The sequence below is a fragment of the Hydra vulgaris genome, chromosome 03 (genome assembly GCF_038396675.1).
Source record: "Hydra vulgaris chromosome 03, alternate assembly HydraT2T_AEP".
Taxonomy (NCBI): domain Eukaryota; kingdom Metazoa; phylum Cnidaria; class Hydrozoa; order Anthoathecata; family Hydridae; genus Hydra; species Hydra vulgaris.
Genome location: NC_088922.1, coordinates 32585467 through 32657555, shown reverse-complemented (window position 1 = coordinate 32657555; position 72089 = coordinate 32585467). Strand labels below are relative to the sequence as shown.

The window sequence follows — 72089 nt, the reverse complement described above, 5'->3', positions numbered from 1 at the left end:
TATATATATATATATATATATATATATATATATATATATATATATATATATATATATATATATGTATATATATATATATATAATATATATATATATATATATATATATATATATATATTTATATATATATATATATATATATATATATATATATATATATATATATATATATATATATATATATATATATATATATATATATATATATATATATTAGGGTGGCTCTTAAAACAACATTTTTGAAAAAAACCTGTTCCTACCCCTTTACTTTGTTCTATATAATACTAAACACTAGGTTTAAAATTTTTTTGAACAAAAAATTATTTTAGGGGTAGCTCAAGACCCTAAAAAATTTGACTGGTCCCTAAAATTTTGAAAATAAAAGTTCTTCTAAAGTATGTCAACCTGGTACTCAAAAAAAGCGAAATTATATAAAAACTTCAAAAACAGTAATCACTTTACAAAAAAAGTATGTTTAAAATATCTATTTTTCTAAAACTTGAAAATAATGACTTTTTTTATTTTCAGCTTAAAAACAATAGTTTTTATGCATTTATTTAAGAATTAAGTTATTTTTTTGTAAATTGATTATTATTTTTAAAGTTTTTATATAATTTCGCTTCTTTTGAGTACCAGGTTGACATACTTTAGAAGAACTTTTATTTTCAAAATTTTAGGGACCAGTCAAATTTTTAAGGGTCTTGAGCTACCCCTAAAATAATTTTTTGTTCAAAAAAATTTTAAACCTAGTGTTTTAGTATTATATAGAACAAAGTAAAGGGGTAGGAACAGGTTTTTTCAAAAATGTTATTTTAAGAGCCACCCTAATATATATATATATATATATATATATATATATATATATATATATATATATATATATATATATATATATATATATATATATATATATATTAGGGTGGCTAATATTGCTCTTTTTAAATGTTTCTGACTAAACCAAAATTTTGATTAAACTCAAAGCAGTTATTACCATCACTTGCAGAAACAAAACTTAATGTTTTAATCATTTTAAAAATGCAAACAGTGTCTCAATGGAATAGTTACTTCATGTTTAATAGTTACTGGAACATATGTTAAACATATATGTTAAACTTTGTAAATTTATTTTACAAAATGTATAAGAAAATTCTTTTATAATGGTAATAAATGAAATTTTAAAACACCGTCTTTTTAATTTACAGTGAAAAAAGACATCGAAAAAAAAATTTCTCTTTAATTACAATGTCAGTATAATGTATACAAAAAATATAAGGCATAACAGTTAAATTTTTAAATTTATTTCACGCACAATAAGAATTATAAATGGCAACCATCGAGTAAGTTTTGTTATGACTTTTTTGATTATCAGTTTAAACCTCTTGGGAACCTAATGGAAAACCCGTCAAATCCCCAGATCCTTCGTCCCTGACAAAAACCAGATAAAATCACGTCAAGCAAATTTGCCTAATTTTTTTACCATATAGGACCTGTCCGGAAACCAAAACACGTTCCCATAAGCCCAGACAAAAACTATACGGTACCCGTCTGTCAATGTTGGCTGGGATTTTAGTATTTCTACAAATACTATAATAGGCATTGCTCTAAATTTTTCTCCTCGAATATCAGTTCTTCAGAATTCACTCCCTACATCTTGCTTTCCTGATTCATATAGTTTGCAAACTTTTAAGTCGTTGGTCAATCGTTATCTCGCTCTACAAACTACATCTTTTCTCCTCCAGTATCTTCCAACTCTAATTAGTGGTTGTTCGCAGCCTTGTTGGAAGCGAAGATGTAATATATATATATATATATATATATATATATATATATATATATATATACTATTGAAATAATTAATAAAACAAATAAAAATACATTTTTTAAAGCATTATATAGACCGCCAAATGGTAATTACAATCAATTTGAAAATCACTTAAACTACTTGTTACCAAAACTCGTAAAAAAACACCTTTATTTATTGGGTGATTTTAATTTGAATTTTTTGAATATTAAAACAGATAAACACGTTGCGCGTTTTATAAATATACTTTTGCAATAAAGCATTTTTCCCATGATTTACAAGCCAATACGTGTGACAAAAAAAAACTGGATTCATTATTGATAACATTATTACTAATAATTGAATCGTCAAATGTTTAAAGGGCGGAAGACCTAAAATGTAAACTTTCGGAAAACTAAAAAAAACTGCATTTCCCCCGGTAGTAAATTTTTGATAAGGGTGTTATAATTTTTTGAAGGTAAAAAACATTCTTCAAAAAAAATTATTAAACCATTAACAAAAATTTACTACGGGGGAAAATGCAGTTTTTTTTCTAGTTTTCCGAAAGTTTACATTTTTGGACTTACGTCCTTTTAACATTTAACGATTCAATTATACAAGGACTAAAATGCAAAGTTGTATTATTAAAACAGATATCACTGACCATTTTCCAGTTTTTCTGATTACAAGTTCTGCAACCCCTGAGAAAAAATTAAAAAAAAACTGCCTATGTAAGAAATATAAATAATGAATCACTCGCCAAGATTCGCGAGTTCTTACAAGAAGTAAACTGGTAACTATTGACTGATTGCAATGACGTAAATAATGGCTACGATTTTTTTATTTGCATGTTCTCTAAGCAATACAAAAAGACCTTTCCAAAATTAAAAAGCTTTCCAAAATTAAAAAGCGAGCAGCCGTGGCGCAGTGGTTAGAGTTCTGGCTCAGAACCCAGAGGTCCTAGGTTCGACGCCAACTCTAGCTTAACAAGCGACATTGGTACGGAAGGAGGCGTAAACTTCCTGTTAAATGCTCTCCCGCGGTGCTCTGTGATAAGACCGTAAAGACTTCTGGGAACACCTAAAATAACTACAAAAAAAAAAAAAAAAAAAAAAAAAAAAAGAATTATTAGTTATAAAAATTTGCTAAATCCGTGGATAACGAAAGGACTCATTAAGCTGTCAAAAAGAAAAAAAAACTGTACCAAAGTTTTTTTTTAAAAAAAGAGCTACAAAAATGAAATAAAATTATTTCTTTTTTCCACTCTTTCTAGACTTATTTCTTTAATTACATGGAATGTAATTAAAGAAATAACAGGAGTGGGGTGTGTGAAAATTGGTAATTTGCCAAATAGATTGCAAAGAGAAAATGGATGATATTATTATCATATAATTTTTTTATTATTCTTATAATTTATCATCATTATTATTATCATTATTATTTGTATTATTAATGCTATTTCATGGTATTTACTTAAGATTAGTTTTTAGCTATTTGTAAATGACCTCGATTATAAGATCTTTTATCGAAAATACATTGATATTGATATTGGTATTGATAGAGGAGATGCTTTTGAAAATAATGATATTGCAGAAACATTTAACGACTTTTTCATAAATATAGGTAAAAAAACCAGTCGGTAAAGTTAACCATGAGCGAGATCTCGTCTCGTTCTCGTTTCTCGTGAGAAATGGGACTTCTCGTGAGAAGCGAGAAATAGAAAATTCTCGCGAGAAGTAGAACGAGACTTAAATATTATACTATTTTCCAAATTAAAAATTATTATAATTTACAAAACGCTTAATAATTTGTTTTTTCAATTAATTAATATTTTGACTGATTTTAATAAATCTAATTAAAAATTTAATTTGTTTTTTACAAAAACAAATTAAATTTTTAATTAGATTTTTAATTAGATTTTTTAATTAGATTTTTTTTAAAAATTTAATTGAAAAATTTTAATTAGATTTTAAATATTTTTAATTAGATTTTAAATACAAAAACTTTTTGTATAAAATGGTGCACTTTCGACTTAATTTCATTAGTTTACCAGTGGAATTCAACTTGACACATATTGTTCATATTGAAAAGAAATACTCTTGCCTCATTTCAACGATCAAAAATGACACCAAGAAAAAACAAAATCTGGAGATATTTTCAAAAAACAAGTGACGGTGCTGAATGCAAAGCGTGCAAAAAGACTTTGAAAACAAAAGATGGAAACACAAGCGGACTTCATCGTCACCTCGAAAAAAAAAACAGCCAAGATAACATTGAGTATTCTGAAAAAACTGACGACTCTCTTCTTCCTCCTCCTAAGAAGAAACAACGAACCATGGTCGAAATGCTTGAAACAAAATCCAAATATGACAAAGACAATTCCATTCAAAAACAGTTTGACTCTGCAATGCTGGATTACTTTTGCACTGAAATGGCATCTTTTTTAGCAGTCGAAGGAAGAGGTTTCAAGAAATTGTTTGACATTGCAAACCCTAAACTGAGCCTTCATTACAGAACAACATATTCAAGAGAGCTTTCAATTCGGTCAAGAGAAGTTCAAGCTGGAATGAAGAGCATAATAACGGAGATTACGCCAAATCTAAAAAGTGCTGCATTTACTTCTGACCTTTGGACTTCTAGAGCTCAGGATAGCTACATCTCTTGGACTTTTCATGCTATTGACAAAAGTTGACTACTCAAGATAGCTACATCTCTTGGACTTTTCATGCTATTGACAAAAGACTACATCACTGGACACCCCATGTCCAATAGTTCAATACTTGTGCAACAATCATATTTTGCAATGTGCAGTTCGAGACTCATTTGGAATGACTTCTGGAATGGATGATGCGTTGCAAACATGCAAAGATTTGGCTTCTTTAACTCACCAGTTAACAGTTGCAGCTGAGTTGCTTGAATTAGAATCAGACGCTCAAGGAATCGATTTGAGACAGTTACGCCAATCTGTTGACACAAGATGGAATAGTGAACGGGATTGCATGGCTTCTGTCCTACATCTAAAGAGTGAAATTATCAGGTTATGTGCAAATGAAGATGTTTTTTCTTCAAAGACCATCAGTGCATCACAATGGAAATCAATGGAGGGAGCAGTAGAAATTTTGGCACCACTTAAAGAAGCTACAGAAACGTGGTTGGCTGAGTCTATTCCAACAATTAACACTGTCGCCGATTCTTTTTATTTAATCCATGACAAAATTGATCAATTTATTGAGACGGATGGAAAAAACGGCTACGGTGTCTTGTATGCAAAAAACTTGAAAAGTTGAATTGAGAAAAGATTTCCTCTTTGTCACACTGGAAACTTATTGAGTGCTGCAGCAAACTAATTAAATCATACTTTAAAGGGACTTCACTTGAAGCTCTTCAAAAAATTTCAAACAGTAAAAGAATGGTTAGCCTCACAGGTTAAGGATAATGTTGAGTGCCAACCTGTTGCCAGAGTCCTTTCAGCAGATTTGTCCCCTAATTCAAAACTGAAGCGCAAGTTAAACGTCAGACTTGAAACACAAGAGCTAACATCTGAACTGAATCCTATTTTGAGCGAAATGTGCCAGTATGAATATCTCCCTGATGCCAAAAAAGACTTTTCGGTTCTTGATTGGTTGAAATTGCATTCAAATACATTGCCAGAACTCTCTTCATTAGCTAGACAAACTTTAGCTATTCCAGCAAGTTCAACTAAATCAGAGAGAGTTTTTAGCTCAGGTAGAAAATATTTATAATTTTTATAATTTTTATTCTTCCTCTTTTTATAATTTTTATTCTTTCTCTATTGGTATTTTTCATTACCAATTAAAATTACCAAAAAGAATTCCAATATCCAAAGGCGGCGATGGCTCGATAAAATCTACCTATTGACCAATTTCAATACTTTCCTGTTTTTATAAAATACTAGAGTGTATTTTGCATAACCAACTGTATAATTATCTTGAAATTACACTCTTTATCATAAGCAGTTGTATTTTCGCAAAAACCATTCCACGGAACATGCAAATTTGATCTTGCGGTTCAAACTTTAAATGGTTTTGAAAACATTAGTACGTTATTTAGAGATCATAAATAATAATAGTTGTAATAGCAAAAACATAACGCTATTACAACGTTATTTCAACGTTGCGAAATAGTTGATACTTCTTTTTTCTTTTTTTTTTTAAACATCTTCGCTTCCAATAAGGCTGCAAGTAACCGCTAATTAGAGTTGAAAGTTACTGGAGGAGAAAAGATGAAGTTTGTAGAGCAAGATAATGATTGACAGATGACTTAAAGGATTGCAAATTATATGAATCAGGTTTGCAAGATGAAAGAAGTAAATTCCAAAGAACTGATGTTCGGGGAAAAAACTGGACGAATAAGCGTTTTTGGAGCACTTAGGAGCTTTGGAGATGAGTAACACGAGAATGAATTTTAGTAGATGGCACAAAGGACGCTGGCTCTTTAGAGCAGTGCCCATTATAGTATTTGTAGAAAAGAAAAAGAGAAGCAACATTACGACGATGTGATAATAGTTGGAGGTTGACTGCAAGAGCAGGTCCAATTATGTTTACAATGCATTTTTGCACCTTGTCTAAAAGAAAAAGGGCACCATTAGAAGACTCGCGCCAGATATGGCAACAGTATTCCATACAAAACCGGATTTGAGATTTAGAATCCGGAGTAAGAAAATAGAATCCGGAGTAAGAAAATGTCTAGCTCGATAAAGAGATGCAACCTTAGCAGATGCTAATTTTGCAATGGATTTGATATATGGTTTCCAAGAAAGATTGGAAGTAAGAGTTAATCCTAGAAGATGAAGGGTAGATGACTCATCAGGTACATTATGAGCCCCATGCTGTAGCAGAAGTGAGATCCTTTTCAAACTCAAATACCCCTTAAGATTAAATGGTAGTATCATCAGCGAACAATGACACTTTAGATGTGAGAATTTCTGAATGATCGTTAATATAAATTAAACAGCAGTATACGGCCAAGGAAAGAACTTTAAGGAACCCCTGAAGTTACAGAATTAGAAAAAAATTGCTGCCGTGGAATTAAAAAAAATAGCGGCCGTGGCGCAGTGGTTAGAACACTTGCTGTATAAGCAGGAGATCCAGGTTCGAAACGAGCTCAGGACGAATTTTCGCGTCACGGTAAGGAAGGAGGCGTCAACTTCCTGGTTAAATGCACTTCCGCGGTGTTCTGTGACAAGACCGTAAGGACTTCTTGGGGCACCTAAAAACACACATAAAAAAAAAAAAAGAAAAAAAAAAAAGAAAAAAATTGCTGTCCATTAAGGACAGCTTTTAACTACGATTGAAAAGAAAGGATTCAATAATCTTGAAGATGTTTCCAGATACACTGTAATAAGAAAGCTTATGGAGAAACCTAATAAGAAAGCTTATGCCAAACCTTATCAAAAGCTTTAGAAATGTCAAGAGCGATGGCCTTAACCTCTCCACCTTTATCTAATGCACGATAAAACCTATCGATTACACTGATAAACAAATAAAATTTTATTGTGCAAATCTTGTTAACTAGGTGGTTTTTTAAAACATATTAAATATGCTGATTTCAAATATGTAAACCGTTTTTCACCATCACGTCAAGTTGTAAAGGGTTCAAATCTTTAGTATTTAAGGTAAAGTCCCTAATATTGTCGAAAAAAAAAGTTATTCAAAAGTATGTCAACCTGGGTCTCAAAAAAAGCGTATTTTCATAGAGATTTTAGAAAAGATAAATATTTTTACTTAAAATTTATTGACAAAAAAAATTATGTGAAAAAATGCTAAAGACTTTTAAAAAAATTTTAACAAAATGTTTCTCAGCAATAATACAAAAAATACTTATTTTTATTACAAACAAATACCATTTTTAAAATCTCTTTTATAATAATTGTTACGAAATTAAATGCCAAGACCAAGCATGTGGCTATTGGATAAGATAACCATCAACACTAAGACAACCATCAACACTAAGATCACAAGATGAAACAGCTGAACTCAAATTAGTCTCACAAAGAGTAAGTAGGTCTAATGTACTTTGCAAGAGATAAGACTCAACAGAAGAAAAGTTACTTGGAAGACCACGAACATTAGTGAATGATAGGTTTAGAGATCTTGGTGATGACGTTGGTTTTTTTGTGTTTTATAGTTTTTGGTATTTTATTCATTGTTAAATGTGTAAAAGAACTTGACTTAAAACATAGATAGTACTCAGTACACTGTTTAATAGCCTAAGAAATTGCCTCATTACTATTAATAAACCCTAAGCTGTAACAAAGGGCTTCAAATGTGGCCTTGGCAATGCACACCAAAAGTACAAACAGAGACACCATCCATGGGCAACATGGCACTGTCAATACTTTTTTTTTCAGTTGTTGATGGAATCAGTCTCTCTGAGAGCTACCACAGAGTTCGGGAAACTTGACTGCCAGCCAGTCTCAGATCCATAAAACTGAGTTTTGGATCTGTACCCTCATTAGGAGATAATAGAATGAGTTGCCTAGTCATAAAAGCAGAGACACCCAGCAAAACCCATGCATTGAGTCAAGAAGATCCAACATTCAACATCCTAAACTGAAAACAATGTATTAAAAATACATCTGCGCTAGCCTAATAGATGAAGAAGGGGTGCGAGGCTTGTCAACAAATAGAATAAGTTTACCCTCTTGGTTCCAACCTTTTATGGTTGAAAAATAGCGATCTAAATTTCAACGTTATTCCAACGATAAAAAAAAGTTGAAAATTTCAACGTTAATTCAACGTTTATTTTTAACTAAAATAAACGTTGAATTAACGTTGAAATGACAGTTAAATGACGTTGAAATTTATATATTAAAATTTGCCGACGCAAATGTAATAATAATTGGGTATTAAAATAAAATTTATTTCACATAGATTTATGGGTGGGAAAGATCTTTAAAGAAATTTGAATAAAAGTGTTCATGAAATAAAAGTGAAAATATTAAAAGATTTTATGCTTTAAAAATATGTATAATTTTACAAAAATTTATAAGAATTTGCATTATACACCAGTTTTTTAAGTCTTTTTACATTGTGTACAATACTTTACAGTGTACATTTTATATAAAAATGGTGGATTAGAGATGTATTTTTAAATCATTTAAAGATTATTTTTATATATATGTAAAATTTACAATCAAAATCTTATTATAATTATGAAACTATAGTGTAGACAGTATGTTTTGGTTTGTATAGTCAAAAGACAATGTTGCTTGTGTGAATGAAAATAACAAAAAATTAATATTATTATTATTATTTTTTTGTAGAAGTTTTTGTGTTAGCATTTTCGTTTTGTAGTTTTTGCTTACATTTTGAAGTTTTTGTGTTTTGCTTTTTTGTTTGCGTAAAGTTTGTAATTATTTGTGCTGTTGTTGCTAAATATTTTTATTGTTGTTCGCTGTTTTTCTATTTTACTAATTTTTCTACACCTTTTTTTTCGCCTAAATAATTAAAGATTGTTTTTTTTTTTGCATTTTCATTTTGAAGTTTTTGTGTTTTGCCTTTTTGTAAGCGTAGAGTTTGTTTTTATTTGTGCTGTTGTTATTAATTGTTTTTATTTTTGTTTGCTGTTGTTATCAATTGAGTGTATTCATATTTTTTGTTTTCTTATTTAATTTATTATAGCTTTATTGTTATTATTATTATTTTTAAAATAGTTTAATTTACACATGCTTTTATTAATTATTATTTTATTTGTTTATTTATTTTATTTAGATGACACTCCATTGACTAGTTTTCAATTATATAAGTGACACCTTACTTAATTTTGTAAAATTATAAAAAACTTGTAATTTTTCAATTTTTGGTTGAATAAATGGACTTAATGAAAATCCATCAAGTTGAATAAAGAATGGTTTTGTCCATTGTCCAAATCGAAAAAAAATCATTTCTGCCAAATACATAGTTTAAAAAATAAATGAAAAATATTACAAAAAAAGCAAATATAGCATATTTCGCTTATCATAGTATTCAAAATAAATAAAATTACTCAAACACCAAAATCCAATCCGCCCTTGCAATTATATATACATTTTTAGTACAAAAATAAAATATTTACAAAACTATGTATTTGGCAAAATGGCTTTTTCACACAATGTTCTTCAAACATACAATGATCTAATTTGAAATTTTAAGCTTAAAAAATTTACCGCACACCTAAAATTTTTACTGGGGCAGGTGTCCATTACTTTAACATTTGTAATTGATATTTTGGTACTTTTTTATTATAAAATGAGTTGTTTATTTATATATTCAAATTCCTCACCTAGAGATAACTTATTATATCACTTATTTTTTGAATTCACATGTTTAAAGACTTGGTTTTATAAGGAGAAATGTAAATTTAAAAATGGTGGAAAATGACCAAAATATTATTAGCCAAAATTAAAACAACCATTACTCACGAACCGTAGGGAGTTAGACCTTGAAATTTTGGAATTTTTCTTATTTTATATATTATAATATATATAAGAATGTTTATATATTATATATATTTATATTTATACATATATATATTTATATATATATAAATATATATATATATATGTAATATATATATATATATGTATATATACATATATGTATATAATTATATACACATATGTGTATATAAATACAGTTAATTACAGATAACTTGACCCTCCAGGGGACCAAGGATAATGGTTCGACTAAGCAAATGTTTGACTTAAGCAATGTATGCAAATGCAAGGCAGTTGCCTTTGAAGTTTATGTTATGTGTGTATATTTACGTTGATGTATGATGTTGATGTATAATGCATCTTTATTTAAAAAGATGCATTATACATCAACATCAACATTTTTTTGCGGCGCAAAAAGCTTTTTAAGGTTTATAAACTCGTATAGAAGTTGGTTGAATCAACGCCAAATCAACGTTAATCTAATGTTGATTTTCGGTTTCTTTTCGACGTTGATTTAACGTTTTGTTTCAACGTTGCTTTGCGTTTCCATTGTAACCAAAAATCAACCATTTTTCAATCATAAATTTCCACGGTTTTTCAACGTTGGTTGTACTTGCTGGAAAGGAGTGCCATATGATTTAACATGCACAAGATTTGAATCAATAAGTTGCGGTGTTCCACAAGGATCAGTACTTGAACCTCTGTTGTATTTAATTTATATAAATGATATTTGTTTGTCCTCAAAAGTACTTAATTATATTATTTTTGCTGATGACACTAATGATTTTTTTTAGATTCAAATTTAAAAAATATTTTTCATTTTGTAAATACATAACTAATATATCTTTATGAGTGGTTTATAGCAATTATTAACCATAAAATACCTTTTAAGGGTTGTCCATTCCACGTGGTACATAAAAAAAAAAAAAAAAAATTAGAAGTGTGCTATATAGTAGGGTAATATGAGATACCTAAATGGGGATAATATGGGATACTAATGGAAATAACGTGGGTAATAACCCACGCTATTTCCATTGTTTTCTTTTCATCTTATTATATTTTCAATGCTAATTCTGGTTTTACTGTATTGTCAGTATTGAGCTAACCAGGAGTTTCATTGACATTAATTATTAGTCTTTATGCATTGACAGCGATTAAAAATTGAAGTTCTTTTTTATTAATCTTTTCTTTTTTTGTAATATTAAAGCTGTTTTAATTTTTTTTTATAAACTTTTGTTTCGTTTCATTGATTTATAAGATCTTGCATAACTTATTATCATCCTTTGCTGACATTGATCAGGTGTCCCATATTACCCCACCCTTGGGGGTAATATGGGATACCCAAACATTTTCTGTTTATTAAATTTTCTCAAAGTGTATTGAAGCTTTTATACTCATCTTTTACAAAAATGATATTTGATAGCTATTGAAAATAACTGACTATTAGCAACAACATTAAATTTTAAAATTTCATTTTTATAGGTCGTTAAAATTAAGTATTCCATATTACCCCACTTTCCCCTATATATTACGTATTGTGTTGAATATGTATATGTATATATACCGATTTGTAACTTTCTATATTTACGTTATACAATACGTTATTTTTATATTTAAGTTATATTACAATACGTATAAATGCCGATTTGTAAATTTTTTTTTAAATTTAAAAATTTTTACTTTTTTGCAAACTTGATAACTTTTTCTCAATTTTTTTAATTTTTAAGTTTTTTTATTTCTTTTTAAACTTTTTAGATTCACTCTTTTGTATAATATTAGAACTTGTAAAATTATATTTTTCTCTATTTCACGAAGTGGCTTGATGATAAGACATTTTGTCTTCTACTTGCCCCAGTCAGATTGTATTTATATATATTTATTAGATCTTAAGGATAACATTGTAAAATGTGTGCATATTGATGAAAATAAAACTAAAAAAACAAAAACAACAACATCAGGAGTTTAAATACAAATATCGATAAGTTTATAACATTTTTCTTATCGAAGACAAATAATCCTTTGTCTTACACTAAATTATTAAATTAACATGCAATGTCCCCCAAGGTAGGGGTAAGGGCGCAATCATCAATTTCTAAAAAAAGTCCTCCATATCTAGAACTTTCTTAAATAAAATTTAAAAAAATTAACGAGGGGACACGTGCCCCCCGGTGTCGTTGGCCCTGATAATGTAAACATAGAGCTCCAAAAAATAAATATATGGTTTAATATGTTTAATTTTAAAATATTCTACCCTCTCTAAAAATAGAAAATATAATCATTTAGAGAACTCATGAAACTAAATTTTTAGGAATTATAATTAATGAAAATTTATCTTGGAAAGCTCACATAAAAACTTTTAACACGAAAATATCAAACAAACATAGGTCTACTTTATAAGACAATACTTATGTTGTCGCAAAGTAATTTATATTTAACATATTTCTCATTTTATTCACAGCTACCTCAAATACGCGAATATAGCTTGGACGAGTACGCATATAACCAAATTGAAAGTTTTCTATCGACATCAGAAATAAGCTATAAGACTATAAAAAACATTTCAAAAACGTCCAGATGAGTAGGGTTTATAAGTTTATGAGTATGTTTATAAGTTGTTTTTCTTTATCTTGCCAACCCTTATTAATGGCTTTTAAATCCATTCTTCTACTTTAGTTTTCTAAAGTGTCTTTTTTATTCATACTGGTAATGTGTTTTCGATCCATATAAAATAAGGTCATTGCAGATATTCCACCATACTCAAGGTTGAGGTAACTCATTACTCTCTGAACACCTACAGTTCCCTCATTAAAATACAACTCAACTGAGTTCACTCCAAACTCAAACGAAGCTTTGTGAATATAAATGTTTTTTGGGCATCTGGACCATATAATACTGTTGAGTCCCTCATTAGAATTCTGTGTTTGATCATGAATGCTTGAAGTCTTGAAGTTCTGCCCTTACTATTCTAATTATAAGTTTGATTTGCAAAACTTGTAAATATTACACCTTTAGTTTACGAAACTTGAAAACGTTATATGTTATATGTGCGAAATATGAGGACAAAAAAAAGATTGTTTGAAACTTTAAATACCTGACGGTTTTTAGTGTTAAATGGAAAAAAAAGTACATTGAATAAACTACTTGTTCGAAAAACTAAAATAACCGTGGCGTAGTGGTTAGAGTTCTGCGTAAAGTGTGTCTAGAGCTTGCATTTGAACGCTTGAGTAAAAGCAGTAAATATATTTAAAAACTCCGCCAATTCGGCGATTCGTCAATTCGGAGATTAATAACGCACAAAATTGCGAAAGAAGCGAAGTTATATAATAACTTCAAAAATAATAATCAATTTACATAAAAAACATGTTTAAAAAAATTATTTTAAAAAAACTTAAAAATATTGACTTTTTTTATTTTCATCTTAAAAACAATAGTCTTTAGGCGATTATATCTAAAAAAAATATTTTTATGTAAATTGGTTTTTATTTTTGAAGTTTTTATAATTTCAATTCTTTTAAGTACCAGATTGACATACTTTAGAAAAACTTTTTTTTTCAAAATATTAGGGACCAGTCAAATTTTTAAGGGACTTGAGGGATTCCTAAAAATATTTTTTATTCAAAAAAATTTTAAACCTAGTGTTTTTGTATTATATAAACCACTCTAATATATATATATATATATATATATATATATATATATATATATATATATATATATATATATATATATATATATATATATATATATATATATATATATATATATATATATATATATATATATATATATATATATATATATATATATATATATCGTCTAATAACAATTAAATACTTAAATTTTTAAATTACTACATTCGAATTGACTTTTTGTTTAGCGACGGCAAGATATCTTAACAGCACTTTTTCAGAAAGTAGAAATCATCGCGTCGCTTTTTAGCATTTCTTACAATATGACAAGAGACGATTTTTTGATATTTCTTAAAACCAACCGCTTGATATTAATACGGTAAAAAAAATTTGTTTACGTGTTGCATTTAATTGACTAACATTAAAAACTTTTTGCGGTCATCAAAAATTTTGCTGAATATTTAAATAGCTAACTACAAATGAAGTATAGTTAACAAATTTAAACAACTTCTATGGTGGTTCAAAACTTTTTGCATTTTTTTTTTAACTAAAACCTATGCAGCAGAATGAGTGAACACTTTTTTTAAGCTTCTCAATACTTTAGTTATTTGAGCTATGATGATGCTTACAGATGAAAGTTTCTTTAAAAATATTGTAGTCAATATAAAAAAAAAAACTTGAGTAACAAAAAATCAGGTAGTTACAAAAAAGCAGGTAATTACTGATTAAACAATATGCAGCAAACATTGCATTTTAAACGTGAGAAAATTATTTAAAAAAAGATTTAACTAACGTAAATATATGCATATGCGTCCAGGGGAAAAAACGGCATAGTCACATTTAAAAAGTTTTGAGAAAGTATATATTAATCATTTATAAAAGTTTTCAATTAGAAAATATAAAGAAGCTGTAAATTAGAAAAAATTATTTTTAACTTTTATATTCAAAAATTTTTTTCCTAACTTTATACAAAAACTTTTAAAAATGATTCATAAATACTTTCTCAAAACTTTTTAAATGACTATGCCGTTTTTCCCCCTGGACTCTTCATATGTAAACAGTATATATATATATATATATATATATATATATATATATATATATATATATATATATATATATATATATATATATATATATATATATATATATATATATACATACATATATATATATATATGTATATATATATATACATATATACATATATATATATATATATATATATATATATATATATATATATATATATATATATATATATATATATATATATATATATATATATATATATATATATATATATATATATATATATATATAGGGGAAAGGCGCCTATGATGGCATAGCGCCTATGATGACATACCGGTCATATTTCCATTAAAATTGGTTTTGGTAAAAAAATGATTAGACCTACATGACTATACTGGCTTTACATTAGTTTTAGTGAAAAAACGTCCCTTGTGCACAAATATTGTTTTTATAATCAACAAAAATCGATTTTGGGATGTGCTGTTGTAGTTTTATTTCCTTCATATATTTAAGATTGCGATTTTACTATTAACTGTGAAGAAACGAAATTTTCATGCATTTTATATTCAAGTTTTGTGCATTTAGTGGAATAGTTACTTTAATTTTATCTTTTTAACAAAGCAGACACAGCTTGTTTTAATGAAAATGATGACTTTTACCTATGATGGCATACTGACGAGTTGGGGGTGTTGAAATATTGACGAGTTGGGAAAACCTTTTTTTTTTATAAGAAAAACTTATTTTTAAGTAAAGTTAAAAGAAAGCGATGGTCCAAAATTTTTTTTTGGTCCAAATAATACGTAAAACGCTATATATCCTATGCGCATGCGCAAAATTTTACAATGCTGGTATGTAGCATGAAATGGTAAATTAAGATGGTTTCGAGTAGTTTCTGGCTTTTCTGAGGGCAGACACTAAGGTTAAACGAAATCATGAAGTTATCCTCGATCCTAACTAGCCCCATCCTCCCCATCATAGGAGCAGTGGTTGCCTATGTTGGAATACTTGTGCTTTTTTTTACAATAAGAATAACTTATAAAAGAAATAAAACTGATGAAAACTCCCAGGGTAATTATTGTTCTAGATGTAACAAGGAATGTTTCCATATCAAAACTTTTATTATTGGTCTTCAGGATACTGAATAATGAAGCTTCAAAGTTAAGTATGCCATCATAGGCGCCTTTCCCCTATATATATATATATATATATATATATATATATATATATATATATATATATATATATATATATATATATATATATAAATATATATATATATATAGATATATTTATATATATATATATATAATAAAAATAACAAAGTTAAAAAAAATTTAATAAAATATTTGAATTTTGTTAGAGCTTTTTTTTTACCCATCAAACCCTAACCTTATAAACCCTGCCTTCAGTACACAGTGAAGTATATTGTATTATTTTATATTTTTCATTTATAAAGTATGAACAATACAGCTAATTATATTTTTTTTACTATAGCAGGTCTATTTTGTCGAAAAATTTTAATATTACTTTATTTCTGAATTTAGTAGTCGGGTCAAATATCGTTTAAATCTAACAGCGACCACCTAGAACCAGAGGCGATTCTACGAATAAAATGAAGGGGAGTGAATCCTCAAAAAGTACCGACTGGCTTCTAATAGAAAAAAAAAAAAGGTCCTCAAAACGAAAATTTAACCGACTAAATTGTGTCAAATACCCGACTAAGTTCGTGAAAAACCGACTATAACTTGAAAATCACCTTTTTCGGAAGGTGGGGAAAGGGGTGCATCACCCCACACCCGCCCCACACACCCGTAAAATCGCCTCTGCCAAGAACTAAATTAAATATTTTACTTTTAATGAAAAAAAATTAAACTCTATTAAATTACTATTTTAAAAATTCTTTTCTTTTTTCAACAAGTATAAAAAATCCGTATGTTTCATAAAAAATAGGCTGTTTCTAGCGGCTACAATATTTCAAAAACACTTGAAAGGCCAAACTAAAGGCCACAATCAAACATCGCAAAGTTCTAATAATATAGATAGTTAACAAATAATCGTAATTTAATTGAAGTACATATTAGTTGTAATTAGCATCCACAAATGCTACCAGCATCATTCATAATGAATTCTTGAGCAAAATTTATTACTTATTTATAAATAAGTATAAAACTCATAAAACTATATAACCAGTAATAAATAGTTAAAAAAACATTGATTTTCAGCCCGATTTAACTACAGACGGTAAATAAACCCTTTCTTCTTGACCAAGAGGTGTAGGGACACCCAGGTTTTCAGGTACCATTTGATTATCTTCATTACAATGATGAGTTCTGATATGAGTACGTAAGTTTGAACTACTTATAAACTTCCACTTGCAAGTTGAACAACTGTATGGTTTAACCCCTGTATGAGTAAGAACGTGGCTTTGAAGATTACCAGAAGTGGTAAACGCTTTTGAACAGGCTTGGCATTGGTATGGTTTTTCTCCTGTGTGAATTCGTATGTGCCTTCTTAAATCACTTGATGATACAAATCCTAATGAACAATAATAAATAAAACAATATAAAAAAAAGTTTGTTTTAGAAAACATTAACTGATATTGTGATTTATCCTTCTCCGGCTAGAGAGAAGGATAAATCACAATATCAGAGGCTACATTATCAAGGCCTGTAAAGACGAGTTCAGCTCATTAAAGACCATTACAAGCCACTTCGTAGACCAAGAGTAAGTGATTTTGAGAAAAACGAATGAATCAGAGTGAAAGCCAGAAGAAGTCGAGTTAAGAAGATAGCATATAGAAAGCGGACAAATATTGCACTAGATGTTAGAATGTGCAATTCATATTACTAATTAGGCAACCCAATTAATGTATTAGTATAAACGTGGTCAACATTGCTGATGGCGTTTGCTTAAACTTATAATAACTAATGTTTATACTATAATAATGTTTATATTATAGAAGACAACTAATATATATGTATGTATGTATGTATGTATGTATATATATATATATATATATATATATATATATATATATATATATATATATATATATATATATATATATTTATGTATGTATATATGTATGTATGTATGTATGTATGTATATATATATATATATATATATATATATATATATATATATATATATATATATTTATGTATGTATATATGTATGTATGTATGTATGTATGTATGTATATATATATATATATATATATATATATATATATTTATGTATGTATATATGTATGTATGTATGTATGTATGTATATATATATATATATATATATATATATATATATATATATATATTTATGTATGTATATATGTATGTATGTATGTATGTATGTATGTATATATATATATATATATATATATATATATATATATATATATATATATATATATATATATATATATATGTATGTATATAAACTTATTAAAAAATAATTGGTTCAATTAAAGTTAAGTTTTTTTTACCTTTATTACAATGCTGACACCTGTGTGGTTTTTGTCCGGTGTGGGTTAACACGTGCCGCTGAAGATTAGTCAGTTGCGCGAAACCGCGACCACAAACTGTGCACTTGTATGGTTTTTCTCCTAAAATAAATTTAAAAAGACTATAATTAAAAACCATTACTTTGCAATAAAAATACCGCATTACCTAATGAAAAAATTTCTTTATAATAAATATGTATATTTGTAAAGTAAAATCATTATTTTGCGATAAAAATACGGCGTCATCTAATGTAGTTTATAATAAATAGTAAACATTTGGAAATACTTATATACATGCATTTTAAAAATCGTATAATATAAAGGACTGGGATAAGAAGAACCTGTATGTATACGCATATGGATTTTTAAATGAGCTGCTAATACAAAAGCTTTTGGACAAATTTCGCATTTGTGTGGTTTTCTTCCTGAATGTATTAAAACGTGACGCTGGTAGTTCCATGACCTAGTAAAGTTTTTATTGCAGAACTCGCATTGATATATTTTATCTCCCCCATCTTCATTTTTAGGAGATAAATCGTTAAGATTTTTAGGAGGGAAGTTTTTCATTTGTTCATTTTTAACCATTGTTGGAGAGATTGCACTATTAATAATATTGTCAACAACTGCATTTGAGCTACTTTCGCTGCAAGCATTTGAAGAGTCTGTAGATAACACGTCATCATTATCCATCATTTCTTGTTTAATATTTCCTAAATTTGCTATAGTATTGGGTAATAACAAGTGATGAGACTTTTTACTTGCATTACTGTCAAGATCAAATATTTCGTTATATAAATCGCGTTTTCCTTTTTCTTGTTCGTTAACATACTGGTCTTGCTGTTGTACAAAATTTTGATGTTGTTGCTGATGTATAAACTGCGAAATTTGAAAGTTTTGATCTGATTGTACGTGATGGTTTTGAAATAAATTAGCAACATTTGCTTGCTGTTGGTTGATTGGTTGGTTGTTAAGACTAAAGGGATTGTGTGAAAAAGGAGCCGCAATTTGTGGTCCAAGATTTAAGGGTTGCGGAAGATTTAATCCAGGAATGGCAGAGCTATTAGCAAAGTTATTAGGTTTTTCATGGTAATTGTTCCACGAGTTTATATCCGGGTAATGTCTTGGCCATATCGAAGGAATGTATGTATTACAGTAATCGGTCGGTGGATAATAAAGAGGATGGTAAAAGTATGGAACTTGCTGATCGAGGACCGGTTCTAAAAAAAAATTGAAACATGGCATTAGTGCAATATTGCGTTTTTATTTTTTAAAGATAATTATCAAACTATAGAAAAATAAAAGCAAAATATATATATATATATATATATATATATATATATATATATATATATATATATATATATATATATATATATATATATATATATATATATATATATATATATATTAGTTTCATGTCATTTTTTTTTGCTACAACAAAACAAGTTGCATGTTTAAAGTTTTAAGTTTTAAAGTTTAAATTCTATTAATACTATTTTACATATATATTGCAGATAGATAAAGCTACCTTCGACTTCAGATTTTGTTGGAACTCCGCCTTTTCTGTTGTTTTTTACTAGAAATGCTTTGGGCATTGTAATATCTCGCTCTGACATTGGTTAACTTTCGGTATACTCCTTCAAGTGAGCAGTATTTCAAATGATATATGGGTTGAAAACTCTGAATATGACGACTTTTTCCAACAAAAGAAATACCAGTATTTCTATTGTTCAGAAAATAAACTGGTTTTATAAAGATCACAACGTGGTTTAAAGCCTTCTATAATCTTTATGTGCATTTTCTTTTCTAAGTGTAGTGGTTGAACGAAAGAAAAGACTATTGAAAAGACTATCGTTATTGTTATTTATAATAAGTTATCAATGCAACTATTAACACCTGATTTATTACGTAAATATTAAATATCGAAATTTTTAATTGGCAAATAAAAGTTTTAAAAACCCAAATAATTTGACATTTACATACATATATTTTGTTTATATATATATATATATATATATATATATATATATATATATATATATATATATATATATATATATATAAATGTTTGCAATATGATTATATATAATTGAGTATTTTAGTTAAAAAAAATACTTTGGCATTTAATTTAACATGCTGATATAATCACTGGAATAAAAGTTCTATCATAAATATTGAAAATTTAACTTTGGATGGAAAATATTTGACATAGGATTGTATGGATAAGATGTTTTTATTTATTTTTTAAAATCTCGAGACTTTTTTGTTCTTGAAGTTTTTACCGCGTTCCGCCGCGATAAACCTTTACGCGCCAATGCACAAAGGTCAAATCTTTTTGTTAGGTTTTGTAGGTAACTTGCTGATTGTTTTCTCGTTACGAAATGCTTGGTTAGAGTAAAGTTAAAATATTTCTGAACTTAAACGTCGCATTTATAAAAAAATTTTTTCAAGTATTTAAAAAAAAGTAAAAAAATGTGTCAGTTTTGCACTTTTTTATTCTGAATGATTTATTTCGTTTAGAAGGAAGGGAGGAGGGGTTTGAAATAGTAAAACTAAACCAGCAGGTCATTTTCAAAATCTGTCACAAATAATAACCGTTATGATAACACGGTTGATTTTAAAGAAACCGTGTTATCATAACGGTTCATAATTAACCTATTTCATGAAGATTTTAATGAAATAGGTTAATTACGAAAAGAATCGTCGAAGAAATTTAAAAGCTGCTTGAAAAAATAATATATTTACGGATTTTTTTGTAACTTGGATCAAAGTACTATTATATAACTTATGTAATCAAAAAACAAAAAATATTGCAATGATAGGAAAGTAGAAGATAAAAGTGGTTTCTATATTTCTTGTGAATGAAGGAGATATGAAAAGTTTTTTTTTTTCATTTGTTCACTCGGTACCAGCGACTATGCAAAAGTTTCGACAAGTTGTTTGTAAAAAAGCATGCAACCCGTTCTAAAGTTTTATCGACTTTTGGTGGCTATTTTCTCGCAAGAGTGATTTCATCTAATTTTTGCTGCATTATTTATGATATAATTTTTGTGAGAAATTAAAAAATATCGTTTTATGATAATTGAAAAAAAAAATTCTTTACAGAAAAAAGCAGATAAAAAAAACTTCTTATGCGCAACGTATGAACCTTCAGTATAAATCTTAATATTAGTAAATAAAAATTGTAATTAAAACATCAACTCATTTAGGTTCTTTTAACAGTTTCAATGTTTTATATTACCAAGTTAGATACTAAATTTTCTCAACATTATCAAATTTTCTCAACATCATCAATTTTTCGCAATATCATCAAATTTTCTCAACATCATCAAATTTTCTCAACATCATCAACATCATAAACGTTGATTAAAAAATTTAGAACTTATATTAATAAGAAATCACAGTTATGATTTCTTCGTTTTAAAGAAATGTCTTAAAGAATATTTCTTAAAAAAGAAACAGAGAAAGTGCAAACAATACTGAATGAAGTCCAAATTTTATAATTTTTAACCGAAGTTTAAACATAATAATTTTTTTTTTATCAAAACATATATTTATCAAGCAATTTCATTTGTGTTTTTTTTTGTTTAACCTAATAAAGTATTGATCGCCGTAGCAGTATTTTGTAAATTGCAAGCAAATCGATATAGGTCGGCGTAGCAGTGTTTTGTAAAATGCAACCGATATAGAAGTAAAAAATTCATTACAAATAAAAGTAGAATAATCTTTATGTTTCTTTTAATTAAAAAAAGTGATGAACACAATATATTTCAATTTTAGAACAACCTTTGCAAAAGATAATCTGACTATTATATCGAAGGTCTCCTATACGGCGCTTCGACCTTATATGAGACCTTCGATATAAGTAATTTTATCTAAATGCTATAAATGACTTAATTAAAACGTAATAGTGTATACTGTGAAAGTAAAAAAAAAATCTTAAAAATATAGCAATAAAACTTAATACAATCGTATAAAATTTATTCAAAAGAATGCTTGTGCATTCTTTACAAGAAATGCCTATAAAAACAGTAAAAGAATTCTTAAGTTTATAAAGGTTTATACAAGATTTTATTAAAACTATAAAGTTTACAAGACTCTTTTAAATTATCATCATTTGTCAAGTCGGTGGTGGTGGTGGTGGTACTTGAATAGATTCTGGTGGTTTAGAAGACTAAGATTTAGGTTGAGATGGTTGTTATTTTGATATATTTATATTATTGATGTCGAATAGAAACAAACCGGCATTTTGAAATCCAGTGACTGTTTGGGTGCGTGTAAAAACTTTACCAGAGCTGATTTTGTTTGCAGTTGACTAAAGCAATTTTTTAAAAATTGCTGAACTTTGTTTCTGCATGAAACTGTTAAAGTAACTTGCGCCAAACTCTTTTGACAACAATGAAAACATCTGGTATTGTGGTTTATCCTCCTCGGCTAATTGTTATATAGAGGACACATTACCAAGGCCCACGAAGACGAGTTCAGCTTCTAAGCGTCATAACCCGCTCTACGGACCAAGAGTAAGGTGAGTTTGGGAAGAACGAAGATATATTAGAGTGAAAGACAGAAGCAGTCAAGTTATAAAGATAGAATAGAGAAGGCGGACAGGAATTGCACACGATGTTAGAAGGTGAAATAAGTACTGCTAATTAGGTCACCTAATTAATGTACGGCGACAAAGACTTGATGAGTTCACTTGATATGAATTCTTCATTAAGTAACTTTGTCGTCCAATGAAAACATCTAGTGGCTGCAGAATAAGTGACAAATGAGCTAAACAGCAAATGAATAAAATTTGACGCAAATAAGAACAATGCAATAAGTAACATGTGTCAAATCTTCGACTAAAATATAAGCACCAATCGAATTCGACAACTATTAATTATAGATATATTTAAAAAAAGATTTATTTAAATAACTAAATAACGGTGGTTTAAACCACAAGCTTGCAAACCATGCCATTTTTGCCTTAATTACCAGAGAAGACAATTTCATCAAAATTCCACAAATGGCGTAGCGTTTTTGTTAATATCAGCTTTGTTTAGGAACGAATCCATAGAAGGAGGGATGGGGGGTGATAAAGCGATTGCCTCCCTTACATGATTTGTAAAGATTTTTTTGTGATTGATACTTACCTTTTATATAAAAAGCATACAATGCAAAAATATTAAAATTTTAATGTAGAATTTTGTTGTACAGCAATTCCATGACACGCGTTAATGCGTTTTTAATCGAGAAAACAAAAGTTTGCGATATTTAGATTTTTAAAATAAAAAATAAACTTTATTATAATATTAAAATAGTCTTACTGTATTATTAAAACTAAACTTTTCATAATTCTTTTTTATATTTTTACAGATACAACTAAAAATACGCGCGTCACAACGTGACATCGATTAGTCACGACGCTCTTTATTTTGCAATAACTTGTAAATATAGAAAGTAAAAAATAAATGAAAATTATCCTAAAGAATATACATTTTTTTCCAAAATAATATAAACTTAAAATACTTTTTATACACATAGATATTATAAGATCGATATAAGCAAAACATCGATATAAGCAAAACATCGAGGCATGTTGAGTTGCTGCGTATTATTGTAATTGATGTTGCGTTGTTGTAAATTATATTTTGAAGGATTTTAAAATTATTGAAATACAATTATTTGACGAAGACTGGAGTTGAATTGTTTGAACAAAAACGTATTCAGTTGATGTTTCTACATTTCATATGTCGGTTTATGTAAGTAGATATGAATATATTTGAAGCAAACTTTAACAAAAACAAAACAAAGCAAAAGAAATATTGATATTATTAATGAAAAATGAAAAATAAAATGTTAAAAAAGTTATAAAAAGAAATTTTATTGTAATGTTTTAACAGCAAAGATAAAAACATGGTATGTAGTTAAAATAAAGAATTTAGAAAAAATATGCTTCAACATTTTTTCTCTTTTAAACTTTCACCATACTTCAAAATTTTGTGGTGCAAATTTTGAATTTTCGGGATCCTATATATGACGCCATTTTATAGTTAAACTGGTTAAGACTAGTATTCATACTATTTAGACTAATATTCATACTATTTAGACTAATATTCATACAAGAATTACTTTAAAATGTTTTATGATTTTTAAGGTTGTCAGTCTTGTATGTTAATATCGTCCTCTGTTCCCCTCCCCCTCTCCACTTACTAGGTTGTCTGGATCCGCCCCTGGCTATGTTAAACTCTTTTTGTAGAGCGTTAAAAAAAATAAAAAAAACTTTGGTTTTGCAAGCAACTAGTGTGATTACTTCAGTATAAGCTCTACCAAATAACAATCATCAAATTATCCTCCGGATAATTTGATGATTGTTACCGGAGTTGATTCAAGCTGTTGCGGCAATCTTAAACTTGAACCGCTCAATTTTTTCACTTATGCCGCTGTCACCCCTGTAAAGATTTGCTACTGATGTGCTGAATGATTGAGCAGTTTTGTTGAATGAAATTTGCCGCTTTGTACTTTGGCCACTGCAAACGCAACTTGCTCTTTGGTGTATGGTTTTTCTTTTGCAAGTTTTTAATCAGGCAGACTATATATCAGTATAGATTTAGAAATGTTTAATTTAAAATTTACATGAAGAATTTATAAAATTCTTTGGTCAGTTTAGCAATAACTCATTTATAAAACTCCCATTTAAAAAGTTGAAAATTAGCTCATATCATTCCAGTGTCGTCAATAGGGGGTGCGGTTTGCACCGGGTGACACCACCACGATCCGACTCCGAGAGGTTACACAAAAATGAAAAAAAATTCAGTATTACAGAACTGCTCATGCTCCTTTTTTTTCTATTTTATTTTTTTATTTTGTAGATATAGAAATAAAATTTCTAGATATATAGAACTAGATATAGAACTTCTAGATATAGAGAACTAGATATAGAACTTCTAGATATAGAGGACTTTTTAAAAAAAAAGACGATTGTGCCCCTCCATATCCACAAACCGGTGTTGTCGGCCCTGTTAGTGAAAGTCTAAAGGAGTAACGCCAAAAATTTATCACACTGGATGACACCAACCCCAGCGACGCCACTGTATCAATCAACTTCATAGTTCACAGTTTTTGTTTTTAACATCATTTCGTTTTTACTGGATAAAAATTAAAAAACGTCTTTAATTTTGACACGATTACAGATCAAAAGAGCTAAAACTTTCACAAAGTGTTTAAATCCATAAATTTCCTAGAAAACTTGTTTTTTTACTCAAAGTTTTAATGCTGTTCACTTAATAAGTAAAAGTAAACAAAAAATAAAATGCTAGAAAAAGTAGCTCTTTTTCTTTTAGTACCTTGAGGAATATTCTATTGTTTAAATGTCTTTACCAAATTACCATGTATTCAGCGCCGTCTTTACCCATGTCTAGTCTAGGCAGCCGCAATGGGTCCAGGGCGTTTGGGGATGCCAGCCAGCAAGATATAAGTTTTTTTAAATTAATTTAAAAATTTTTTTTCTTAAATGAATTACAATGATTAAAAAAAAATTATTGTTTACCTTTTTTATTCCATTTTTAAATTTTAAATCTATTTAAAAGAATAAATAAATAAAACAAGTAAATTTCTTGCATACATATTGGAGAAAGAAAATTTGTCTGCTGCATTCTTTACACAAGGAATGGCAAAACGAATTTAAACAAGAACTCTTTTTTTTAAATTTCTTTTTAAAAGTAAAGTAATTCAAATAATTTTTTAAGTGAAATCATGGCCCTTCTGTTATTATACGGCCTGATTTGTTGCATTTTCCGTAAAAAATTAAGAGGCCAGTTTTTTTACGGCTTATTTCTAAATTTTAAATTATGTATGGGTAATTCCGCATCAAATCACCCAAAATTTAGAAAATTTTGAACCATGGGTCTTCAAATTTTTAAAAACCTCTTTGGCTGTTGCATCTTAAAAAGAAAAGTTAACATATAAAACTTTAGCTAAAAATGTTGAGAGGTTGACAAGATACTGCAATTTTAATACTGACCTGGTTTCCTAAAATGACCCGGTTTTCATAACACTCTGAAAAACATTTTTCTTAAAATAATAAGAAATAAAAATGGCAAAAACATGAAAATAAACATATATAATGTTTTTTTGATGCTGAATTCAATAAATCTACTTAAAATGCTAAAATATAAAAGGAACATGCTTAAAAATTAATAAAACAACTAGTTTCTATAAACCAACTTTGGGGCCCAATATCTCAAAACACCCCCATCAAAAAAAAATTTTTTTTGTTGTTAATATTTTCAGCTGTTTATAATCTTACTAGGCACAAAAAATCTAACTGGAAAAACGACTGAAACATACGGAACTTTAATTTCAAAGATGTATCAAATTTTCAATAAGCTATTTTTAAAAACTTTCAAATAGAATTCTGTAAAATATTATATTTAGTTAAAAGACTCCTTAAAAAAAACAGAACAATTTTGTTATATTTAAGGAAGTATTAATTATATGATAACTTAGTTATTTGAACTTAACAACTGAAAAAAACATCCTGTTTTGTTTTATATAAAAACTGAATTAGTGTGATATGGATGTGCATTTGTTTTTAAAATTTTGACAACTTTTGACAACTTTTGACAAATTTTGACATTTTTAAAATTTTGTGAAAGTTTATAAACATTTATAAAAAGTTTATACACTTATACATTTATACATTTATAAAAAGTTTATACATTTATAAAAAGTTCAGTTAAAAAACAGCATTCGTAAATTTTATTTAAATTTTAACAAATTAAAAATTTGATATATATATAAATTGTATATATATATAAATATATCTATAAAGAAAATTAACAATATCTATCAGTGTAAAAAATTATACAACAGTGGGATTCTGAAAAGGTTTGAATTATTTCTATATTAAATTTTTTTTTTTACTAAAAATTAAGTAGGAAAATTCTTTTATTTAAGTAGGAGAATTCTTTTAATTACGTAGGAGAATTCTCTTTTTCTTAGGAAATACATTTATACAAAGTAGTTTATTATAAGATGTGTTCTATTGGGTTAATGACATCAGATGCATGCAAAGGCCATCAAGATGTTATTGGAACTTTAAGCAACGAAAAAAAAATAGCTATATCATTACGCTGTAACATTGAACTATCAAACTTAACAACATTATGTGAAAAATATGCTACAAATTATTTGAAAATGTATCCTATATGGCAGAAAGCATGCTGTGATCCATTCAAAAAACATACAAAGAAAATTACAAGTAAGTAAAAGTGGAATTTAAGTATTTTAATATATATTTTTTTAATTTGTGTTTTCCAAAACATAAACAATGTTTTAAACAATTGTGCAGATAAGCTATATACAACTATACATACAACTATACTATATACAAAATACATAAAGCTGTATGCATTTATATATACAATTCAATTACTTTTAGAAAATCTTAGAGTAGTTACGATAAATGAGTCACAAGACATGATGAGAAGTAGCTTAAATATTGCTCCTGGGAAGAAACTTTGCAAACCCTGTAAGCAAAAGATTGCCAAAAAAGCAGATCTTAAAGAAGAGAATCAAAGTCAGGGTGAACAAGATGAAGATTTTCTAATATCATCATTCAAATCAAAAAGACGGGAGATCAATGAAGAACTTGAAAATTTTAATATATCTCCTCTAAATACTCATTCAAAGTCATCAAAATATATACTCTCAGAAGGAAAGCGAAAAGTTGCGCGCATCAACGAAATGGTAAGTAACCTTACTAGAAAAACTGAAAGTCAATTCAATGTTCCCTCAAAACTGTGTTATGAACCAAATGACATTAAAAAGAAGGCTGAAAACTTTGATGAAATTATGAGCTTGATAGCAAAAAGAAAGGTACACTGGTGTAACAATTGAAATTATGAGCTTGAGCAAAAAGAAAGGTACACTGGTGTAACAACTCTACCTGGTACTCGTAGCTTTCATCAATTTATACATCTTGGAGATAACAAGGTTGGGGCAAAGAGGTGTAGTACAGACACTAATTATACAATAATCCACAATCTTAAAAAGAAACAAGACATATCTCAATTTGATACTGTCACTTTAGGTTGTTATGTCGCTGTAGTCTGTGATGATAAGTGGTGGATCGGCATTGTAACTAAAACCAACTTAGAAGAAGTTGATGCTAAAGTTAAGTTTCTTCGTCCAAATGGTCCATCAATCTGTTTGAACTGGCCTGAAAAAGACGACTACTGTTTTATTCCAAACACCAACATATTGAAAAAACTATCTGTTCCACAAGCTTGCTCTAGTTCTGGTAGAAACTATGTGTTTGAAAATGCTGAAATAGAGGAAGTACAAGTAAAATGGGAGCAATATTGTAAACTATTACAAACACAGTCAAAATAACTTTCATCTTTGATACCTTTACAAATCTTGTATATTTAAGTAACTTTTTAAATTATGATTAACTTTATTTTATTTACAAATATTTTTTGGGAATTTCTTGAAAAAGTAATACATCTTTGAAATTAAAGTTCCGTATGTTTTAGTTGTTTTTCCAGTTAGATTTTTTGTGCCTAGTAAGATTATAAACAGCTGAAAATATTAACAGCAAAAAAAAAATTTTTTTGATGGGGGTGTTTTGAGATATTGGGCCCCAAAGTTGGTTTATAGAAACTAGTTTTATTAATTTTTATGCATGTTCTTTTTATATTTAAGCATTTTATATTTGAGTCGGGTTCCAAAGTTGCCCCGAAAAGAACCAACTTTGAGATATTTAGAAAAAGATGAGTTTGAAGATTTCCAAAGTGTTGATAAAATAATTAATTTTGATTCTTCGACAGAACAACATTCTCCGCCAGGCTTTACATTTAAAAAAATTCATGATAGTGTTGTTTATTATAAACTATGTTTTGATGAAAAATCAGGCATACCAACTGTTTTTGAGTCAATAACTGTAAATAAAGATCTTTATGTTTCATTGTCATATTTCTTTACCTGAATGGTTTCGTAGTGGTCATAATTGCAAATTAACAAACTGTAGTATGTTAGAAAATTTTCCTGTCTATATTAGAAATAAAGCCAATGATATGAATGAATTTTGACAGAGTTAAATGAAATTAGATACTATTCTCCTCAAAGCAGACCTCCATATTCTGCAACACACTTCAACACAGTCTTATAAGTTATTGTTAGAACAACTACCTTTACCATCTTTTAGTTTACTTAGAAAAATCCAAAGTGGTGATATAAATGCGTATAAAGCTATAACAGTTTTGTTACAAAAACATTGTGTATCAAGTGATTGTGTGCTTCTTGTGGATGAAATGTATCTGCAGAAATCAGCACAAAATCAAAGTGGGAAATATATTGGCGAAGATTCAGAATGTAATCTTTATAAAGGTGTTGTTATTTTTATGATTGTAGGGCTTCAAAAATCTATTCCTTATGTTGTGAGATCATCACCTGAAGTTTGCACTACAAGATCATGGTTGAAAAAAGAAATTGATGAGTGCATTACCTCATTGCACCAATCAGGTTTTAAAGTAAGAGCTATTATTACAGATAATCATTCTACCAATGTTAATGCATTTTCAGAGTTACATAAATCATATACTAGAGATGGAAAACTATTTATTTATCATCCAGCTTATAATGGAGTCTTATAATCTATTATATGATATAATCCATTTAATAAAAAATGTTAGGAATAACTTGTTGAATAGAAAAAAAATTGTTTTTCCTTCTTTTTTATTTGATTTCTTCAGAGACAAAGTTAAAGTTCCAGCTGGTTTTTACTTTACTTTACATTTTACATTTTACATTACTTGGGATTTATTTTATAAAGTTTATGAAAAAGACCAATTATTAAATGGAAACTTGAAAAAAGCGAGGAAAATTAATTATCAGGTCACTCATCCAGGAAACAATAAACAAGATGTTAACCTTGCATTAGCAATTTTTGATGAAACAACTACAGCTGCGATAATAAATTATTTTCCTGAAAGAAATGATGCAGCACAATTTTTATCATTGCTTCATAAGTTATTTATCACACTTAATTCAAATCAGATGTTTAATACATCCAATCAGCTTGGCGGAGATAATAGGAAATAAAAAACCCACATTTTATAGAGAAATAGCAAATTGGAATGAAATTCGGTCAACATTTGAATATTTTACTTTACTCAAACAAACTTCTCATGCTCTTATCACAGCATTACGTGGAACTCTCTTATTGATGATTGGCTTGAAGAAAGCTATGCATTTGTTCTTACTTCCAGGTTACAAAGTGATCCTTTGGAGTTACGCTTTAGTAAGTATACCCAAATGAGCGTTGGTCGATTTCTTGTAAGTCTTTTAGAATTTTGCAACAGTGAAAAGATTTTAGCAGTAAGAAGTCTTCTCAAGGAAGATATTAATTTCTGGGATAAAAATATTTATCAAACATTTGAATACTCTACATTAGAAAACATTATGCAAGATATTGCATTGTTGTCTTCAGAGATATTAGAGTGTCAGCTTTCTGAAGATAGCATGGAAGATGCTGTTACTATAGCAGGCTACATTGCTAAAAAATTGAAAAAAAGATTTAAATGTCTATTTTGTGGTCAAAAAATGGTTTCTACAGACCAAGATGTTTTTAATAACGAATATCTGAAAATATTATTCAGAGGTGGACATATATGTCCAAGTCAATCCTTGCCTGATTTTATTTGTCATCTTTTTAGTATTCTAGATATTATTTCTCCTATTCTAATCAAACATTTCAGTTATTCTTTATCAATTAAAAGTTTTGCAGAACAAATTTTTAAGATTTATTATAGCAGTGTTGATTTTACATGCGAGAATTACCAAGAAAGGGGAATTAAATATAGATATCGAATTGTTATTAATATTTTTTATAATAATTTACAAAAAGAAACTACAGATCCTGCAAGAAAAGATCAGGTAAAAGAGTTTAAAAAAAGTCAAAGAACTGATAGCTAATGCTAATAAAAGATTTTTTCTCAAATCCTTAATACATATAAAATTACAAACCTTTGTTTTTATTTCCTCATAAGAGTTGTAAGTAGTCTTTGCAATATGTAAGTTTGTTTTAGTAACATTTTGATACATAGCTATTTGAAAGCCTATTTCAGTATTTCATATGTTATTGGAATATACTGAAACAGGGAATCAGTTAGCAAAAATATTGTATAGCATAATGTAATTACATGATGATAATCTCAAGTATTCCTCGACCATCTTGATAAAATAAACATTAGCCGTAAAAACTGGCCTCTTAATTTTTTACGGAAAATGCAACAAATCAGGCCGTATAATAACAGTAGGCCATGGTGAAATAAAGTCTTTATTAACTATAAATATTTTAAGTTATAAATTAAGTCAGAAGTGATTATTAATAATGCCAAGCTGGAAAGCCTCCAAAGTTATCATTATAACATAATGACTATTAAATAACATTATAACAATGAATAACATTAACATGGGTGAGCCTAACAAAAGAAAGAGCAGAAACAAAAGAAAGAAAGAGACGAATTTAAAACATATTGCAAACCTTGCCAAAGGTTAAGGTTTGTTTTAAAAAAAAATTAAATAACCTAATGCACTATTACAAAAAGCGGCAGATGCAACCTTGAAGTGTACGTAGCGAAAAGTTTACTTAGAACGTCGAAGTATTTATTACCGATCCTGCCGACTATATACTTCAAAATAATTGTCAAAAAAGTATATATATCTATCACAACAAATCACCAAATAGAGACGTCAACGTCTCTGAATTTTCAAAGTGTGAAACTGGTGACAATGCTCGAAAAGAAATTCAGTTAAACATTTTTTATCATTCATTCTAATGGGAGGTCACCGGGCAGCTGGTATGCTTAATCTTGTCAAAAAGGCATAGAGATGCACGGCATCAACATTAGTGGTTGCCGTGGGTATAAAAGTTCCTCCATTATGTGTGGGGTCTACATTGGGTTGCAAGCCTCTTTTAAGAAGTTAAATACACTAACTGAAAATGTTCCATGCGCCGGCCATTTTTTGAATCAGGTTAGTGCGGCAGCAGCTGAGTCTTGTGTGGTAGCTGTTTCTTACTTTGGCTATCTTTAACAGCTAGATAACTATTTTTTAGTTTCAACGCATTGCTCGGAAGCCTTGATATCAAGATTGGAAAAAGGTGGAGAGGTTTCAAAAAGTTTCTCACAAACTAAATGGTCTGCATGTACATATGCTCTTCAACGGTTTTTTATAAGTTACAAGGTATAGTTACAGAATCAGTTTTATTAAGTTTTTAGTTGTCAATAGTACTTATATATTTAATAGTACTATTATATTTAAAATATGCGTATAAACTTCAAAGTAGTAACTAAACAATGACAAAGCGCAACAGTCGAACACAATAGTAAAAACTAGTGGACTTCTCAGTAAAATTGATCAGCAAAAGACAGCTTTCATGAAAGGCTTAACAAAGTGAACAAAATGTTTCGAGTCGTTGAAATAAACTTAATAGTGGCAAATGACTTGTATAACTCTTTTTTTATTTTTGTTCAAGAGGTCTGATTAAGTTTTGACAAATTTGAAAAAGAAGCTATAACATTGGTGGACACCGGTAAGTACTCTGCTGACCAGAAACAAAAAAGAGCGCACAAACGTCAACATGGCAGATTGACGTTTATTGAGGCATAAGACTTTACTGGATAAGGAAAAATGATTACAGAGGTTAATATCATCATGGATCAACTTTTAGCAGAGCTTCAAAGGCGAAAGAAAGCTTACGTTTTGTTTATCTTTCGTTTTGGATTTCGTGTCTATCTTTCAGATACGGATTATGTTGCAATTACATCAGACGCCCTAGAGCTTTTAAAAACCTACACAAACTATCAGAAATTTAGATTTTAGTGTTCGAGTGCGAGAGGCGGGAAGGAGAAGCTGAAAGATGAAAAACATACTAAAAACTTCAAAAATTCAAAATTTTTTATAAGAAATAATTTAAATACAGTTAAATATTGTCAGAGTTTCATCTGATGCTACAGATTTTTTTTTTTTATTAAAATACAAAAGTCATTTCTATATTTATTTATTAGCATGTTTACGTAATTTTTAAGTTTTTTTAGGTAACAACTTTTTGAAAATGCTAATAAGCGGAGTTGTTTTCCGAAATTCTTAATAGCAGCTTCAATAATTTACAATGTAAAGAGTTTCATTTTTTATGATGCGTGTATGAAAAAGTTTTTCACGTTTATATTACATTTAATTTTTTAATATTCTTATGTCGGTTGTTTATATTGTTGTTTTTGCTAATTATTTATTACTATTAATATTATCTATCAGTTTCAATCGTTATTTGGGTATCCATTTTCAATCATTATTGAACATATTTTTTAATATTTACTTTGTAATTGTTATGTAAACAGGTTATTCAACAGAAGTTGTTGCTGAACCCGCTCAATATCATCTCTAATATTTCTTAACCATTGGTTTGGGCCTGTAAAAAAGAAAAGAAGTTTTTTTAAAATTTTAAAATATGTATACTCAAAAAAAAGAGTTTATAAACAGAAAAAGTCACTTAACGCATAGGTTTGCTAACTTTAACGTTTAAAGCTTCTCTTCAATAATCTGAAAAGAAATTTTTAAACAATTTTATTTTTTTCAAATATCTAAAAACCCATGCAAAAATTATCATTCCATGGAAATCATTAAAGTTATTTAAGAAACAATCCAATTTTCTTAGTTAAATCTCTAAAAATCTAATTATTATTTCAAATAATATTGTGCTTTTTAAGCATATTCATATTCCCTTCACTCAATAACTTATATTCCTAACTACTACTAGTATATATAGATAGAGCTCAGTTCACAGCTGAGTTCTATCTATATATGAAAAGCTCCCACGCAAAACCAGACTTGTTCATATTTCAAAATTTTAACATATATTGATATTTTTAATTCTTTGATTTATGTTGACAACCAAGGGCAGATGCAGCATTCTTCGGTTTTTGAGATTTCGGATGCAGCATTTTTCGGTTTTTGAGTTTGCTCCATGTCTAGAAGCTAACTTCTAGACATGGAGCAAACTCTAAAGGAAAATCAAAAGGCACTGTTTTCCGTGTGTTGTAGGTGTACTCGGTGATCAATTAAAAGCATAATTTAACTCATTTACACAATTTTTAGACCCTGCTCAATAGACTCAAAGGTCAAAATTTCACCTCGAAAAATCATATTATAACCGGTTAAATAACTTTAAAAATGGATATCTTCGATGCACTGTTTTTATCCGAATTTTTAGGTCTATATAATCATTTTAAGCCTAACTTTATAGTAATTGAATAAACTTTAGACTGTGCTCAAGCGTTCTGGACCCTGAGTTTTGACCCGGTTTCTTAAAAATTTGACCGGTTTTTACTATACCTTCAACTTGCCGGTTTATTTATTTTATTGAGATCGCTAACATTTATGACGCTTTTAAGCTTTATTTAAGTAGTAAAATTGATTTTTTCGCATAGAGAAAAATCAAAAATAATTTTTTACAAAAATAAATTTTAAAGGAAAAATTAATATATCTACATTAACAGTGGAAACAAATATAATTTAATATTTAATATAAAATGGGAAAAGATACAAGATCGAAACATTAAGTTTTTTTGATCAATGATACCATTGAGATACTACCATCATCTCAATTGCCTACTGGAGAGCAAGTTCTGCAATATTTACATGGCAAACTAATTAAAGTAAGAAAAGAAAAATTACAATGTAAACTCAGTGATATAGTTTCTTGCAAATTTCCCCATGGGAGTTTTGAAATTGGTTGCAATAACCCTGGAGGATGTAATTTTCTTAAAAGCACTTGTGTTGTTTCGTCACTGAAGAAAATCTGGAACAGAAGTTCATTTCCAATAGTAGCTGACCAATATATTAGGTACATTTACCTAATATATTGGTCAGAAATTAAATTCAAAAATAAATATATACTGCATCATTATGCAGTATATATTTATTTTTGAATTTAATTTCTTAAAACAAATATATACATACACACACACACAGATATATAGACACATATATATATATATATAGATATATATATATATATATGCAGATCTATATATATGGATATATATATATATATATATATATATATATATATATATATATATATATATATATATATATATATATATATATATATATATATATAGGTAAGAATCTTACCATAACACTACAACATTGTTTTCTTTATATAGAAGTAAGATCTTGTGCTTGGAAAATCGTAGAAAGAAGCTATCAAAAAACAGATCACGTAAATCACCACAAAATTTAAGTACTATAGATAACTACAAACGTGAAATAAAGTGCTTATTTGATATAAGTGTGAAAGATGTGCGAAAAATTTTATCAAACAAATCACTAAAGTGGAAAGAAATGTCGATATAAATTTTTTTAATGATCAACAAGGAGAATGTAAAGCTGTGATGGGTGGAATAGACAAAAAGTACTTATTTACTGCTTGTAGAAAGCAAAGGGAGGTTAAATCTACCAAAAAGAGGGTGACTCCTTCAAATAGTAAAATATTAGCTTCTGAATATATAAGCAATTTAGCTGTAAATCAGGTTAGCAGTGAAGAATCACAATGCGAAGAGGATAACCAAAGTTTTGAATATCAAAAGAAAAGGAAACCAAGATCTCATAAAGAAAACCAAATTTTGTTGAATTTATGCTACCTAGGAAAATCTTAAAGGCTACTGCTGTTACAGCAAAGAGATATGGTATTCAGAGTTCAGCACATACAGCTACTTTGGCTAATGTCATTAACTCAGCTGGTGGAAACCTAAAGGACTTTGATATTTCTTTTAAGTCAGCAAAGGTCCATTCAAATGATGGAATTAATGATAATGGTTTAAAAATAAAGGAAAATTTCATTAAAATAGCCCAGGGAAAACTACTTTGTGTTCATTTTGATACAAAATTAGTAAAAGAGTATTTTTATGGTGAAAATAGAAACGTTGAGCGCTTAGCACTAGTGATTTCAAGTCCTAGTATTGATAAAGAACAACTTATTGGGGTTCTTTCTATAACAGATAGTCGTGGAATAACACAAGCCAAAGCTATTAAGGAAATATTGGTGCCAAAGCTATTAAGGAAATAGTGTATGTTTTGACACTACATCTTCAAATACAGGTGAGAATAATTTGTGCACCTAATAGTATAATATATGATATTTTTGTAATTTGTTGTTTTTATAATTTTCATTATACTTTTTAATTTTTTTCTCTTCAAATAAATGAATCAAATCAAGGCTGGATGCAGGGTGCATGTGTATTGCTGGAAAAATGGATGTGCAGACCAATAATATGGTTTGCTTGCAGACATCACATATATGAGCTCCGTATTAAGGTTAGAACCATACTATTTATTGTTTATTTATAAAATACTTTTAATCTAGTTCTGTTCAAAGGGTTTTTTTTATTTTCTTATTTGTCATTATCTAGCATGCAGCACTTGCAGTTTCTGGGATAGTTTCAAATGGACCAGTTGATAATTTTTTCAAAAAAATTCAAAATTTCTGGGAAACTATAAAGCTGCACATAAATTTCAACAACCTTAACAGGTTTGAATGGAGCAAGCGAAAAGGAACATTTTTAGAAGAAAAGGTAGAGATTTGTATATTTCTTTTTTCTAAATTAAAAAAAAATCATATTAACAAGTTTGAATTACATTTTTTCGAAGGCTTTTAAACCAAAATTTATCTTGAATGTTCCTTGTTCACAGACAATTTTCCACGTGGTGGCTACAAGCATTTGGCAGAACTTGCTCTGGTTTGGCTAGGCAGTGATAAACTAGCAAATTTTAAATTTCGTAAACCTATAGCTTTTCATCATGCAAGATTTTTATCAAAAGCTATCTACTACATGACAATAGAACTGCTTACATTTAATTTGCAGCAATTTGATATAATTAGTGCAGAAGAAATAGCAACAGTTGATCAAGTTGCTGAGTTTACTGGGCTATTTCATGCAAGATGGTTTTTAAAAGCACCATTGGCAGCCTCTTCTCCTTGCTTAGATTTATGTGCAATCAGGAACATGATCAAGTATGGATCATTTAATAAAACTATTTCAACTGCAGCAATTAAAAGTTTAAAAAATCATTTATGGTTTCTTGTTGGTTTAAAAAATCATTTATGGTCTTGTTGGTGTTGGTTTAAATGTTGTACTTACTATATGCGATGAAACGCTAGACAATAACACAAGAGAAAAAATTGCCAAAAAATTATTTTTATACCCTAAACCTTCAAGATTAATATTGGGAAAACCACCTTTTCCAAACATTAACATAACGAAAATTCCCGAGTTATGGGAACTGGTTGGACCTCAAAGCTGGATTCTAATTCAACAGCTAAATCTATCTGCAATAGAAACAGAATGGATGCAAGTTAGCTCAAAGTAAGTTTTTTTCTTAATTGATTTAATTTTATTAAATTTTTTACCATTTAAATATTTAAAAATGCCTGTATATATTTTATTTTAGAGATTAGAATAATTTTTTAGGATATCGAGTCCTAAAAAAATTCATAGAAAAGTTAACAGTAGTAAATGATTGTGCTGAGAGAGGAGTAAAGCTTATCCAAGACTTTACACACATGTGCCAGGATGAGAGAGGAGTAAAACTTATCCAAAACTCTACACACATGTGCCAGGATGAGAGAGGAGTAAAACTTATCCAAGACTCTACACACATGTGCCAGGATGAGCGAGGAGTAAAGCTTATCCAAGACTTTACACACATGTGCCAGGATGAGAGAGGAGTAAAGCTTATCCAAGACTTTACACACATGTGCCAGGATGAGAGAGGAGTAAAACTTATCCAAGACTTTACTCACATGTGCCAGGATGAGGAATTAAAGCAATGTTTGATGCTTTCAATTTCAAGTCACAGACAAAAATTTTCAGTCAGTACTAAAGACAAAATGTCAAAAATTATTTAACATGTGTTATGTAATTATTACATTGTTATGATTATATATTATGATTATATATATATATATATATATATATATATATATATATATATATATATATATATATATATATATATATATATATATTATGATTATTGTATATATTATGATTATATATATATATTATGGTTATTATGGTTATAATTTCATAAATTTATGTCAAGTCATAAATTTATGTCAAGTTAATTGATAAAAAAAATTATTTTTAAAACATGATTTTAAAACAAAAATTTTTAAAAATTGTAATTTTTATTTATAAATATGGTTAAAAAAAGCTTTCTAAACCCACATATGGGCATAACTATGCATAACACAATATGAAAACTATCCCTAGTTGTATATTTCTTCTGCTGTCGATAGCTAGCTATTAAATCTAATATTACGTAGAAACCGGGTTCTTTTGAGAAACCAGGTCAAAGTTTTGACATAAAAAACTTACAAAACAACATCTAAAGCTGTCCTAATAGTCTCTATTTTGCTGAATTATTGTTTTAATTGATCACACAAATGTCCCTATTCACTTAAACAAAAAACAAACAAAAAATTAATTAATTAAGGAGGTTTAGCTACTCATAATATGACTTTTTGGGGCAAAAATTTAGCTTTCGAGCCCGTTGAGCGGGGTCTAAAATTTGAGCAAATAAGTTATATTTTGTTTTTTATTGATCCTAGAGTACGCCCACAGCACATGAAAAACAGTGCCTTTTGATTTTCAAAAATAAGGGGCGTTTGACCCACCCTAATGTTTATACTTATGTCAAATAAGGGTGCTTTGCAAAAAATTGCTATGATTGAAGCCTGGGAATAAAAAAGCCCCAAAGTTTTCGTCCCCTGCCCCAAACATGAAAGCAATAAGTTGGCAAAATATTTTTTGTATTATTCGGTTTATATTCAGCGATAAATTTTAAATATCATAGTAAAATACTTTAGCGTTCAAAAATTATAAACCCCCTTCGATTTAAAGGGGTTACAAATTTTATATGGTCTAATTTTTGAATTTTGAGAGATTATACTATGAAACTTAAAATTTTTTGATAAATGTAAGTCTAGTTAAGAATAGTAAAAGAGTATTTTATCAACTTGTTGCCCTCACGTTTGGGGCTTTCGGATCCAGGTTTTTTTGGCAAAGACCAAAAAAAGCTGGATCCGAAAGAAAAATATTCAAAAAAAATGTTTTGCCATATTTTCTTTTGATTCATTTTTGACACTCTGTGTCGGGTCGTGATGGTGTCACCCAGTGCATATTTTCTTTTCATTTATTTTTGTGTCAACCCTCTGCGTCAGGTCGTAATGGTGTCACCACGCCTCTGCAAGTGGAATTTTTTTTGCTGTTTAAGTTCAGCTACAACCTGGACTTTTGACTCGTGCACAGTTAAATTTTTCAATTTTTGCAAGTGGACTTTGCACACATTGCAGCACTTAAACTGCGGACCACTAAAATCAAAGTTAAACTCAGAAACCAAAATTTTTTAAAACATCTGACACGAGACTTTGTATTCTTCAGTACAGTTCTTACACATCTTACGCAAGTTTTTAAAACTTTTTAATTCAGGCAGCAGATATATGCCTACTCTTTTACCTTTACCGTTATGACTTTCTTTTTCCTTCAAACAACTAATAAGTTTTTCTATACTGTCCTTTTTTGCAAAGACTTGTGAGATATCCTGATCCACGTTGACCCTCCTTTTGGCAGGCCACTAGTAACATGTGAACGTTTAAGTACTCGGTTCTTTTTGATAGGTTGAACCGCATGCAAGAAAGTTGCACGACATACTTTTCTCTTTTTGCCAGTTGACTTTTTTTTTAATTTAATAAACGCAAGCAATTAGACGGTTGAATTTCTTGTAGATGCATTACTTAATCAACTTGCATTTGTAATGTGTGCATGCTTAATTAGTATAGTGTCTTGATGAGTCTTGACAGCTGTCTTAAACAGGCAACTTCAACACTGCTGCACATCTTTTCATGTAAGTTCATTACATTAGTATGCTGAACCTTGTTTTTGTTTGCAGGTAGCCTTCTAGTCTACGTTTTCACACAAATCCACTGTGTATCTGAAACAAAAGAGATAACACTGTTGAGAGATGTTTTTGGAGGGAGAACAGAAGGCAAGAGAGTAGAGGTAAAGAGAGAAAAGGTATTTTGGAAAACTTAATGAAGTAATGAGAAAGAAAATATGAAAAGAGGCGCTAAGAACAGATAAGTGTGGAGGGAGAGGGTGCCGTGGACCTACTGACACGTAGAGTCCATTTTTTGCATCATAATCAAGGTTCACGTTAAAATTAGAACTAAAATAAACATAACAACGGTAAAATTCTTTTTTTTAATAATATTTTTTAAATATTATTAAGAAAGGTAATATTTTCCTAAATAAAAAATCTAGATTTCCACAAACGTGCCTCACTTATTTTTTAAGAATGACGCAAAAGTGGGTATAGTTTAAAACAAGATATCTCCATTTCTATAAATCATTTATTTCTGAAATTTTTACATTATACTCCCAAAAGCATGCATTAATGATAGCATGCATTAATGATGCATTTTAAAAGTAATTTTTTATAGATTTATGAACTTTTTTAACAAAAAAGGCAACAAAAAAAAATTAAACATATTTTGACACCATATTTATTTATAATTCTGGTTCATTACCTAAGTTAAACAATAACAAAAGCACCCTGAAAATATCATGTTAGTATTTGGTGCCAATCTGAAAATATCATGTTTTAAAATTAACACATTTGCTAAAAACGACGTTTTGAGAACTAAAGTACAAATAACAAACTAAAAGTTCGGTATATTACAAAAAGAAACCTGAACCAATTAAAAACCTTCACAAAACCAATCAAAAGCCTTCACAAAACCAATCAAAACCAACCAAAAACCTTAACCAACAAAAAGGACTTAACAAACTAAAAGTTGTACTATAAATAAGATATTGTTGTGTAGAGCTTAAATAAGTTCCCGTTCCAGGTATAACAGTTAAAACTCGGACTTCGAGTGAGTTGTTTTTACGCTTCCAGTCAAACACATCTTTTAAAAGTATTACTCGAGTTTTTATGCAGTAAAATCTTTAATAATTCGCGATGAACGTTGAAGAAGAAGGTATATACATCTAAAAAAGATGTATAGTTACATCATTTTATTTGAAAAAGTAACACTTTTAGTCATATATTCGAGAATAATAATGTAAGATTTTTCTCTTGAAAATTGTTTTCGTATATGAGTTAAGTCGAATTTAGCTTAGATTTTGATTGTAACTTAAACATTATTCTAGTAAATATTTTTGAAAAAAAAAGTCATACATAAATCTTCTATTTTTTTAAATTTAATTTGGATTAAATAATACGACAAAAACCATTTTTTGAATAAAAATTTATTTTCTTTTTCTTCTTCTCAGAATCCCAACCAATGATAAAAGAGATGACTAAAAAAGGACTCTACGATGTTATCATTTTAAGGCTGTAATAAATGAATAATAGAATTGGCATAACATAAAAGTTTTATTTCATTATTTAAATGTGCCAAATTTAAAGTATTGTAGCTGAAATTTTAAAGCTGGATGTACAACTGCTGAAAAAGTTGCATGTCATCTTGGTCACATTGTCATCATTTAATTGCTCTGCCAATTCGTTTCAAAAATACTGCCATGAAATTAGTTTATTTATTAATATTATTTCTATACTGAGCTGTGGCTAATTTAGCTTTTGCAATCACATGATTGATTGCCTCTTTTAGGTGGCTCATTTGTTTGTACAAAGTAATACCCCACTTTGTGGCATGTAACACCCACGGTATTACGGTTTTAAGTTTGCTCAAGATATTATTACACGGACATGAGGAGAATGGTCTTGTTGTGAGGAGAATGGTCTTGTCTAATGGCATGCTCTCTGACGAGGCACAGGAAGCACAAAACAAGAATTTCAAATATTTACGTGAAAACTAAACACGCAAATGCAGTCGTTTGGAAACTAACTGATGTATTTTGCCAACTTTTGTGCTCATCAGACCTAATAATCAGCAGAATGAGAAGGCTAAACTCTCAAAATTAAAAATCTCAACTCCCAGAGTAAGTTAGTGATTTGCTTCAGGCTCCGACTGTTGCACTATGCGTCGCGCTGATAGAAAAAACGGAAATAGCCTTATAACTAGCGAACTGTTTAACATTTTGAAGTAATTTTTTTAACAAAGCATCAATTATGAGATATTGTTTGTTTATATATATATATTTATAAAAAAAGTCCGGTTTTTTTTAAAACAGGTTTTTTTGGCGGTTCATTTTCATTCCGGTTTTTTGGCGGTTTATCCGTACTTATTCGATTTTTGATTAAAAAGACATAAAACTGATAGTTTTTGATATTTAAAACTCTAAGTCTGATATATCAGTTTATCTTTTTTAGGGGTTACAGGCATTTTTTGTCTCCTACTTATATTTTCATGTTAAATAAAAAAGGAAATAACATGCACCAGCACCTTGTCTAAAATGTATATTTTCATGTTAAATAAAAAAAGAAATAACATAAATATTTTATTATAAATAAAAGTGAAACAAATAAAAAAGTTCCATTCCCTTCAATTGAAGAATAAAGGTTCTGATGCTAAAAAAGGTTTTTAACAACATGTGGCTATGAAAATAACCGTTTTTTAAAACTTGCTTATCAATTACAGCTGCATGGTTTAATGATACTTCCTTGATTTATTTTCCTAATACGAGCCATTACTCTTTGACTTCCTAAAATTATTTAACAACAAACATTAAAATTTAAAAAAGTTTCATTATTGTAATAAATAGTATCGTTTAAGATGTAAACATTTATTATTGAAAATTATCAATTATCAAATTCTAATTCTAATAATTATACATTCAAGAAAAAAACTGTATTCAGTGTAATAAATAGATAATTTTTTTTTTTTTGCAAGCATAAAAAAACATACTGTGTTGATTATGTGACAAGGCCTCAGAAATATCAGATTGGCTACCACCAGCACCTAAAATGTATCATTAATAGAATTAAACGATAACATTAAATATCTAAATTTAAAGATACACATAGCTTTCTCCAATATTTACCTTAAGAACAGTTATCAGCTGAATCTTCTTGCAGTATAGCTTTTATACCACTTGCATTTTGCTCTTCTTGCAGTATAGATACATGTCAGATGTCATAAATAAATAATTAGCTGTATCCCTAGTATTTTCGGCAAAAAAAGTTAAACGTGCATGACCTACTCATGCAGTTTTGTTGGCTTTGTTCCTGGCTTCAATGGCACTCTCAGACAAAGAACCTATTGGATATTTTTTAAATATTAATTAATTTTTAAAATATTAAAGTATAAAAAATAAAGATTAAAATATTTAATAAAAGAAACACCATGAACTATCCTTCTATGCACAGACTGTGACATTGGAATGGCTTTTAAAAACTGATCGTTAGAAATGAGATCAAACAGACGTTCAGATTTCTGCTTAAAAATTTTTACATCTGGTCTTGTGGTTGTACTGTTCATATCAATGAGCAGGTACCTAAATAGCTTGATCATATTGGTATTCAAATTTAAAGTTCTTCCAGTCACAGATGGATTATTAAAGAATTATCGTGCAACATTGCCAGTGTTGGATGTACCACTTCCCTTCCTGACAAAAAATACCCTTACTTTTAATTGTGTTTTGAATAAGTGCTGGAATTTTTTTTTGTTTTCAATAAATTCTTGGCTGTTTTTTACTAGAATTTTTCTTCCTTGTTTCACTGCAGGAAGTTTGCAAACAGTATTGAAGACCAACTCTATGCTGCATATCCACAAATGAAGACTGCAAACTCCAAGTTTAATATATTCTTGTCTACAAGTTTTAATATATTCTTGTCTACAAGTTTATCTTTATTCCAAATAGTTTCCAAAATAAACTCCTTAGGACTTGCTTGACATACATGACAGCACTGAGATGCTAAATTTTTTTTAAGCATTTTTGATACCATAGCATTAAGTATTTTACCATCATTCATTGTGGTATAAATAGTTGACAAACTTGAATTTATAACAAAAGTATTTTCATGAAGTGTAAACTTAATACTCTCTAAAGATAAAATTTCATTTTGTAAATGTTCACACTTCTCTTGAATAAAACTAGCAGTCTCTTTCGCAAAACAAAACATAAGATGACGGGTTGCATCTGGACTATTTGGATTACAATTTTTCCATATTACCTTTTTTCCACTTCGTACCTCCAACAGTACAAACACTATGCTATATAAAGTGGAATCATCCTTACCTCTCTTCATAGGTGCTGCATTTTGAAACTCAGATTGGTCACTCTGACCATCACCTCCCACTTTGCAAATAACGTATATGTTATCACGTTCCTCCTGTGCTAAAACTTTAATAGGATTATCTTCATCCTCCAAAAGATACTCAAACACTCTAGAACTGAATGTTTGATCATATTGAAGAGACTAGATTTTACTTCAGTTTCTGAATATTCCACATGCTCTGGATATGTCAATTTTTTGTTTTTTTTTAACTTTGTTAAACCTGGAGGAACAAGATGATGATTTTGTGTAACAATTTTCTTAAATTCAGCCCATGTTTTGTCTGTTAGTCTCAAATTGCAAAAAGTATGCAATTATAAATTTGGACCATATAAAGTAGATCTGGGTGCAGTAAAGGGATTAGAGGAAAATCTTTTTACAGTATGTTAAAGTTCTTCCAGTTCTGTTCCCTGAAGATTATCAGTTCTTTTACATTTCATACGACTAGTGAGTTCTGAAAAAGATTTTCTTGGTTTTGGCGCACAAGGTGCAGTATGTATACCTAATTCAGGTTTTCCCATTGTTACAGTATTTCTTCTAAAACATGTATAAAATGTGTGTATATATAAATATATATATATATATATATATTGTGTGTGTATATATATATATATATATATATATATATATATATATATATATATATATATATATATACATATATATATATATATGTATATATATACACACAATATATATATATATATATATATATTTATATATATACATACACACACATGCACACATGCACACGCACACACACACACACACATATATATATACAGACATATTATACGTACCTGTATAATTTCACTCCAAGAGCTTCAAGTATTATTTGGCTCTCTTTCCTTTTTTGTTAACCCTGCTTGATGAGCTGGTTACTCTGCTGAATTAGCTTTTTACCCTCTTTTAAAATAAGCTGCCCCTCCTCATATTTCCTTATCTGTTGCTCAGGGTCTTTTTCTATCCTATATATATATATATATATATATATATATATATATATATATATATATATATATATATATATATATATATATATATATATATATATATATATATATATATATATATATATATATATATATATATATATATATACATATATATATATATATATATATATATATATATATATATATATATATATATATATATATATATATATATATATATATATATATATATATATATATATATATATGTATAACTTACGAGACATAATTTGTATTTTATTTTTTTATCCAGAAAATCTTTGTATTTAGTGAAGAACAAACTGCTTTTTTTCCACATTAGTTAAAGTTTTTTATCAACTCAAAAGCCAGTCTTCGAAAATTGTGAAACTAACCATACAGCCAGCATTATCTAGTGCAATAAACTTAGACTGCAAAAATTTGGCACAGGCTTTAAAATTTTTTCTTAAGAATACATGCCTTGGGGGAAATGCATGTGTTAAAAGTTGACTAAGAGTGAATGTAGCCATTTTGATAATTTATCGCTAGGTAATGTTTGTTATTGAACTACGGAAATTTCATTTACTTCACAGAATTTAGTCAGTTTTTAAATAAAACTCGCATTAGTAAAAATGATTTTAAAGCATAAGGTCAAAGAGGTCGCCTGAATATTTTTACATGGCAGTAAAGTCAATTCGCAGAAGCTATATTTTATTCAAAAAAAAACGAGGCGACCTCTGTGACCACATGCTCAAATCAATCAATGATTAAGAAATCAAAAAATCAGCAAAAAAATGCTATGCAAAAACCTTTTTTTTGTATTTCTAGTTTTACATTCAACTAAACATATGATTATTTTAATTTCGCATAAAAATAATATGAAAATTTAACACTTTTCATTTACCTTGAAAGGATTTTAACAAAAATGCGAGTTTTTTAAAACCTTGAAAAAACCCTTAAAATATCAAAAGTATAAAAAAAATAAGACTGATTTTTTTTTTTAATAGAGAATTAAAAACTAAATGCAAAAAAAAAACAACTTAAAAAGTTTAAATACGAAAAATCACTAAAAAATATGTACAAAATCCTATTTCCGCTAAGCGACGCATAGTGTGTCGATTCACTCAAAATACGATTTCTTATTTTATGCATGTTTGTATGTTTTATAAACTGTTAATGTGTTTCAAATTGTCAATGTTTTATTGTAATATTTTTTATTTTTATTTTTAATGACCTAAATCTTTACTTAAAATTAATTACCTAAATCTTAAATATTTAATAGTTATTTAAAATATGACTGTTGAAAATCCGATAAAAATTTATTCAAAAATCTATTTATCTTTGTGTAACTATGGCAAGTATCTGGTTGTTAAGCAATATAGTGTATCCATAGCAACTAAATTAAAAAATTATGACTTCCATTTAAAGTATGACCTCTTATTGGTACTCATGCCAAATTAAGTGAATATAGCAGAACTCATAAAAAATCTGCAACTATCAAAATAGGTTGTTGCTATGTAAATTAGGTGTCCATAAAACTAGGTAACCATAGCAACCAAATGAAAAACATATTCCTCATAAAAACCTCATAATAATGCAAACCTCATATTAATGCACAATCTAATTTTAAAGTATGTAACACTCAAAAAACATCTGCTCCAATCATCGCAATTTTTTGCAAAGCATCCTTATTTGACATAAGTATAAACATATAACTGTTTGAAGTTTGCTCCATGTCTAAAAGTTAGCTATCTCAAAGACCAAAAAATGCTTTAGGCGCCCATGCCTTTAGTTCAAAAGTTTGAATGTTATTTCAGCCCAAAAAAAAACATAACTTATAAACGTTATTTATTCAATACATGTGTGCAAGACAGCAGACTATTTACTGACTTCTTGACTGATTTACAAAATAAAACTAAAACATGCGAGATTGGAACCCTCGAAGAAAGCCTAATACGAGACAGAATAGTCTGTGGTATTGACTCTAAAACTGCCAGAGAACGACTACTTCGAGACACTGAGCTCTCTCTAAAAAAAACAATCAATTTTATGAGAGCATATGAAACATCGAAAACACAACTAAAAGCCCTCCAAAATACAATCCAGGCAAGTTCTTTAAACAAACATGGAAACAAAACTAAATTCAACTCCCTAAAGATTGATAGACCTTTACAAAAATCTTGCTATTACTGTAGATTACAACATACTACCTCGTTTTGCTCAGCATATGGCCTAAAGTGTACAGCATGTGGAAAACTAAACCATTTTGCTAGAGTATGCAGATCCAAAACTAATCGCTTTAATGCTAATCATATAGACCAAGTTGATCAAAAGGAAGCCAACCTCAACGTTGAAGAGTTATATATTCATCATGTTGCAGCACCAATGGAATGTACTGACGATTTAACAACAAATGTTACAGTCAACAACAAAAATATAACATTTGAATTAGATACTAAAGCCCAATGTAACGTCATTCCATACAACGTCTACAACTCTATTCCTGGAACGCCTCCTCTCAAAAAAACAATAACTAGACTAAAATCATATGGTGGAAACAATATTCCTGCACTAGGAACTTGCAATTTGACTGTTAAAAAGAATAACATTTTACGAGTGTGCCAATTTTTTGTTGTATCTCTTTCTGATATAAAACCACTTCTTGGTCTAAGTTCCTGCAAATCTCTTGAAATACTAAACATTAACGATGTTGAAATTGATAAAGCTAACATTTTAAAACATTATGGTGACGTTTTTATCGACCTTGGTTTAGTTAAAGGAAACTATCATATCGCAGTTGCTAAAAATATAATCCCAGTCATTCATGCATCAAGGGAAGTATCAATGACTGTCCTACCTAAACTTAATAACACACTTGACCGTCTAGTAAAAGCTACAGTTATCTCAAAAATTTCTTAACCGACACCTTGGGTACACTCAATGGTCATCATAGAGAAAAAAGATGGATCCTTAAGATAACGTATTGATCCGAAAGAACTAAACAAGCCTGTTTTAAGACAATACAAAACCACTCCATCTACAGAAGAAATCTCTAGCAAACTTTGTGGCAACAAAGTTTTCACTGTCATAGACATGGCTGATTGCTATTGGCATATAAAACTAGATGAACCTTCCTCAGAGCTATGCACATTTAACACTTCTTATGGCCAATACAAATTCAACCGCATGCCATTCGGCATATCATGCGCATCGGATACTGCACAGGAGATGATTGAAATTAACTTTGTGATATCCCTAATGTTCTGGCTATCCACGATGACTTGATCATTTCAGCCAAAACAAATGCAGAGCATGATACAATTTTTCAACAAATTCTACAACGAGCTCGTGATAGAAACATCAGATTCAACTAAAAAAAATACAATTTTGAGTATCTGAAATTAAGTATCTCGGGAATATAATCAGCCATGAAGGCATAGGAATTGATCCTGATAAAACTAAAGCCATATCTGCATACGCATTGCCTGCATGTCAAGCAGATTTGCTACGGCTCTTAGGAATGGTTTACTATCTGCGACAATTCATCCCAAATATGTCAGAGATAACAGGTCCCCTCCGCCAGCTGCTTTAAAAAGACATATTCTGGTCATGGAACCATGAACATACCAGTGCTATGGAAAAAATTAAACAGGTTCTTTCATCTTCTCCTGTACTCTCATTCTTTGACACATCAAAAGATGTCCAGATTCAGGTAGACGCATCTTCACATGGATTAGGAGCCTGTATTATGCAAGAAGGTCACCTGATCAGCTATGCATCTTGTAGTTTAACCATGGCAGAACAGAGATATGCCCAGATAGAGAAAGAACTTTTAACAATCGTTTTTGATTGTGAACGTTTCAACCAATATACCTATGGGCGACAGGTCTCCATAGAAAGTGATCATAAACCTCTTGAATATATTTTGCACAAGCCGCTGTCAGAAGCACCACCTCGCATACAAAGACTTTTGATAAGACTTCAAAAATATCAAGTTGTAGTAATATGTGTTCCAGGAAAAGATCTACACATTGCTGACTCTTTATCACGTGCCCACCTCAACAATTTTGACGAGAATGATAGCCTAAATGAAGACTGCAACGTTATGGTCAACACTTTAGTTCAAAATCTGCCAATATCAACAGATAGACTAAACTTGACCCTGTGCTCTCTCAAATAACAAATTATATAACTTATGGTTGGCCCCGAAACTGACAACCCAGTGAAAAATAAAACCGCGTCCCACATGGGTTCCGCGTGGGTTCCGTGTGGGATTGATGGGATTTACGTGGGACGGATTTTCCCATGTGGTATCCGTATGGAAATTTGTCACCTTAAACCCATGTGGGAAATCCCACATGGGTTACATATGGGAACCATACGGTATTTACACACTTGGGAAATCCCACGTGGGTTTCATGTGGGATTTGCATGGGAATTAATTTGAAAGCTGGAAACTAAAAAACAAACTTTTTAAAAAAAACTAAATAAAAACTTTTAAATCGACATTGCATTGCGTTACGTTTATATTGTGTGAAAATATTTTATATTAATATAGAGAATGGCAAGAAGGTATGTAAGTACCACGAATAATGTTTGTCTTTCTTTACAGAAATAAGATTAAGATTTGTGCAAATAGACGTATTATTAGGATGATATAATAGTTATTTGAATATAGATCTTGAGTATATTATCTGCAAACAATTAACTGATGAAAGTTCAAATGTTGTCAAAAACCAAGCATGCATGCATAGGACACTACAGTGTCCCACAAAGAAATGCAGGTTTGAAAGTCAAAGAATTCCCAATTTTCTTTGTTAAAAAAGAAAAAAATAGGGTGGTGGTGGTGGGGGAGATAAGTTTCTGTAACTTTTTTTATGCTCCAAAACTTTTAACTTTAGATATAATAAGGTCCTTATGACTTAAGGGACTTACAAACTACATTGAGGAACAAAAACAGTATATAAACAGAAACTTTTCAATTTTTAATCTGGAGTACCACAGTGTTATTGGGAATAAAGCCTCTGGGTCCAGTTTTCAAAGTAATATAATTTAAAGTAATGTTTAAATAAAGTAGTATACTTTAAAATGCATATACTATATGATATAGTTATACATATAACTCCTGATATAGTTATACATATAACTCCTGATATAGTTATACATATAATTCCTGATATAGTTATACATATAACTCCTGATAGCTAACTATATGTATAACTATTTATACATATGATTTGTTATAGAAACTTATTTTTTAAGGTTATGCTTGAACAAATTAGTACCAATTAATTCAAATTTAAGATTTAGTAAAAGTTCAAGTTAAAGTTCTTATTTATTCATTGTTTTTGTTAATTTTATATTTATTTGTTCAAATTTGTTAATTAGTACTATTTCTTACTACAGTAAGAATGTTTATCATTGTTGAATGTGATTTTATTTGTTAATTTTATTTTCAACATATTTTGACAACACCCTTTACATTTTAAATGATGACAGCTTTACTTTTCTATTGATGTTAAATTTATTACGTTTCAATAACTCAGATTGTATCATAACTGAATTAATGTAAGCTTTGTAGGGGTTTGTTGTATATTAAATGGTGTTTTAAATAAAGTAAAAATAATATATATATATATATATATATATATATATATATATATATATATATATATATATATATATATATATATATATATATATATATATATATATATATATATATTTACAACATTAAAACAATAAAATTGATACAAAATTTCACTTTAAAAGGAATACCATTAACATTATGATGATAATAGCATTAGGAAACTAGTATTTATGTATTAATATTATACTATAAATAAATAGTTTTTTAATTCATTTTATAAAATAGAGACTGACAACTGATAATTAATGGAAATAAATACAAATTATAAAAATCGTGTAAACTTCATTTATTATTTCTAAATACTATATTAATGTTAGTCTACAAAGTTAAAATCAATTTAGAGCATTGTTATTAATTCTTTTGCGATTCGCACTTCCACTTCTATAAAATAGGTTCCAAATTTATAAAATAGGTGGTCAAAGCTTGCTCAATAATTAGGTTCTCAGCATAACAATGCTTTTTTCTTACACTTTCTAAAGAGAAATATAGCAAATTGATTGCTTATTTTACCTAAATCATAGGATCATCTATGCATAATGATGTCAGATGATGACCCGGTTTATTGAACACCTTCACCCTTTATCAACCTCAGTCAATTTTTTGCCATCTCCCATTGAAAATGATGTCAGTTTTTGTTATATATTATGATATATTATATATATATATATATATATATATACATATATATATATATATATATATATATATATATATATATATATATATATATATATATATATATATATATATATATATATATATATATATATATATATATATATATATATATATATATATGTATATATATATATATATATATATATATATATATATATATATATATATATATATATATATATATATATATAATTTTTACTTTATGTACAACACCATTTGATATACAACAAATTCTTACAAAGCTTACAATAATTCAGTAAAATTCAATCTGAGTTATTGAAACGTAATAAATTTAACATCAATAGAAAAGTAAAGCTGTCATCATTTAAAATGTAAAGGGTGTTGTCAAAATATGTTGAAAGTAAAATTAAGTTACTAATAAAATCACGTCCAACAATGATAAATATTCTTACTGTAGTAAGAATTAGTACTAGTTAACAAATTTGAACAAATAAATATAAAATAGTGAAAAAACAATGAACAAATAAAAACTTGAACTTGAACTAAATCTTGAATTTGAATTAATTGGTACTAATTTGTTCAAGCATAACCTTAAAAAATAAGTTTATATAATAAATTTTATGTATAACTAGTTATGCATATAGTTAACTATCAGGAGTTATATGTATAACTGCATGCATTTTAAAGCATTTTATTTAATTTATATATTACTTTAGATCATATTACTTTGAATACTGGACCCAGCGACTTTATTCCCAATTACACTGGGTAATCCAGATTAAAAATTGAAAAGTTTCTGTAAATATCCTGTTTTTGTTCATAAAACTTAAGTCCCTTAAGTTTTATGAACCTTATTATATATAAAGTTAAAAGTTTTGGAGCCTAAAAAAAATTACGGAAACCTCCCTATCTCCCCCCTATTTTAATTTTTTTTTTTTTAATAAAGAAAATTTGACTTTCAAACCAGCATTTTTTGTAGGACACTGCAGTGTCCTATGCATGCATGCTTGGTTTTTGACAACATTTGAACTTGCATCAGTCAATTGTTTGCAGATAATATACTCAAGAACTATATTCAAATATCATATGGACATGTTAGAGAATGTTCATATGATATTTAAACATCACAAATTTAATAATATTGTTGTGATATGTTATATAAATAATACCATAATAGATTATGATATGAAAATAAGATAGGGTATAAAGGCAATGATCAAAGAATAAATTTACTTATAGAAATTTAGATGTTTGTTTATTAGTTTCAGAATATTTTATTATGTGTGACCGCGGCCTTCTATAATAACAGGCCTTGACATCGCGCAACAAATTTGTTAAACTGAAGGCCAATTCCTAATACTGTGTTTACATTTTCATCTTTTCACATTAGACGAAAGTTTGTGTTCGCGCTTTTTTAATAAATCTTTAAAATTTGATTGGTTTATAAATTAGATAGCGCAACTTCAAGACGATAACGTTGTAAGTTTCAAGGCGTTAACATTGTAAGGTAATAATATTGTCAAACTAACGATTAGTTTTTTTTAATGCCTTTGAAATGCTGTGTATCTCTTTGCAAGTCGAACTATCTCAACTACAACAAAAATATCAATTTATACAATTACAACTACAATATCAATTACAACTACAACGAAGTTTATATGATTGTTTGTGTATTGACTACAAGTTGCCAAGTATAAGAACTTTAACACGATTGACTTCAAAAATAAGCTCAATGGAGGACCTAAGTTTCATAAATAGTATTTTTATGAATTTAAATCCATTAAAAAGAATTTCCATACTACTAATTGATGAGGTCTATGTCAAAGCTTTATTACTTTACCAAAGAGGTGCTTTGTTTGGTCAAGCAGTAAACTACCCTGAAAAGTTAGCTAAAACAATTTTATCATTTATGATTAAATGTCTTTTTGGAGGTCCAGAATTTATATGTAGAGCTCAACCTGTTGCAAATCTTTCCTCTGAATTTCAGTTTGCTCAATGTCAACAACTTGTCTATACAATAAATAATATTGAAAATAGTAAGACACTGGTAATAATTACTGATGGTAACCGTGTAAATCAAAGATTTTTTGGAATGTTTAAAAAAGTTGATAGTAAACCATGGTTAACAACATCAGGTATATATTTATTGTATGATTATGTGCATCTACTAAAATCTATACGAAACAATTGGTTGACAAAAAACACTGGGAACTTCAATTTTTGAACAATAAAGAACTTGCTTTGGCTAAGTGGAGTGATTTAGAAACTATATATAAAACTGAGTGCAGTAGTCTTTTTAAACTCTCTAAACCTACAGCTAAATCAGTTTATCCAAAACCAATAGAGAGACAATCTGTAAAGTTTTGTTTGTCTGTTTTTTGCAAAGAAACAGTAGCTGCATTAAGAACGCATCCAGAGATTGAAAATAAAGCATTTGAAGGTACTGCTGTAATTATTAAAAAAATATTTTTTTTTCAAATGTTGTTAGAAATCCACTCAGTTGGTGATCAACAGATACAACTGCTACGAGATATTGCTGAACTGTCAAATTTTATGAAACCTACAGGTAAGCGTGTAAAACAGCTTACGCTAGATACTAGCAATGCAATAGCGCATTCATGTTATGGCTTTATTGATCTTGTAGAAACTTTGTTGAGTAATGGAGCAAAGTATGTCTTATTAGGTTGGTTTTCAACAGATCCACTTGAAAAAGCTTTTTCTAAGCTTTGACAGGCGAACTGGAGGTACTTACTTTATAAACGCTAAATCTGTAATTGAAAAAATTAATATTCAACTTACTAAACTGATATTACAACTTGACATTCCTGTTGATGGTATCGATGGTCATACTTGTGACATGTTTTAGAGATATTTCTACTGATGAAAAAGAACTTCTGGATAATATACATGATCTTGAAAGCTCAGTTAATAAATCTACATTAGTGGCTATAGTTTACATAGCTGGCTATGTGCAAAAAAGCGAAATAAAAATTTATGATGATTCTACCAATTATTATTATAAATATGGAAGTTATCTGTATAGCCTAAACAGAGGCGGACTTGAAATTTTAGTTCATTGCTGCTAAATATTAATTTAAAATCACAAAAAAACAATGCAGAGTATATTCTAATGTTCTGCTAAAGAATTACTCACTAATTACCATTCCCAAAATACTAAAGCTATCAAAATTTATGTGAAAATTAGTTTTGTAATTAATTATGCTATTTACTTGTTATGTTTTTTATTTTCTCATTAGCCTATATGTCTTTCAATATGTTTGGATTTGTAAATATTTACCCTGTTGAGATATATTGAGAAAAGTTGATTCAAGCAAAAAAACTTTTTTTGCTTGAATCAACTTTTGTTGGTGTTTTTTATTGTTGGTGATTTTTATTGTTACCATTTTTAGCAAAAAAAATTAAAAATACAGTTATCTTTTTAATATATAGATATATACTTTGTTATGGTTCTGCTTGTTATTGATACTATTTAATATTACATAAATATTCTTAATTAAATTTGAAATACGAAAAATATGATTATCTTTTAACAACTTTGTGGTTTTCTTTTTATATTTCCGTCTTTACTAGAGATTATTATTAGAAAACATAGACTGCCATTACACCCTACCTTATATAAAATATATCAATATAAGTACAAGTGAAAGTTTAATCGGCCTTCAGTTTTTACAGCATTTTGCGCGATTTCAAGGCCTGTTATTATAGAAGGCCGTGTGTGTGACGAAAAAGTAAAGATACTTTTGCACCCAGTGGCTATTGCACCCAACGTCTACATCATTGAATAAGTAGGTTTTTACAGTTTTGTTTTTGTTTTTTTGTTTAACTACTTATCCTAATTGATCACTTTTTTTCAGGATTCTCCTCATGGGTTCAAGCTCATTACGCATAATTTGTGTTCAATTACCCATAATACGTTAGTCATTGTAAGTAATAAATTAGGAAATAATTATTTGTGAAATATTGTAGTCATTAATGACTTCAACCTGGCTAATAATTAAAATTGCTTGACTAATAAGGTTCCTTATTAAAATTTCTCTCTCTCTCTCTGTCTCTCTCTCTCTCTCTCTCTCTCTCTCTCTCTCTCTCTCTCTCTCTCTCTCTCTCTCTCTCTCTCTCTCTCTCTCTCTCTGTCTCTCTCTCTCTCTCTCTCTCTCTCTCTCTCTCTCTCTCTCTATATATATATATATATATATATATATATATATATATTTATATATATTTGTATTTATATTTTTTTTTTTAGAAAATGTTTGAAGAAAGTTAGAAGATACTAAAAACCTTTGTAAAAAAAGTGGTATTATGCAAGCCGAAGCGATTTAATTAATTCAATCGACAAAAAACGGCGTGTAAATCGCAAAAGAAAAAATAATATTTTTAATATTCATTTTGGATGTATTGATTAATAGCATTTATTTTAAAATAAATTCATTTTGCAACACGTTTTTTAATTTTATAAAATTTCGTCATAATAGTTTATGGTAAATCCCACATAGGTTATAGGTGAAAAACATCACATGTAAAAGATCAAAAATGCTACTCATTTTGAATACCAAATGGGATAAAGTAGCAAATACCAGATTAAGTTAAGCCTCTCTGAAAGCTTCGATGATTAATTTTAAATTACTTAATTTAAGTAATTTTTAAATTAAAAGAATTTTAAAAATTATCATAGAAGCAATCGGACTTTCATTTGTCTAGTATTGACTACTTTTATACCATTCGGATTAAAATATGTGGCATTCAAGTTCTATAACATGTAGTATTTTCCACCTATATCCCATGTAGGATTTACCACATAAAACCCATGTGGAATTTACCATATGAAACCCACATGGGACAAAATAATAATCCCCATATGGGTTACATATGGTAAAAACCCACGCGTATCCCACATGGGATTTACCATATGGAATCCATGTGGGATTTACCATATGAAACCCACATGGGACAAAATAATAATCCCCACATGGGTTACATATGGAAAAAATCCACGCGTATCCCATGTGCGCTTTTTCACTGGGAAATACTTTGCAGTGAAGAAAAGAAATATTGGACCATCAGAAACAACTTACACTAGCAGAGGGAATTATTCTAAAAGAAAATAAAATAGTCATACCAACTGCTTTGAGACCTCTCATATTAAGAGAGCTTCACTTATCACACCTTGGCACCGAAAAGACGAAAGCAAGTGCTCGAAACGCTGTTTACTGGCCAGGACTTACACGCGAAATTGATAAACTAATACTTAATTGCCAAAAATGCCTTAAATACCGTAATAACAACAAAAAGGAAAAAATCATTCAACGAGACATTCCTGACTTACCGTGGAGTAAAAGTAGGATTAGACATATATGAGTTGCATGGAAAAATATATGTAATTGTTATAGACTACTTTTCTAAATTTATTGAGAACAGTGTTATTCCTGACAAAACGGCATTTTCTGTAATCAAATTCATGAAAACCATTTTTACTCATCACAGAATACCCTCGACTCTCGTTGCCGGTAATAACCCCTACAGCAGTGCAGAGTTCCTCAACTTTTCAAAAGAAGATGAGTTTAACTTCACTCCACCAAGTTCTAACTACCCTCAATCAAATGGTCTCAGTGAAATGGGCGTGAAAATTATGAAGAAAATACTAAAAAAATACGACAACCCTGAACTTGGTCTTCTAGAATACCTCAACATGCCTCTCACAGGTATGGACTACTCACCATCCCAACTTCTCATGAACAGAAGAACGTGAACAACCCTACCTGTCCACTACTATTTGATTTACCATACGAATTACCTCAGTTATTGGTACTCCAAATATGCTGAGACTATATTTAACAAGGCACTTATGAAAGATTGCATGAATATAATAAATCTCAGAATTATTTTCCTAGAAGAGGATCCCATAACCTTAGTATCTTGTAGCTCCACTAGAATAAATGAATGGATTTGTTTGATTACTAGGAACTTTTTTATTAGATTTATGGCCTGGTTTTGATGAGTGGTTGAAATCAAAAAATATATGTATTCTTCAAAGAGGTTAGCAAGGTTGGGCAACAACTCAAATGCTATCATTAAACATCTTGATGAATTAAAGCTTATCATTAAAAACACTCATTGTCATCTCTCTCACTTTGTTGAACGCCTTAGAAACTTCAGATCTGTTTATGCTTTGCTTGCTTTGGTAACACTTTAGAAACCAGATTTGAGAAATCTATTTCTAAGTTAAAGAATTCATTTACCTCTTCACAAGAACTAGCTTTAATCTTTGGTAAAAAATTAAGTTTAACTTGAAAAATTCATATCATTTTGTGTCATGTAGTTCCGTTTGTCAAGTATTATGGATGCAGTTTAGGAAGATATGCTGAACAATGCGTTGAAGCAGTACTTTAAACCAACCTGGTCTAGATATAAAAGCAAGATATGACATTCAGAGCATAGCGATAAACTTTTAGCAGCTGTTAAACATTTTGGAAAAAGTAGAATAACCTGATGTGTGTGTTTTTTTTTTTTCATATTGAAAGAACTTTATATTTGTATGACTATATCATTACTTGTAAAAAAAATGAAATTTTAAAATAATGAAGAAAAACCCATTGAAAGCTTATTTTTTTTAAATGTGACTTCAGAAAATTTTTTACCCGACATAATATCTTTACGCGGATACTCAAAGAAGACCATTAAGCCTTGCCAAAAAGAACCGCTAATGAAGAACTTGAAACTTAAAATTTATACAAAGTATAAAAGTCGTTATACAAATAAATTAAATTATTAAGATTAAAAAAAGAAAAATTAAAATGTTTTAAAACTATTTTATTCCAAAGAGAAGCTCCACGAAATAAAATGCTTGATTTTTCAAAATTGGTTTTTAATTTCCAAAATTAGTAAAAAAGAATGGTTGACGACTTAAATTATCATTTCTTAAGTTGTATTTATTTTTATTTTTTAAGGTATAAAAATTATGGAAAGAAACTGGGTTGGAGTTAGTTTTACATTTGTACATAAAAAAAAGAATATTAAAAACATTTAGCTGATATGTATCAAGAATTTTCATTTCAAATAAGAGAGGCATGAGTAAATCTATCTTTAAAATTAATAAGACAAGCAACACGCTTTTGTTGACGATAAAGAGGCCTAATTTTGAATTTACTAGCACTACATCTACACTACATGCAATAATTGCATAGTTTAGATGACAATGGATAAAGGAGTAATATATTTGAGTTAAATTAGGTTTACTTAAAGCACTTTTAGTTTTATACGGTATTCCTATACTTTTAGCAACTTTATTACACGAGAATTCTATGTGCTATTTCTAATTAAGGTTTTCATTGATATAGATACCCAAAAAGTTTGTATTAATTACTCTTTTGATTAGAATTTTATCTGACAGTTGGTTGTCCATGCTTTTATGCGGATCAGAATGACCCCTATTTCTGACTATTATTTCAGTCTTTTAAAATAGCCAACAAAAATTTAAAAAAAGCTATGTACCATGGTCAATTTGATTTATAAACAGTTAGAAACCATATCTATAACCCAAGTGTTAAATTAAACCATAAACCATAACCATATAGTGTTGAATTAAACCATTGTTTGATTGACGCGACTTTTATTCTGGCGGTCAAAATGAGGAACAGTGATATACATATTTATACGTAGATATAATATGTTTGTTATATAAAATGATAAATACATATGTTTGTGCTTTGCAAACAATCTTCAGATTATCTTTCTTGGAGTCAAACAGTTCTATAAATGCTTCTTTCCATAAAATGGTCTGCGAATATAACACTAGATTTAATCGGTTGCAAATTATTAGATCTTAGCGGTTTTGTCTCAGTTAAAATTTTACGTCGTATATAGTTTATATGTACATACAATTACTCCTACTTCAAAATATTTACCTCGCGTATTATAAACTTTCCAATATGGCCATTTTGGCTTTAAAAATTTCTGAATTTTCTTTGGAGATGCGCTTTCCAGTTATTATAGAGATCAGCGGTAAATAAAGTTTTGCTTTTGCTTGTAAACAATTGCTTATGAGCGCTAATAAGTAAATGCCTTATGCCGCTACCAATAGAAACCGTTTGCTTTTAATTTTTTGTTTAAAAATGGTTGATTTTAGTGTAAATCAAAATCATAAAAATGCTAACCAAAATGAAAATAAAGATAACTAATGCATAGATGATACATATGTGCTAATATATATACATATATATATATATATATAACATTATGTAAAATTAAAAAGTAACACCTGGTAGTTAAGGAAACATGACTCTAAGTTTCACACCTGAACATATATCTGATGATTGCCATAGGCAAGAATCTTGGAGTCATGTTTCCTTAACTACCAGGTGTTATTGTTAAATTTTACATAATATAATTTGATTTACTTTGTATTGAGCACTCTATAACAAACTTCTGCACAAAAACAAACTTAACTTTTTTCTTGTTTCTAATATTCTTGTTTTGTTTATTTATTAATTATTCAACCAATATATATTAGTATAAAACTGATAGATGTTAGCTGAATTAATAATAATTTATTTCTTTAGAGTCAATATTTAAACTTGAAAGAAACCATATCTGTTTGGATATGATGCCAAAATAGCAGAAAAACAACTGACATATAACCTTTTGGTCTAAAAAATATTACTATATATCTGGTAATTTTTTTTTAATTCAGAGTTAGCTTTTTTAAAGTTTTACTAGTGTAATTTACAAAGTTTGTAAAACAATAGAAAAAAAAATTGTAAGTTCAAGATCATTACATCAATTAATCAACACTTAATCAATTAAGTGTTGATTAGGTGATGGTGTTACTATTACAGTTGTTGAAGAAATCAACGTATCGTCAGTATTTCAAAAATTAGAAAACAATTTAATAAAATATTTGATCCCATAATTTATGAAAATAAGTTTATACTTGAAGAGTTACTTTCTAGCTGCTATTGCAAAGTAAAGTTGCAACTTAGAAAAATAAATTATTTAAAGTAACCGGAATAAGTGCAAGACAGATATTTAGTAAACTAGTAACCCAAACAAGGTAACAAATCTATAGTAAGCTATAAAAGTTCTATTTAAAAAGACTATCTTTATAGCATAATATCTTTTTACCGATGAAATTTTCAAATGTTCTTTTTGTCTTGTTTCCTTGTTTTACACCTTCAAAAAATTTAAAATATAATAATACAATGGAAATATAAAAATACAATGGAAATATAATAATACAATGGAAATATAATAATACAATGGAAATATAATAATACAATGGAAATGTAATAATACAATGGAAATATAATAATACAACGGAAATATAATAATACAATGGAAATATAATAATACAATGGAAATATAATAATACAATAGAAATATAATAATACAATAGAAATATAATAATACAATGGAAATATAATAATACAATAGAAATATAATAATACAATGGAAATATAATAATACAATGGAAATATAATAATACAGCGGAAATATAATAATATAATACAATAATACAATGGAAATATAATAATACAATAGAAATATAATAATACAATGGAAAGAAAAAAACTTTTACTATTTGCAAATAAAAGTTCGTTTGAATTGTATTTATCCAAAAGCTCAGAAACTATGCAAACTTTTGTTCGCAGAGACGCATTTTCAAACAAAACTGAAAGGCGTCCACACTAAAATATAACGATAGTTTAACAAAAACTTAATTACCATAATAACAATAGAAATAAATTGTATGCATTATAACAAATTTTAATCATAGCTAAATTTAACATACCGCAAGTTTTAGAGGCGGATCCAGGGTGATGCTACTGATGCTCCTGCATCAATCTTTTTGCATCACTATAAGTGTGTTCCCTTTAATTTTTACCTTAAGTATCTAAGCTGCAATTTTACTCAAGTTGCAAAAATAGTAGGACGTTCTTTGTTCTCTTGCGCGGAGATTTTTCTTGAATATATAACACTATATTACTTTGAAAATATCTGCGCATGAGAGACAATGATATCCTACTTCTATTTTGAATTCAAATTTAACGTGAGATACTTTATGATGCTCCAAAACAAAGAGGATGCTTAGGAGCATTTGATGCAATTGTTTTCTACTATCTACAATCTTGATTAGTTAAAAAACTATTTTTAATGGTTTTGAATAGATTAAACCTTTATTTACTTTTTAGAAAATTTTTCATATGATTTGTAGCAATCATTTAATCTATTAATCATTAAATGTTTGGCTAAAAATATTTTCCTGCCAATTGTTCAATGATAATTACATCAGTTGTTACAAACCATCCAAAAGTCTTTTTTAAAATAAATAAAATTTGATTTAAATAAAAATAAATTATTTTGTAACCAATCAAACTTGTTGGTAGTAGAGAACAATTGCATCAGTTGGTCCAAAACATTAAAACTTTTTGGAGTTATTAAGACTCTTAAAATCTTTTTAGTATGTAATAAATGCCTTCAGGTGTGATTCTGATGACAAGATCTTTGTGATCTTATTTCAGTTACCTTATATTATGTTGTTTACCATTGTAAATTTGTAAAGGGTAATTGTTAATATATATTTCTATTATTACTATCACTATATAATTGTACAACGAAAAACTAATGTAAACAAAAAAAAGAAGGTACTCAGGTACTCAAAACTAAAAATCTGCTTATTACACTCCTTAAAAAACTGACTTTAAGTTAAAAATAGGCTACTTTGGAAAAAGGCGGTGTCACATCCCCATAAATTTGTTCTCAATAATAACTGAAAAAAAAAAAAAAAAAAGGTGTTGCTGAGCGAACGATTTATTTTGATGCAAAAACTTTTTTCGTAAAATTTTCCTAATTATAGTTTACAGGGAAAAATATGTGTGGTCTACCAAATTATTTTACGACGGTTCAGTTCAAACTTTGCAGGGTTGGATTGAACCGTCGTAAAATAATTTGGTAGACCACACATATTTTTCAAGTCAATGCTATCAATTATTACTTTAAGCACTCCCGTCAAAAGATATTTTGACGGGAGTGTTTAAAGTAAAAAAGTTGAGTTGATAATACATTAATATTTAGTGATACGTAGATGATTTTTGCTAAAAATGAAAAAGTATCGGAGAAACATATGCATGCATAGCGTGTAGGCTTAGTAAACAGCAATTAAATTGTACCTTAGCCCTAAATAACCTCAATTCAAAAGTTTTTTTGCGGCAAGCAGACGTGTTTTATTCAGAGGAAATAATTATTTTTTTTACCTTTTTTTTTTTTAATAAAAAAACAAACTATAAAATGGATAAAAAAATATTGATGTTCGAAAGAAATCTAACGAAACGGGAAATACAGATGAAACACAAATATCAACAAATGTTGTTCGCGATATTTTTCATGAAATGTTTTTAAAACAGCTGAACGATATCTTTAAGCTTATCAGTGGTAACCTAAAAATAACTAACGATAAAATAAATGAGGTTCTTAATGAAATACATAAATCAAAACAAATTTGCGACTCTTTAAAAAAAGAAAACGAAAAGGTAAACGCTAATCTTAAAGAAATTACCGAGAGAGTAAGAATCCTAGAAAAAACAAATAAGGATATCGAAGAAAGCCTAACAGTTACTCAAGACATCCAAGATATGCGATTTAGAAAAGAAAATTAAAAACAAAAACAGTATAGGTGAAAAGGAAAAGAACAAATTACGACAGCTAGAAGATAGACTCAGAAGGAATAATCTTCACATCGACGGGCCCGAAAACGATCAAGAAACCTGGAATGAAACTGAAAAAAAATTATTAATTTTATTTGAAAACAAATTAAATATTAAGAACGTTGATATCGAGAGGGCTTACAGAGTTGAAAAAAAGAAGAAAATAAAACTACTACAATTGTTGTTAAAATTCTACATTACCAAGACAAAATAAAAGTACTTCATTCATTTAATCGACTTAAAGGATCAGGAATATATATCGACGAAGACTTCTCTTTTGAAACAATGGTCATTAGGAAAAAACTCTCAGAAGAAATAAAGATACATAGAAAAATTGATAAATATTCATCGATAAAATATGATAAACTTATAGTTAGAGAATTTAGGAAAAATAAAGCGAGTGCTTAATTACTTTATCATTTATATTTATATATATATATTTTTTTTCTTATATATATATATTTTTTTTTTCACAAAAATAATAATTTAACAGTTTATAAAAAATACTTTACTTATGAATGAAGATAATTTTTTTTAGTAATAACAAAGTATTTCAAAGTATTAATACTTTATATTATGACCCTAAAACTGAAAACATAATGCAAGGACTAGATGCAAATTCATTTTCCATTTTGCATTTAAATATTAGGAGTTTTTCAAAAAAGTAATTTTAGAGGTTAAATTTAATTTTAAAATAATTAGTCTCAGCGAGACATTGTGTACTGATGAATATATCGAGACAAATTCATATTTTCAGCTACCAAATTATAAAGTGATTCATCAATTTAGAGGATCTGGGAAGAAAGGAGGGGGTTTGTGTGTATTTATAAGTAATTCTTTATTATACAAGATAAAAACAGATTTGTGCTCAACCACTAATGATTGTGAATCACTATGTGTGGAAATAATAAACAAAACCACAAAAAATATTATCATCCACGTTTTATACCAACCTTCCGGCTTAATAAAACAATTCAAAAATCATATTAAAAACATTAAAATTAAAAATAAATTAAGCAAAAATAAAAGCATTTATTTTGCAGGTAATTTTAATCTCGACCTGAACATGAGTCATTTAAATACAAATATAAATAATTTCTTTAACTTCATTTATCAGAAAGGCCATTAAGGCCACTATTCCACTAATTAATAAACCCACAAGAGTAACTAGAGATAGCACAACAATTATAGATCAAATAAGTCACCAATGAATTCAAATCAAAAATCAAAACAGGAATATTTAAATGCGACATTTCATAACATCTATCCACAAAAAGTTAAAAAATATACGCGAAATATAAATGAAAAATCCATGAAAAATTTGAATACTCTTTATCAGATATAAATTGGGATGACCTCCTTGATATTGAACACACAGATAAGGCATACGATAAGTCCATTGATAAATTACAACAACTTTACAATACGGCTTTACCTGTAGTAACAAAATGTGTGAAAAAAAAACAACATTAAATCCATGGATAACGCCTGGAATTATAAAGTCGTCAAAAAAAAGCAACGACTGTATAATAAGTTTCTCAACAAAAAAAACTTTCAATAATGAAACTAATTACAAAAATTGTAAACGTGCTTTTGAGATGGTTATTAAAAAGTTGAACAATTACAAATAAATTTTTAATTGCTGAAACACAATCAATATTTTGTCAATGTAGGTTCCACTTTAGCGTCGAAATCAGAAACTACTGAAGTAAACTTTAAGTCATATTTTACTCCTAATAAAACAAAGTGTACTTTTTTCATAGAATATGAAAATTTCACGATAAAGAAAATATTCCATTAAAACTTCCTGATCTTTATATTAGCAACTCTAAAATAATTAGAGAGTCATTATTAAAATTTTTAGGAGTGATGACGAAAACTTGACATGGAGAGAACACATAAGAACGTTAGAAGATAAAATTTCAAAAAATATTGGGGTTCTATACGAAGCTAAGCCATTATTAAACCAAAACTGCTTAAAAATCTTATACTTCTTCCCCATACATTGTTTTATAAACTATGCAAATATTGCATGGTGCAGCTCTAATGTAAGTAAAGTTAAAAAATTGCTTAGTAGACAAAAACACGCTGTCAGAGTTATTTCAGGTGCAGGTCGTTTTACACATTCTAAAGAACTATTTAAAAATCATCACATACTTAATGTTTTTCAGTTAAACCTTTATCAAATTCTTATATTTATGTACAAACTTCATAAAAAAGTAACTCCTATAATATTTAATACACTTTTCAATAAAATAAATCACAAGAACCCTACAAGAATTTCAAATTGCAATTATGAGCAACCTAAAATTCACTATTTGGTTACTAAATTTTCTATTGCCATCAGAGGTCCTAAATTATGGAACACTTTATTAAATAACCGCTAAAAAATTGTTCTTCACATTCTCTATTCAAACAAAATCTTAAACAAAAACTTCTTAACGATGTTAATGAATTAAATTTTTTTTTCTTTTTTAACTATCTTATTAACTGGTCTTAATGTATTTTTAAATTTTCCTTAAACTATCCTATTAACTTATTTTTAGTTTTTAGGTGTAGTTATTATTATTATTATTATTTTTTTATCTTTTTTTACGATTTTCTTTTGATTATAGATTAGTAACTGATCTTAACATACTTGTAAAATTTATATTTATTTTTTAAATGGTACAAAGTAATTTTATGTTTACATTTTAATGATTGTACACGCTTGCTGATGATAGCACGTCGGGGCATAGTGATAAGGCAAATATTGTCTTCTTTTAGCTCCAGTCATGTTTTTATTTATATAAAAATTATTATTCATGATTTTATTTGTATAAAACGGCATTGTATTCTTTTTTTAATGACGAAATAAATAAAAATACAAAAATAAGTTTATTATTATAGCAAACAGATCGCGACTCTTCTTTTAAAACAAGGCGTATAAAAATGGTGTTTGGTTACTGCCACTCCTCCTTTTAAATAGGCAACACTTTAGCGTCTCACTATAGGCAGAGGGGATTGAATAAAATTTTTGGATCATTCACAAAAAATCCCAGATCAGCCCTTGTGTTTTCGTTCAAGTTTTTGTTTTTTCCAGTTAAATAGGATTTCGTCAAACCAAATTTTATTTCCTTTCTCAAATATTGCACTTATTCTATTTGATTTTATCCAATTTTTTACGGCAATAACAAATTATTCCTTCAAGTTCAGACCAGATAAAATGCCATGTCGTTTATGATATATATTTAAATAATGGAATATAATGCAATGGTAATAAACTTATATTATTTAAAAATGGAGTTTCAGATTTAATTCAAAGCGAATAATTTATTTATAAAATTTAGATTAAATCATCATACCAAATAAATGTTGTGTGTATGCTTGTTCACACCAACTATCAAAGTGAAAAAAACAAAATATCTAGTAAAGTTAATAAAATATTAGTGTATCGGTTTCAAGTGATAACGTTGAGCGTGAAAAATGGATAAAAGCTATTCCAAAGTCTAATTTGGTTGTTACCAAGTAAACAGTTATCTGTGAGATACACTGGCTTCCAAATTTTGATACAGTTATAGTGTGTGGAGGAAAAGGTCGACCAAAAAATCCTCCTTCTGTTTGGCTGAGAATACCTTTATTTTAGATTCCAACTGCTAATCCGACTAAAAGAACTACCAAAAGATCTTTAAGTTTAGAAGATTAAAGATCATTAGAAGTACATTAAAGATCATTAAGTGGATTTTTAGAAGTACATTAGATGATTAGCTAGACACATTTCTTAAAAGGGAGAAAGCTACTTTTTGTGATATTAAAAACAAGTTTATCAATAGCAGTGATCACCAATATCCAGTTATATTGTTTATGATTGATGGCTATGTTGTTATACAATCTTTATAATTTTTTAATGGAATACCTTTTTTTGTACTTAAAATTTATGAAAATCTTACGTTTGAAATATTTCATTATGGGATTAAGTGTCACATTTCTAGCTTAACAGTGAATCGAATCTTGGTCTAAGTTAGATGAGATACTTCGCTTTTTAGGTTCCTTGAGAACAGACAATAAAAAAGATGTAATTATGCAACATCATTTCAGTTATGTGACCAAAAAGTTGGTGATAAACTTTATACACCTGAAATAGTTATACGCTCTTTTGTATACTTTTCAACCTCATTATATAATCGTTTAAGAAGTGATTATCAACTTCCGTCTATTTCAACACTCACTCGAATTACTTCAAAAAAATTTCTAATATTAATGAAAACAAATTTATTTATTCAACTTTTAACTCTCGGATCATTCCATGTCAAATCAACCCGAAAAAAAGTTATCGGCACTATGCCATTTCAGATTTTGATGATTATTGGACAACAAGCTCATATTAATGAAAGAAAATTTTACTCTAAATTTTAGTGTCTGACTCCTTACGGTTTCAGAGATATCGATACTCAGTCCCAATCTCTTTTTTGATTATTTTTTTCAGCGCCATTTACTTTTTATGCTAATTGCATAACACAATTAGCTTTAACTTATGAAATACTAGCTCAATAGTATTGAAAATTTGTACCTAACTAGTTTTTAGAGAGAGGAACTCAAAAATGATACCTAAAACACTAAAAAATTAAAGCTATTTATAAAAATTAAATTTCAAAATGGTGTAACACTTTTTGTAAGTTTTTGATGCCCCGTACAAAAAAAAGTATATCTTGGATGCCTAAAAGATATGATTCTGAAATTTTTTCCTATGGTTCTATATATAACAAAACTCCTATTACAACAAAACTGCAGAGGTTATCTTTTTTGAATCTGATTTATTGGCATTGAAAGTTTTATTAAAAGATTAAGAAAAATTTATATTTAATAATGAAAAAAAAATTATACACATTAATTTTTGCATTGTTTTAAAAAGATTTTAGAATCTCAGGTACAGTACTTATAAGTAAACTTGTTTACATTTCACATTAAAGATCTTTACTTTATACAACCTTTATGTTTAATAAAGGATTTTCTATTTACGACATTATTTAAGGTTCTATATGAAAATCTAGTTTCAAAATAATGTAAAGTTTTTTGTAAGTTTTTTGATGCCCCATATAAAATATGTTTATCTTGAGATGCCTGAAAGACATGATTATAAATTTTCTAATGTTCTATATATAACAAATGCCATAAAACAAAAAAACTGCAAGGGTAATCTTTTTTAAATCAGATTTATTTGCGTTTAAAGTTTTATATTTCTAAACCCTAAAAATATCGAAATTCCAAAATAAACCATGGAAATTATTAAATTGTAATAAAAAAATTAAAATAAGGCAATAAGAATTAACAACTTTTAACAGTTTCATAAAAAATTAGTTCTCTGGTTTAAAGTTTACCCAGCTTTCTTTAATGCTTTGATGATTAATTTCACTGATTTTGTATTGTCTTCCTGTGACAGTTGTTGGAATATTAATCATTAATAATAAGTTTGCTTATGGAACCCAGCACACACCATCTCTAGAAGGCCGGCAATATGACCTTGAAGGGTAAAATGGATACATGAATCTAATTTGAAAGTCTTTAATTTCAACATCAATAACCTCCACTAGTCCAATCTATGGGTTGTTATTATAAATCAAACATGCAAACATTTCAATGCTTATATTAGGCAAGCAATCTTTAATATTCCAAAATAGTTTGAAAATTATAAACAAACGAATAATCTTTTTGTTCAGAAACAACTTTAGTTCCCATTTTTGTGTTACTTATTGGAATAAAATTGTGCTGCGGGCGCTTGGTAACGTTTTTGTTGAAAATTTGTGAAAAAAATTTCAATTTGAGTTATCATGTTTGTCTCCTTAGATACGTATCAAAAACTAATTCCTATGATTTCATTTTGGTAAAAAAAAAAACATTCCAGATGCTGCAAGTATGATTTGTTGTTGCTCCATGAAGGCTAGCAATTGAAGTTAATCTTTTAACAGTCCCAGCAAAACCGTCATAGGGTGATTTACTATAACTTGTTGCAAAGAAAAACCATGTACGTTTCATAGCAAAATCTTGCCCTTGCACAGTGGGTCAGAAGCCGGCAAAACCATACAAAAAAGTTTTTAAATTTTGAAATTTTGAAAAGGCAAATTTTGCTCAATATATTAATAAGCCAGAAATTAAATTTTATTAAAAAATAATTTTTCAATAAAACGCCATTTTTGTTGTTTAAATATTTCTTTAAATACTTTTTATCAATAACAACAAAAAAGTGTGAAAATTTTATTTTTTTACATCTTTGGAAAACTTTGATTTCTTATTTTAAAGAAGTTTAAGTTTATTTTTTAACTTATAAATGACTTATATAGTATTATGTTAATATTTAAATCACATAAAAAAAAAATATTTTTTCCACTTTATATAAATATTTTCAACAATGCAAACATCAATAATTTTGAGTTCATCGGATCAACTTGTATCAACCGCTTAAAATGATATATAATTGAATACCAATATGACATTGATCTTGTGGTATAAAAATTGGCTGCCTATAACTGCCTAAACGAATACACTTTTAAATTCAATTAACCACGTCCACGTTTCTTGTTAATGCGTTTTTGATCGATAACAAAAAATTTAAGAAGATTTGAAATTTAAAAACTGCAGTTTGACTTTATAATAATTTTTATTAAAGACATAAGTTTAAAATTAAATATTTTTGTATTTTTTAATTGCTTTCCAGTAACTTCCTCGTATTTGCTCAATGAACATTTAGATCGCATTGAAACCATTATTCCTAATTTTTTATGCTACCGTTTTAAAGTTATAAAAACTCAGAGACTGTGATGAAATATGAATTATATACTTCTACGTAGTACAAGTTGGGACATAATTTTTATTATTTATTTTATAATTTCCGAAAACAATAAAGTTATATGTAATCGATAAAAAACACGATAACAACCAATGAGAAATAAAGGAAAGGAACTAAGTTTCATAGTTACTGCTCGTAAAAAAATTACTTTATTAAAAACATTTTAAATTACTTTCGTTCAAATTAAAAGTATTTTATTGAACAGACAATCTCTTAAAAATGGATAGGAGATGTCTTATGAATTATATAATGGAAAATAATTTACTACAAAATGATTATTTACATGCAAAGATTTTGAGTTTTGTTTCCCAAAGAAATTTTGAAGAATCTAATGATAACTTGTCAATTATTTCGAAATTCATTTACCAAGCTAAAAAAAAGTGGAAAAAATCAAATAGAACAAGTGCAGTATTTGAAAAAAGATATAAAGTTTCGTTAAACTAAACTATATTTGACTGTAAAAAAAAAATCGAAACAAAAACCTGTGGTATGTTTACTTTAACTATGTGTAAATTTATTATAATGTGTATAATTTATTTGTATTATTATTACGACGATTTAATGATTGATAAAATAATATTATACTTTAAGGTGGACGCCCTTCGATTTTGTTTGAAGATGCGTCTGTGAGAACTAAAGATCGCATAATTAAAGAGCTTTTGAGTAAATATAATTTAAACGAACTTTTATATGCAGCAAGTAAAAGTTTGAAAAGGGATAAAAGGTTTATAGAAGCAAAAGTGGTTAAAAAAATATACAACAAAGAATTATCGATAGAATCACTTACTTCAGAACAATCATTAGCGCTAGTCTTAGATGCTAATTTATCCAAAGAAACTTATCAGCATTTAAGAAACAATGCTCTTCCATTCAGCTCTCTATACCCATCCTATCATATTGTAAAAGAGGTTAAAAATAAATGCTACCCTGAAAACATTCAGGTCAGTGACTACTCTTCAGAGATTCCATTACAAGCTCTTCTTTTTCATATTGCATCAAGAATATGTTCAGCTTATAGTGTTGTGTTAAATTCACCTGTGCTTAAAGATTGTACTAAACTATTTATAATATACAAAGCTGGTTTTGATGGTGCAACAGGACAATCTGTTTATAAACAACTGTCAGATGTTTCTGGTGAACTTCATGCAGATGAATCACTTTTCATAACTTGCTTGGTTCTTCTAGAACTATATTGTTTCAAAGATGACAAAAAACAGGTTGTTTGGAGAAATCCGAAACCATCGTCAACTAATTACTGCAGACCTCTGAGATTTAAATATAGAAAAGAATCAAATGAAGTAATTCTTGCAGAATATGAGTCAATTATGGCTTCTATTAAAGAGATAATATTATCTGTTGTACCTGTTTTATTGGAGGACGGTACAACAAAGGAAGTTGAAATACAACATATTGTAAATTTAACAATGATAGATGGAAAAATTCAAACTATTATTTCCACAGCAACCAACTCATACCAATGCTGTTCAGTGTGTGGTGCATCTCCAATTGAAATGAACAATTTATCTTTAGTTGTTCAAAAAAAAAACATTAGAAGGCAATATAAAACATGGCGTTTCAACTTTGCATGCTTTGATAAGGTTTTTAGAATGTATGCTCCATATCTCTTATAAGATGC

General features: G+C 28.3%; 3 protein-coding genes and 2 long non-coding RNA genes across 7 annotated transcripts; 3 read left to right on the top strand and 2 right to left on the bottom strand.

Annotated features, from left to right (window-relative positions):
- Positions 1-16759: 16759 nt before the first annotated feature.
- LOC100203505 (zinc finger protein 16-like) lies at positions 16760-20095 on the bottom strand. The gene is given in 4 exon segments (NM_001309785.1): positions 16760-17413; positions 18362-18481; positions 18721-19596; positions 19908-20095. Coding segments are annotated over 4 exon segments (1401 nt in total). The 5' UTR covers positions 19996-20095; the 3' UTR covers positions 16760-17096.
- Positions 20096-27176: 7081 nt separating this feature from the next.
- LOC136077710 (ARL14 effector protein-like) lies at positions 27177-28799 on the top strand. Its single transcript, XM_065791925.1, has 3 exons — positions 27177-27250; positions 27365-27623; positions 27804-28799. The coding sequence occupies exons 2-3, from the start codon at positions 27398-27400 to the stop codon at positions 28259-28261; spliced, it is 684 nt and encodes a 227-aa protein (XP_065647997.1). The 5' UTR covers positions 27177-27250; positions 27365-27397; the 3' UTR covers positions 28262-28799.
- Positions 28800-34867: 6068 nt separating this feature from the next.
- On the top strand, positions 34868-38357 carry LOC136078099 (uncharacterized). Of its 3 annotated transcripts, XR_010637517.1 has the most exons (6): positions 34869-35270; positions 35596-36529; positions 36648-36745; positions 36841-37002; positions 37121-37794; positions 37880-38356. It is a non-coding gene; the product is annotated as an uncharacterized LOC136078099 (long non-coding RNA). The 3 variants fall into 3 exon arrangements; XR_010637516.1 differs by having other exon boundaries at positions 34868-35270; positions 35596-36745; positions 37079-37794; positions 37880-38357; XR_010637515.1 differs by having other exon boundaries at positions 35596-36745.
- Positions 38358-42840: 4483 nt separating this feature from the next.
- Positions 42841-45192, bottom strand: LOC136078622 (uncharacterized). The gene is made up of 5 exons (XM_065794405.1): positions 45105-45192; positions 44926-44954; positions 43438-44815; positions 43302-43355; positions 42841-43098 (listed from the first exon to the last, which is right to left on the bottom strand). Exons 1-3 carry the CDS (start codon positions 45190-45192, stop codon positions 44150-44152), a joined length of 783 nt encoding a protein of 260 aa, XP_065650477.1. The 3' UTR covers positions 42841-43098; positions 43302-43355; positions 43438-44149.
- Positions 45193-52489: 7297 nt separating this feature from the next.
- Positions 52490-56372, top strand: LOC136078098 (uncharacterized). Its single transcript, XR_010637514.1, has 2 exons — positions 52490-55857; positions 56178-56372. It is a non-coding gene; the product is annotated as an uncharacterized LOC136078098 (long non-coding RNA).
- Positions 56373-72089: the final 15717 nt, after the last annotated feature.

Excerpts from the sequence above, each read along its gene's own strand:
- LOC136077710 (XM_065791925.1), top strand. The coding sequence starts at position 27,398 with ATGTGTTCTATTGGGTTAATGACATCAGATGCATGCAAAGGCCATCAA. Across the intron at positions 27,624-27,803 it reads ACATACAAAGAAAATTACAA|AAAATCTTAGAGTAGTTACG; the intron begins GTAAGTAAAAGT and ends AATTACTTTTAG.
- LOC136078622 (XM_065794405.1), bottom strand. The coding sequence starts at position 45,192 with ATGGGAAAACCTGAATTAGGTATACATACTGCACCTTGTGCGCCAAAA. Across the intron at positions 44,955-45,104 it reads ACTCACTAGTCGTATGAAAT|ACAAAACATGGGCTGAATTT; the intron begins GTAAAAGAACTG and ends TGAGACTAACAG. Across the intron at positions 44,816-44,925 it reads GGGCTGAATTTAAGAAAATT|TCTCTTCAATATGATCAAAC; the intron begins GTTACACAAAAT and ends AGTAAAATCTAG.